This window comes from Elaeis guineensis, chromosome 14 (genome assembly GCF_000442705.2).
Source record: "Elaeis guineensis isolate ETL-2024a chromosome 14, EG11, whole genome shotgun sequence".
NCBI lineage: Eukaryota > Viridiplantae > Streptophyta > Magnoliopsida > Arecales > Arecaceae > Elaeis > Elaeis guineensis.
In genome coordinates, this window is record NC_026006.2 from 67,689,054 (window position 1) to 67,748,183 (window position 59,130).

A 59,130-nucleotide genomic window follows, 5' to 3' on the forward strand; every position below is an offset into this window, starting at 1 on the left:
TAATTGCATTTAGTCATGTAGTAGCCGACAAGGATTGATAAGCCGAACGTTGCGCAATGCCATGAGCGGATATTTAAAGCTCTCCTCAGCTGACATTCAACGCTCTCCACTGTAGGCTTAGAACTCATCACATATATTATCAAACAACTTGCAATCAGAGTCCGACAACCAAAATATTAGCTAAGCTATACCGACAATATCTGGTCACATTGAAATGGCAGCTAAGTCAGGCTTCAGAAAATACTGATCATGGGAGATGAATACAGCCTCCAAACAAACATGACACGAGAAAATTAATTCCGTGAAAAAAAAGGACATACGAGAAAAATAATGTGCACAAAATCTTTTCACTTATTACAGAGATGAGGTTAAAATCATCAACGAAAAGTAGAAAAAACAATTCTACGTTACATAAAAAATAAATCTTGCACGTTACTCCAGGATTTTTTGGATCTTAAAAGGCCACAGAACGCATCAAATTACTATCGGATCAGACGAGTACAGGGGAAAAATGCAGCATAAGTCAACACAAAAGGATCGAGGCGAGAGCTAAAAAAAACTGCAAAGTAGAATTTGCAAGTCACAAGGATCGGAGATGTTTATAAGCATTTGGAAACAAACATAAACACCCACACAACGAGTCAAGTAAATCCTAGTAAATAATTTGTTCTAAAAAATGGAATTTTGAATGATTCAACAGCTCTACTCTAATCAGGCAGCATACTCTACTTGATAGGTACTAAGCTTATCTATAACTCGAACACTAGATGGAACTCTAGAAGCCTCTCGTTTCTCGTGTGAAGGGCTGACAGCACAACCCCATGCATATCCCATTCTCTTTGGAAAGGAAGCAAGTTCTTTATTCTTTTTTGGCAGGCACACCCAATAGCAAGTTCATTTTATAATAATTCTAGTTCATCAGCAGCTAAAGCCTGCAACAAGAACATCAAGTATCATGCTAGTATACCATTCAAGACAATATTACCAAGCACAACCCTCAAATTCCCTAAACCGCAGCAGTTCTTACATTTCCACTCACCCTGATCCATACTTTGTAATCTTCCAAAATCTATATGATGCTGATAATCAATTTTAAAAAATAAAAAGAAAAAGAACTTGATCATGATCAGTCGACAAAAATGCATTATTCTAACAACTTTCACCTTGCCGCATCGATCAGCCACATAATATGCAAGAAACCATTTAAAGCTAGAGGGTAGTTTGAAATACGCCATGATATGCTTGAGTTTCCTTTTCAAGTTTGAAGATCTGGTAAAACATAAGTTTACCAAACATATTATAGACTGATCTATCTCTGCGATCCTACCAGTGTGAAAAATAAAAACTGACATTGCCATGCTAGAAATCTGCAACAATTTCAAAGCTACCTTAAGAAAATCAGTGATATTTACAAAATTGAGCAAGAATAACATAATGTTTCTGTGAAAATCTTTCTTTTGTATGAGAAAAGAACAGCAACCCATCCAACATTATTGATCAAAAGTAAAATCTGTTTCTCCTTGAACCATTACAACCCCCTTTAACATTTTTGGAAGTCCTTTTACAGATCAATCTCACATAAAATATCCAACCATCCCCATTCCCTGGCATCGGTGCACTTTATAGATTAAAAGAGTGTGGAATCTTACTTGCATGTTAGCATGATGATCCAATGAAACAGGGCAATAAGTCAGCATGGTGCCAATGTAGATTTTGTATCTATCAATAGTATATCAATCAATCTAGAGTTCTTTTGATCCAATGCTTTTCCAAAAAAAAAAATCAGCAAATGTGGATTCACAAGCATTAACCATATTTGAAAGAATCTTTTTAACGAATCCATCAAGCCATCTCATTGCTATTCAAATTTCAAGTAGAACACGTTAAGAAAACAAGCAAGCCCTTTAAATTTCACAATTCTCAAATCCTGACAAACAAAAGTATGCAAACTCTGTCCCTCAAAAGTCTATTATAACTGCGCTGCACATACATACTATCAACTTCTCAGTTCTGACCCATAAAGCCTTGCCTACGAACGCTATCCCTGTGAAGTAGCAAGTGGTAATCCACAAGCAACCCAACACCAAGCATGCCATTTCTCTAAGTTTATGCCAATATTAAATGCAATGTTCCTCCAGAAAATCAGCAATCCTATTGGAAAAAGGCCGAGTTATTATTAACATCAGTTGTTTAGGTGAGCATGATTATCATCCTTCCATTAGGCATCCCTACGTCTGTAAATGATGGCCATTGGTACAAATCAAAATCATTCCTCATTTCAGTTTTCCCTCAACTTGTATCCTTGGGAAGGTCTCCACTTCCAATAAATCAAGTTCAAGAACCCTGCCAAAATGCTGACCAAACTTAAAGGGTCTCTATCAACAACACCAATCTCTTAAAAGCCCATAGCTTCAAATATGAGCGATAAAACCCGAAAGACTCTAGCTTTACAGAAATATCAAATCAAGAACAGATCCTACAACAATGCAATTACTGCTCCTTAATATGAAAATTGACCAGAACCCTCAGGTTCAGATCCCAAAAGCCCAATTATTTCGCACACAGGCACATGAATATGCATGTGCATGGTCCACAATTGCATATGGCTCAATGACTAAATAGCATATCCAACAGGAAGATGTTAAAGCTAGAACACATCCATAAATAAATATACAATCACCAACTAAATTAGCCCCCACCATTGGGACCCATTTGATGAATATAAGACCATGAGAATCCAAATTTTGAGTGATGAGATACGACATAAAAATTTATTAATTGAAATTGTAGTTGATCTATAGATCAGAGTGCCCATCAGTTCCATTTTACACCAAACAGACACTAATTGAAATACAATTAGCTCTTATCTTAAACGCTTCAATGTTTTGACCTACCTAAAAGCATTTATACCACACCCATGTTTCAAGATATTTCAAAACTGAACATTTCATCAGACACACAAAACTCTAAACCAAATCTCATGATACTTTAATTTTGTTGATAAAATCAAAATGCAAATGGCTAAATTCATATCCTAGCTGACAGCAACTGTACAAAGACCCAAGTATCTAGCATCAAATAACGAACTTCAATTCCATGATCATGAGATAACAGGATGCTCACCGACACTGCATAACTGAAAGTGTCAGTGAATGATAAACTATATCAAAGTAATATCCATGCAATGGGCTAAATGTAACTGCACATCTTAAAGAATCCAAGAAAACCCTTTAATCAGAATGTTCTATCATCCAAAGAATGAATAGAAGAGAAAAGAATGAAGCATGCAATCATCCAAGTAATCTCTACTCTCGGAAAAGTGGATTATTATAAAGCAAAACAACATGTATACATGCACATGGTGTATCCACCGGCAAAGAAGATGTGCACACAAATAAGGAAAATAATCCCAAGGAACCGCTAAGATGCCACTATTTTAGTGAACCACAACATTCATGAGATGGCAAAAAATGGATAGTCAAACAACTACAATCATCTAACTTGAAATGAACACAAAAATTTTATTAGAAACTAAACAGGAGTCTTGTTGATTGTGTCATAAATCTTCTACAAAATAATCAGAATACACAGGTCATCTACATAATATCCAAGATGTAAGAAGAAAATGTGTAACCTGAAGTCAAGGTGATATTCACTGTTTGGCTCCATTGTGAGAGACAATTCCTTCAAAAATCTCAACACCATTTACCACTTAATTTCCACCAAAAGAACAAGAAATAATTTCTTCAAAAAAATTCCAACATCACATTAACAAACTTTCTTGCTACACTTCCAAATATGAATGTCTATACAAATTTTGCCTTATCATGTTCTGTAGAATACTTTGTGGGATGACGAACACCAACATATCCATGGATGCAAAAGATGCAGAAACCTGTGCCTACAAAATGATCAGATAAAGTAAAATAAGAAAATATGCAATCTTATCTTGCTTCTGATATCAAAACATAAGCATAATAAGGCCAAAAAGGTAGCTCAAGCCCATACCATTTTCCTTTAGAACCGCAAGTGTGCAAGTAGCACTGATGTGATCCCAACAGCAAAACATGATAGAGCACCAAAGCAGTCAGCAAAACTAAGTTGCAAAAGGAAGTGTGTATGGTAAGGGTGCACTTTCATTTTATATATTTCATTTCATGATACAGAGTTAGTAAACAATGGAATCTGACCAATAGCAACCACCCATACACCTTAAAATCACTGCCTTGTCAAGTCAGCAGAAGTTCATTCGCCCCGAGATGAGGCGGGCGCATGCAGACATGAACTTCATGCTCTTCTGGTCCGACACGGTGCTTAGGGACCATTATCTCAAGCACGGTACCAGACTCATCATAATATGCTTCCAGCTTGGCATCTTCTGGAATGCGCGTAGCCAGAGGTATTTCTCTTACGAACTCCCCTGGTGGGCAGTGCTCGGGAGAAGGGTCCGTTAGCTTGAATGTTCTATTATGTCTCTTTATATAAAGATTCCGAGCAGTGCTGACACATGATATCTTCACTATCCCGTGAGTAAGACTGTTCCTCCAGGAGACCTTCACCCTCTGTTGATCAGAGAACGGCAAGCTAACCACTATCAGATATCCCTCATCATCCTCATATATGGTCTTTGCAGCAGTTACTGGTCCATATGCACGCCTCATCACGCCGCTAAATTCACTTAGCCATGGTAATGGTTCGACCGGGTGCATATCAATATCTTGGGACCTCTCTGGATACGAATTATTCGGCAAGCAACAGTCTTCCTCCATCCCATGCGGGAAGAAATCCTTCCTACGCTTAGTGCACACAGTGGAGACATCAATTCCATCTGCACCAGAATGATTTGATGATGATTGTGTTGATAAATTAAGACCTGAGCCATTAAGCAACTTCCTTGAATGGGGATGCGAAACGCTCTTTAACAGCGAAGGCACTCTCTCAAGCTCGAAGTCAGTGTTGGGAAGATTCCTCCATGACCCGAAATCGCTGGCCTCGAGCGGGATCGAGAAATTGAGATCCCTTCCTGTGAGCTCCATCCACTTCTTGCGATCAGCATCGGAGACTACTGAGAGATTAGGTGACCTTATGACCTCAATCCCGTGCACGCACTGCGGGTTCGACAGGCCCCTGTACTGCTTGCGCTGCATCCGGTGGGAACGGACAAAGCCCTTGTCCACGCTGAAAGGGAACTGGGGCTCCCCAAGGCGGGAGTGCCCGTTCATGTAGCTTCTCAGCTGCATCTTGCCAAGCGCATTCTCTGGCCGCTCCTTGAAGACCCACATGTACATGTTCTCCATGTCATGTTGGACCATGAACACCTCGAGCCGGAGGTCAGACTTGTCGAAGCCCGAAACACCGTTCGCATCCCGGATGATCTTGGCCTTCGATTTCTCGGAGAGAACAGGCTTGAAGTAGAAATTGAAGAAGAACCAGGCGCCCCAGATGCTATCCCCTCTCTTGGCGCATTTCCGGGCACTGGCAGCGGCAACGGCAACGGTGCTGCAACTGGCCTTCGGAAGGCTGAGGACGGCCTCCGTCTCGGAGATCTGGGGGCCGAGGCCGACGTCAAGGATGTCGCAGGAGTCGGAGCTCCAGGACTGCGGTGGTGGGGAGCGCTCGGCCGAGAGGGGAAGGTTGATGTCGGGCGGCCGGGATAGGACCATCTGCTGGCGCTGCTGGATCATGAGCTCCCGGTCGCAGTCGTCGTGGACGAAGGAGGCGGCGGCGGCGACGGCCAGAGGCGGGGCGCCGCCGCTGGGGTCCATTGAGAGAAGGGTGGACGGGTGGTGGTTCTCCATGGACAAGGTGGTGAGGAGGGGCTCCCCCATGGTGGCGGTGACGCGGTCTCTCTCGTCCCTCTCCGTGCTTCCCTATCACCTCCTCCACCTCTTTCTCTTCCTCCTCTTCGACCTATCTATCTGGCAGGTTTCGAATTCCAACACATCCAGCAACAGCATCCCAATAAAAACCCTCACAAATCCATTACATAAAAAATCCCAGCACCACCAACCCCCATGAATTCAATTCAAAAGAAACCCACCCAAAAAAATCCCAATTTTCTTTTTCTTTTTAGTCAATCAAAAATCTCGACTTTAACCAAAAAAAAAAAAAAAAAAAACTTGCTTTGCTTTCCGTTAGAATCGCCGATTCCTCGAAAGAGAAAACAAGCCCTAGAACCAGGAATCCAGCGAATCGTATTGAAGGCGAGATCTTTATCGATCCACGGCTATAGAATCCCCCGAAATCCTCCGAAGACGGGAGGGAAAAGCCGAATCAAAGAGATCAGACCCATTTAACGGATCCGAGTGACAGAGAGAGAGATAGAGAGAGAAGAAAAAGAAACGGAAACACTAATCCTAACCCTAACCTAGAAAACGGATGTGGTTACCTTTTGGGGGACGGAAGGGACGGCTAGGTTTCGACTCCCCGAGAGGAGGAGTCCTCCCGAAGCTTCAACGGCGCCCAGCGTCTCCATTCCCGGTATTCCGTCAAAGATAACAGATGAAGAGCATAGGGGAGAGCGAAGAAGAAGAAGAGGGGAAGGGGAGGGGGAAACGGTAACGGGGTCTCTGTTTAAGAAACCAGCCCTCGGTAGCGGCCTGCACCAGATGAGACCGCGGCCAGCCGTTACTTGACGGTGACGGCATACCATGCTTTGCGAAAGCTTTTTCTCTCTTTTGTGTTAACGGGGTATATTTATATATATATAATATAATATATAAAGCTATATATATGTTGGTCATTGGTGACTTGGTGGTGTGGGCGATCGAGGAGTCGATGCCACTATCTCTGCCGCTCGCTCTCTTTTCTTCTTCTCTCCTCTATTATGATCGAGCCTTGGTCGGTCAAAAGAGGCTCTCTCTCTCTCTAAATAAGAGAGCACGCTTTTTGATCTTCTTCCTCATCTATCAATGGTGGTGGCGGTGAAATTATCCGAGTGCCACGCGCTTTTTTGTCGTCGCAAGTCGGGGTATTGTACCGCCGATGCCTCTATGGCGCATGGACGTTCATAAGATTTTATCCACACCAACAATTAGCTAGTTAATCACGCTTTCACCAACACACACAAAATCACGCCAAAAAAAAAAAAAAAATCACGCTTTAAAATGGATGACACGTGCACTTCCTCGCACTTGTAAATGATAAATTTAATAAATATGTATAAGACTTATGTGCATGACCATGCATTCTAAACTTTTCATGGAACTTTCTTTGTGATGGTTAGGATTGCCATATATTATAACAGGGAAAGAATGTAATTGCAAAAAGGAAAAGAAAAACTTAAATTAGAATGTAATTGCAACATCTGGGGAATGAAATTAGTAAATAACTCTGTGAGGAAGATAAGAATTAAAACGACTTGATATCTAAATGTAAGCGTTACTTCTAAATGGAAGCAATCATGGGTCCAGTGGGGCGCCTTTTTCTCATCTCAACCAGCCAAGGAGTTGGGCCTGTTGAATGTCGCACGCTACGTGATCTTGGACCTAGTTCAGATATCGTTATCATAAATGACTTGTTACATGATGAAGCCGTAAGTAGCCGTGGCACTTTCATATATGGATTAAAAATTTCAAGTGCAATTCTTTAACAAAGATTCTCTGACCCTTGGAAACAATGACCGGCTTGTTAGTAGTATCCAAGGAGTATAACAGGGTGACCATCAAAGCTTGCGACAGGCAGCACATATTTAGCACAAATGACAATTATATCTTGGAGTCCCAGTAATTATGAACTTAATGATATTCCAAACAGAGATTTTCATTAGCAGCCACAGACTCTATTGTAGGAAATGATCTGTTGGGACAAAAGACAATTACAATGAAAAATTTGAGAACGTTTTCTTGAATTTCAAAAATAATTTTATTCAAAAAAAAAAAAAAGAGGAGAAAAATCGTGCATGGAAGATGATAATATGATAATGACAGCCTTACTGTTTTATCAATTATCTTGACGGCGTTGTTAATAATTTGCAAGCATTTTGTTAAGTAATCTGCGGATGGAACTCACGCAACCATTCCACCATCAAAAGCTTTGTAAGTAATTGGAGAACTTTTTAATTATGGGGAGTTGGACCGACCAGGCTATATTCAGAACACATGGATGCAATGAACTAGCGAGGCTATTTTAATTTTGTCCATCGGGCCATCAATGTCAACGGTACGCATGGTGTCCAGTTGTCTCCATATCTCCATAATAGATCTCAATCAGTGAGCTTCTTTAATCGATTACTCAGAAAGTGCAGTATCCCAACTTTATAGCAAGTGAACATTGCTGGAATGGGACAAAGCAAAAGTATAGCCACCAATAATTGCCATATACTGTCTCGAATCGAAGGGGAACACTGCTTCAACAAGCCAAGATAAAAGTTCGGTCTTATTAAACAAACACTTGTGTAAATCATGCAATCAAAATCTACGGTGATGCCGTCTATTCATATATTTTTAAATACTAATTATCAAAAAATGAACAACTATCAAATAACATAATATTTTATGTACCATAATATATTTTCATGAACTATCTTGTTTGATGATCGTCCATTATTTGATGATTGTCATTCATATGGTGCTGTGCATGCACCATCAAATAATTATGCTCGTGAATCATTAAGCTTAAATCATTCACAAGTGAAGGAAGCAAAAGCATTAGAAGGAAAAAAAAAATTTTATGCAAAACACACACATAAAAGTGAAGCCATGGATCTACTCCTCCAAACCGGAGTGGAAGGATAAAATTAGACTAATTACCAAGACAATCTATAATCTAAATTGCAAGTAAAAATCTCATATTGTGAACTGCGAGGGATGACAAGGGCAGGAACCCCATCTGCTCAGATGGCCAGCTAGTGGACAAGGACGTGCGAATAGGCCAAGGATGCTTACTTGATCACTTACGTCATCTTCTGATAAGCGCTGCGTCCTGAGAAATGCCAGTCTCTGTTATTGCACGCTCGATCTCAAATAATTCGCGAGGAATTGTCGCCCTCATTTGGATGCAACGTGCCACGTGAAACAGCGTTTGACATGCCTCCCTGCTAACGGACGGTGAAAGAAGAGGGACCCACCTAGGCTTTTTATTCCTCCTTTACCATCACCGATTATTTTTGACCGCCCTTTACGAGCTCGTCCAATTTTTCTAATACAAAGGAAGGAAACCCACGCATCCTTTCTCGCATCGAGCAGGGAAGGCGTATGCATAGCATCCGATCTCCATTTTTTTTTTTCTTTTTCTGGGTAATATGAAAGGGCTATGCCAAACTAAGATCTCTAATATATTACACCATTAAAGTCAGCAACCAAGAGCTTGAACATGTCAGCTGGAAACCTGTTGTGTGTGCTGAAAATTGAATACTAAATTTAGTATTCACTGGAAAGGTTCCATATAGGGTGCCAAAAGCTAGAAACCAAACTAAAATCTCATCTCCACTTTAAATTTTAGTAGGTGTCATATACGTTCAATAGAAAGGGAATAGTTTCTTGTACTCAAATGATTCAATACGCTTTCAAGTCCTTCTTTCATCTTGGACATCGGGATGTATCCTACTAATTTTTGTATCTAAGTTTTTTTTGCAAAATATTTGTATATATGATTGCTTCCGATGCTTGAAACAAAAGTCCGTTTCTAACCAATCTGAAATTCTACCATAATCTTATCAAAAAAAAAAAAAAAATAATCGACAAAGATTATTTCTTAAAGAAGAGGACACATGACAGATTTTCTTGATAAAAAGTGGAATGACTTCAGTACATATGACCACGTCACAGCTATGATAAATATTAGCTAGGGATTAGCCATCAGTTTGAAAAAGGGAGTGGAAACATGGAACATCCAACACTCTTGCACCTAAACTTTTGTAGACCCGCACCATGCATGATTAGCTTCTTCTGTTCTGCAGTGGAGCACTCACACCTAACCGGTTTGCTTTTTGGATTTGGGATCGGCAGAGAGTTGGGATTCCAATCAAACAACACCATATCTATTTTCACTAGATTAGGGTTGTATGTGGGGGGACCTGACCTTGTGATGGGTCTCACCGACGCTCCCCTCATCCAATAGTTTTGGGATTTTGTGAACCTAAATTATATAATGAATGGGATCTACAGGAATGAGATGAGATGATCGACATGACGTACCATATGGTGCACATAGTGTAAAATATAATTTCTTGTTATTGGATAGGGTATGATTTCGGTATTTGGTGGCCTTCTTAAACAAAATCTTTCTAAGAGGAGGTCCAAGCCATTTTGGTCACAGCCACAAGTCCAGAGCATTGTGTCTGGCATGGGGTGTACCCACCTCCATAGGCTCTTGTTTAAGCTTGGAATCAGATGGTAGCTAAAATAATGCCATGATATTTTGTTTAACTCTTTCCTCTCGTTTGCTCATCTTTTGTTTAAATATATGATCATGCATTACCACATATTGTCTAAATTATCTGAGGCTGGTTTTTTTAGTTCTCATGCATCAAGAATTTTTATTTGGAGCCATTTATGATGCTGTTTTGCTTGTTTGTTTAAATGATTTTCACTAATCCATGCTGGATTATTGCATAGGATGGAACAAGGATTAAATTGGATGCTATTCCGTCAGCATTCTTGATCAGCTGATGGCTGGCAGTACATGATTTAATTGACAAAATTAGTAGAAATTTAAAATATAGGGGTTTTAAACTCATGGAATATCGTGTAGTTAAACTCAAGTTAGATGTGAAAGTATGGACTTACTAAGTTGGTAAAGGTTTTGATAATGACTTAAAATTGAATCATGCTTTCATCAAGGTTTGAGAGAACATGAGTATTCGGAAGATGTCTATCCTGCTGTCTGGTCCATTACTTACGGGCTCTTGTTATTAAAAAAAAAAATCATCTAAATGTGGCATTCATATATTTGCTGGCAAATGCCAACATTTCAGAATCAAACTACTCTTTGCTTTAATTTCACAAAAATCAAAAAGATTTTTTTTTTTTTTTTTTTGTGTATTACTTCGTGTTTTGTATATTAATTTTGAAAATAATGAATGAACTGAGAGTATATAAAGATGTCAACATTTCAGTATCAAACAATGGTTTTTAACATAGGATTCTATATAGTTTCTGTAAAATGCGAGATGTGATACTTTTCTTGTTTTTGAGTTAAAGATGTGATACTAAAATACCCTGTGTTGAGCGGTTGAGCCAGGCCTTGACTTTGAAATTTTCTGTTCGACTCCATTGACACAGAGCATTTAGAAATGCTACTAGGGTGGTTTTGAACGTGCGGACAATCCAAAGAAAGCTGAACAATTCAAAGATGGTCATGTTGGAGGAATCCTAAATGGGAAATTCAAAACTTCTCTAAATTCAAAATTTTCGTCCAAATATTTTTCTTTTGACAATCTTTAATGAGTTTCTTCAGTTCTATATTGAAAAAAAGAAGAATTTTATAGCCGGAGATATGTGAAAGGTTTGTCTATAGCCACTTAGGATGTTGAGATAGTTGAAGAAAAATTCTGGGCATGGGTGTAGGTGTGGGTGTGGGCTAAGCACCCTACTGATATCTTTAATAGGTGAATGTTGGGCCTCCAGTGACATAGTTGTATAAATCAGATTTAGATGGATGATTTTCGATATTTCTTTGATAATTTGATAATAAGATGATTAAAAATATTACTAGCTTGGAATCTCGTACATGCACGACATGTGATTATTTTTTAAATAATATTTTTATAAATTAAAAATCTAACATAATATAAAAAACATAATAGATAATATCAAATGTTATAAATGAAAATATAAACTCAAATTATTTAAATAACATGATACTAAGAAGTAACATAATCATTTCTGTCTTTTGTTGATAGAGAAATTATTTCTTGAATCAATATTTTCAGCATCAATTATTTCAAAATCCTCATCATTAAGAAGAGTACGAACATCTATTTGCATTCTGCACACATCTCTTTTCTTTATAGTCTTCTCAATAACAGAAATTTTATCCTCATCTACTTCAATTTGTAAAAAAGATTTAGTTATCAATTATTAAAATAAAATACCAATCAAAAATTTTTTCCAAGTTCTAGTATTCTATAGCTTACAAAGTTTATTATTGCAAAAAGGAAGAAAGTTGATATCCGTTAATACTAAACATTCATCATTAATCAGTTTCTTCGGCTATAACCTAAATGACAGTAGCAGGTTCCATTATAAGAATCTATGATTGACCGGATAGGATAACCAAATCTAAAATATACTGTAACATGAAAAATATATGTATCAATGACACTGACTGATTCAAAAATTAAAATGTTTATTTTTAAAATTTATGCAATACTAAAACATTCATAATCATGCAGAGGTGATATCATACTTGATCCAATTTTTATAAATTACTTTTCATAAATAATTATATAATTTTGAACTTCTATAATTTTAAACATTTTATATACAACAATCTAAATTTTAAACTCGTAAATGTATATATAAAAAAATAAACTTGGAGATACGAGGAAATTTACCTATTGATCAGATCCAAAATTCTATGATCCTCCCAATCCAATCTCTAGATTCGGTGTTCTCCTGGTGTTGAAGGATCTAGCACATTAAATAAATTTTATTAACCTTCAATTCCAGAGAAATTAAGATAAATAGAAATACCTTTAATCTAGCCCAAGCCCACGTTAAGGTTTAGGTCTACATTTGAATCAATTTCTAAATCGGATCTATGTGACACGGGTTGATCCAAACCTAATTAAATTTGGATCCAATTTCTATCCAAATCAGCTCAATTGACCAGCCTTACTTGAAATTGGGTCAACTCAATTAGGTTAGGTCTCCTCTCTCTCTCTCTCTGCCTTTCTTTCTTTCCTTTTTTTCTCTGTTTTCCCCAAAATCGAAACCCATGGCCTCTCTCGGGTTGTCATAAGGGACGATCGGAGGATGGAGGGTCGACAGTGAGGTAGCCCGAACAGCCAACGATGGTGGCACAGCGACACTCAAGGGGTGACAATTCGATCAACGACAACAGAGAATCTGAGAGAAAAAAGAAGAAGATCCACCTTATCCCATTTGGTGAACATCGAGGGCCGGAAGGGAGAAGAGGAAGAAAAACTTACCAGGGACAGCGGCGGCGGCGACGGCAATCGATAGGGCGGCTCAACAGATCTCACACCTGAAGAGGTACGCTAAGATTTAAGGAAGAGGATTAGGGTTTCTAGGGAGGTGGAGGCACTCGACACGGCGGCATAGTGATCGTCGGAGATTTGAAGAAGGAAGAGGGATTTCAGTGAGGGTTTGATGGTTTCAATCGAGAGATGGGAGGGGTTTATATAAATGAGGATGGGAAGGGTTAGGAGAGGTTAATCCTCTTTGGATAAGGCCGGATTCCGCCGGCATATGCTATCAAAACTTCTCCCCCATTGCTGGAAACAGAAATGCCCTGTTTTAATCAAACTTGGCCTTTGGGTCGAAGGATCGGTTCTCATATTACTCTTCTTCGGCAAGCATCGAGGGAAAACAAAATGAAAACCCACTTCAATCCTCCCACAGTTTCACTCCACGCAGCAAAAATTTTTTATCCATATATCAAACAGAAACACACCAACGCGGAAGCTCTATTTTAATATATATATATATATATGATTAGTTTTTTATAATTATTAATTTTTGTAATTTATATTTAAAATTTTATAAGCATTATTCCAATAGGTCACAACTATGGAACGACTACGAAGCCAAAGGACAATATCTGCATTAAAATATAAAGGTTGTAGCTAGCGATCAAGAACCAAGCCCTAATCTTCTCCTTAATTATCATCTTAGGCATCCTTAATTGATTATAAAAATATTACATGTACCATCTGTATCTACAAAGATGAGAGATGAACTATTATTGAAGCCTATCATTCTACCTGCCCATCTGAGAAAGTGGTATTTATTTTTTAACGTAGCAATAGATTAAGATTATTTAGCTCAAAATGATTAAGTGATCGGATCAGTTACAATCTACTGAATGCAATATTAAAGTCCACGAATCAGAAAGAAATTATAAGGTCGAAGTTGTAAAGTACAAAAGCAACCAACAAAAAAGCTCATTGATAACTCACCCAACTTTTGCAGTCTCTAACCAACTCTTTGCTTCCATATAAGCGATGCCCATAATAAGCACATAATGACAAGGCATGCATGGCCAGGTCCAGGGTACTACTGTAGGTCCACAGCTAATATGGTGTGATAGGTTCCCTGTGGCCTCTGTTGCTTCTCACCTCGAGGACAAATCCTACAAAATCCTTCTTAAAGCTCAATGAGAGAGATCAGTTTGTCATAACAAAAGCTCGCTATTCAATCACAACACCAACTCAAATTCCACTTTTTTTTTGGGAACCAGTACACCACTTTCTGTGAGATGAACTTGTGGTTGTGATTGATTTGGTGACCATTTGGCACTATAACTTTTCCCTAAAGCAAATCCTCTCCAAGACTTATATCCCCAGAAAATTCGATATATCGAAAACCTAACAGAACCTCTGATGTTTGATATGGTAATTTTGCACTCGAGAAAAAATTTTAGCTCCCTTATTAATGACTTGAAAGGAAGGAAATCAGTTTAAATCCTAGATATTGCTCAAAAAGAAAAGGGATCAGTTTAAGGGTTTGCAACATGAGCATTTGGAAGAAAGCATTTCTTATGTCAGTTCTATGGTATCCCTAGAAACCTCGGGTTAGCGTTAGGTTCAGCTAAACATTTGTCCTAGAATGGACATACTAGCGGAATAAATGTAAATTGGAAGAGATTTGAGATCCTTTGCTCAGTCTTTTATTCCCCAGTTTGTTTGTTTGTTTGTTTGTTTGCTTGTTTTTTGGGATCTTGCTTGCCTTCACGTATTGGAACTATAGATAGCCCGGCTTTAAGAAGTCCGGGGGTCATTTCCTAAGATAAACTCTGTACTTGTCATTGTTTACGTTAGGTATACGATTGTTTACGATAGTAGGAATTGACCCCAACCTATACAACTAAAGATGTATTCAAGAAATATTTATAATAATGCAATAACAAGATTAACGTATACCGTGTTTCCTGTTCTGAAAACATATTGTCCTCTAGGTCACATATATGGTTAATTTATTTAGCTAATTTTGATACGCGCAAATCTAGTGAGCCCACATCAACGAAAGCATAACAAATCTAATTGCAAGATATTACGGAACGGAATCATAGCCATCGATCAAATCATCCTCCAAGAAGCCTCCGCAGCCCAGAGGTGAATCCGGCATCATCAAGCAGTCCGCCGTTGGAGTCCAAAGATATCACGAATCAGGAGCTCCGTGATGCGACATCCACGTTGGAGTCCAACGAGAATAATACCATGGTGCCATTTAAACAAATGTTTCCGGACTCCGTACGCAAACATATGCACCTATGTATCCAAACAATGATTTGTCCCTTCCTCCTGGGATAAGCTTTCATAAGTTCTGCCACCTCTTGGAACACCTCCAAGTTTCGGAGCTTACTATGCCATGGCATCTCCACCTCCTCCTCCTCCTCCTCAAACCAGAAGCAACCCTTCAGATTATTACTACTTTGTTGTGGCTGTCGCTGCCGTTGCATTCTTGTTCTTGGCATCTAGCATGGTCGCAGCCAGGTGTTGCTCTTCGTGCAGCATCGTTGAGGCTATTCGAAGATTTCTCCGGTCCCGTGGACGCTCGGCCGGTGAATCCCATGATGAAAAGATCCAAGAGCTACTTCCGGTGTGCAAGTATCGGAAAGAGCAGGCTCAAGAGTACGAGTGTTCGGTATGCTTGTCGGTCTTCGTCGACGGAGAAGATGTCCGGCAGCTGCCCAGGTGCAAGCATTCATTCCATGCTCCTTGCATCGATATGTGGCTCTACTCTCATTCCAATTGTCCCTTTGTCGTGCTGATGTTCTGGAGCGGCCACCACCTCAGCATCAGACCGCAGGTGGTGGTGGTGACGGCGGCGACGTCTCCATGCAGCGGTACACAATCGAATCCAGAGGTGCCAGCCGCTTGATTGTTGCAATGATGTGAGTAGCTGTCTAATTGCTGATGGCTTACATGCACATAGAGAAGAATAATAGTAGCTTCTGAGAGCTCAGAGATTCATGAATTTTAGATGAGAAAGTTCTCAGACAACTATTCTGTTCTCTTTTTTGTTGTTGTTTTGTTTTTTGGCCTTGGGGAGTAGTCCACAGGTATTCATGAAGAGATTTGCTATAGGTTGTATGTTGATGTCTTTGTAGGTCCACCAGGTAAATTTTCTACCTTCATGAGATAGTTGGCTTGTATATTCAGACTATATGCTAGTCTTGTTTAATTGAAGATTATAATCCTGAGCAAATAAATAAATGGACAGACCAACCATTCTCATCAATGAGCAATTCATTAGTTTAAAACCAATCCATCAAAGGTTGATGCCAGATTGACAGCTACGGATAAGAACATCAAGAAGTAAGCTAAGAGTGGTTGAGCACAGACGACAAAAAATATGCTCTGATAATTTCAGCACAAAAACAAGGATAAAGATTGAAAGCGAGTAGAAACTCAAAAATAAATAAGAGATAAGAATATGATTAAGAGTGATGCAAGCCCAACATGACTTTACCGAATCATTCCAATACACCAAACACCAGGCTTGATAATGAGAATATATCTTACATATAAATATAATACATGGCCCCCGCTTTCCCTCACACTCATCTGGGAAATTCTATCTAAAAAGTTACATTTGCCTTGGATTGCCGAACTTTGATTGTAGATCGCTATCTATCCCGCAATCTTCATTCCCACTTGTCTCAGCCTGGGCAACCCTATGAGCTGCCAATGGTGCAGCTGCCACCGCAGATGAGGGTGCCTTGACAAGCTGTACCATAAAAACCAACAGACATAAGGATACAAATTTTTGGCTGAGATTCCAGCTGAGGAAAAGGAGCAATAAAATTACCTCTGCATTGATGTCGATACCAATCTCATCAAGGACCTGGTTAACCAACTCTTCTGTTTCTCCCTCCTCCTCATCACCTTCCAGGGCATCATCTATGGCATCTCCCATTACTTCGCTGACCATTTCCATCTGTTCTTTTGACGCTCAAACTCTTGCGTTATCTTTTGTAATGCTGGTAGGTTCATCCGCCTGTTCAGCTGCCCCAAAGCTTTGGTAACACCTTTCATGGCCTCACCATTGCTTGTGTTGATTTTAGTGTCTGCATGTATCAGAAATCTCATTCCTGTTACACAAAATTTGGTGTTGGTGCCAACTGTAATCATGAAACATATTACAGAATGAATAATTCAACCATTCAATAACAAACCAACATTTACATTTTCCCCTTTAAATCAGCCCAACAACCTTATAATTCTTCTAAAAATCTTCAAGACAAAAGTGAACTACAACCCCTATTTTATGAATGAAATCCCAATCTATCTATTTCCAAAGCCCATTATCTTCATAAAGAAGTACGACAAATCCCACCAATCAATTGCCAGCAGCCATCTATAACTGCATTTTGAGGAACCCCATGGTACCGCAGGCAAATAAGTGGTTAAACAAAACCCTCATAAAAACAGAATAAGAAATTAAACATAATCAAGAGACTATAAATGAACATACCGCAAGTCAAATGTTCCTTTTCAATCTGCAATACCTCAATGATAATTTCAGGATAATAGGATTTTAAATCTTAACCAAGCTTCAAGCAATGGAAAAGCCAGAGATATAAGAGTGGACTTTACGGTAAAAAGCATACACCCCCATTACAATCTCATAATGTGATAGAATAACCAAGATAATACCAATGGAAAACTATTTGAATCTAAGGTTTTCTTACCTTCGTGAAAAAAAAAAAATCTGAGGGGTATTGAGTCAAATGACAAAGACTTTCACAAGTCAAATACATGCAATGCTATTTGATGCAGGCTTCCTAACGGATTCAAACTATTATGGCAATCACTTTCTGTTTTCTAATTGTTTTTAATGAGAAATTTTAAGATGATTTTTGGCCCTACTAGAATAGGATTTTGAAAAGGATATTGCAAATTGGAGGTATCTTAGTTTTTTCTCTTTTATGAATACACTAACAAGCCATATCAAATATACTTGGAATGGCTCTACAAATCATTCTACACCATTTATTCCTAAAAGGAATCAAATTCTTCATAGAGAAATCCAAGATTCACAAAATTGTTATTGATGATCATATTAATCAGGCCCAGGCTGGTGCGGTATGGCACACACTGATACATGGTATATAGCACCTTGCTGGTACCTCCAGGCTTCACCTAAAAGAGAGAGATAGAGGGAGAGGGAGAGGGAATAGAGAAAAAGAGCGAGGGGGCAGAGGGGATAGAGAGAGAGGAAGGGAGGAAGAAGAGCACCTCCTACCTCCATTCAGCGATCTCCGAAATCCAATCTGTAATTTCCAGTTCCCAAGCCATTGCTTCGGCCTCTGACTGATGAGATCTTTGACATCTGGCTTCTGACAAGCTTCATTTGAAGTGGAGGTCATCAAGGGTGATTAGTGGGGCTGTCAGCAAGGGGCAATTGATGAGGGTGATCAGCAGTATTGCTGCAATTGCAGTGTGGGGGCTAGAAAGAGAGAGAGACGGCAGCATGGCGAGAAAGGGGAGACAAAGAGAGATGATGGTCATTGCCAGCAGCGGTGGCAACGGACCCTAATCCAAGCAAAGGGAATTATGAGGAGAAGAGTTGCCAGAGGCAAGGAGAATCGGGTGAGCGAAGAGGAGAGGATTATAAAAGAACCAGTTTGGTTCAACTTGCTCGAAATAGCTTAAAACTAGGGGGAACCAACAGTTCAATCCAGTTTGGACTAGTTAAATTTTAGCTAGCGTAGGCCACTGATCCTTTACTTAGAGGGACTGGTGCTCTGGATCCCCTGTTGTTGTTATGTTGGCTACCCAACCTAAAATCAGATCAATCTATTAAAGGCCTACTGAGAGGAATTGTATAGTTGATATCTCAGAAGAAGAAAAAATAAAGAATAGTGGACATCTCCATGTAACACGCCTCAAACATGATTGACAGGCCAATTCAATTTTTGTTCTGGAAAAACAAAACCACAAGGCACAGACAATTCTAACATACCTGACAACAAGCACTTTTTCATTTTTTCTTGAAGTTTTCTGCGAAATAGTATGGAGCAAGGGACTAAAACTTCTTGATCACATAACAAGTCATGTTAGATGCTGCTTTAAAGCACTCCACACATACGGCAAAGCTAATTCCTGTGACAGGACAGATAATAAGAGTGCTTAGTATGATCTTAGATAATCTGAACATGAATCAATATAATGAACAGGGATTTATCCATCAGATTACAGGTTATCCCAGAAAAGCAATATATAGCCTTCACAGCAGATTTCTTTGTTACAATTACCATATGATCATGCATTTTAAAGTCGAAAATATTACCTGAATTCTGAGGCCAACACCTTGGAGCTGTGACTTGAGTGCATAGAACTTAGTAATCTGATGTCTCGTCTGAATAAGGTCCTTTGCCATTACTTTTACAGCTCCCTAACAGGAAAAAAACATCCAGATGTGAGAGATTTGGCATGAATAACGATGCTACAATTTAATTTACAATTTAAGCTACAAAAACAAATAATGCATGCTGTAACATAAATTATGAAAATCATTAGACAAAAACTGAACCCAAATGAGCAAAAGGTAGGAATACCATAAGAAGATAGATAGCATATTTCCACTTTTCAGTTGTTATCAAACCACTATTATCTACTGACGAATAATGCACCAAGGAATTCTTAGTTACAATTTCTAGAGGTCTGGCAAGTTTTTTTTTTTAAGTATCCACAAAATGAGAGCTACTGCTAAATTATATCAGCTTTTTTTAAACTTGGGCAAACAGTAAGAAATGCTCCACCAAACAGGACCTCTGCTGTGTTTACCTGAAAGGTGTAAAAATAGAGAGTACCTATGCAGCATTGAGGAAGAATGACACAGGCATGGTTCATTCTTTTATTCTTATGCATGCAACAAATTTAGTAACAGGACGGATATTTCTAGTTCATGTCAAATAGAATAATTTTTGATGACAGTGACTGTGAAGATTATTTTGTACAGGGAAAAGAGTAGGCAGAAGATAAATCCAACCATATAATTTTGGTAAAACATGACACATTCAGAACATTTAGAATGTAAAAGTAAGCTTAGGTCCTCCAGATTGACAAGTCCCTTCAAAAAGATGGACCCTACGTAGCGCAATTTCATAGCTCCACCAACTTGGAAGTTGCACTCCAGAATACAAGAACAAGTTTCCAGAGGGCACAAACCATCACATGAATACTAAATTTTGGATTCTTTATGATCTTGTTAGGAAAAATATCTCGGAGATCTAGAAGTGCTATCTTCAGAGCCCTTGGTCAATTTCATGTTTTCGGGGTTCCAAAACTGAAGAAGATTTCCAGGTCCTACTGAAGACAAATTTCATGTAATTTAAGCTACTCTTCAGGAAGGCATGTTATGTAATATAACTTGACTTATTCAGGTAGTTCTTTAGACACATTCAATTGCATCTGCCATGGGCTTCCGACAGTTTCATTGTGTTGGAAATATAAGTAGGATGCTAAGAGAGATTTTATGCAAACTTTTAAACAAGGATTCATGTCCAGATAGTAATGTGTGTCTCAGCAGTATTGTACCATTTCGATGAGGGAATGGCATTTGGGATACCGGTTCACTCATGAACCTATATGTCCATGCCATCCTAGCTGATACCGGTCCCAAAAAAAAAGGGAAACTCAAAAGAAGAAGAAGAAGAAGAAGAGAGAGCTCCCATTAGGTTTCCCTTTTGTTATGCAAACTTCTAGGCAAGGATTCATGTCCAGACAGTGCCGCGAGTCCAAGCAGTACTGTACCATTTCAATGAGATAATGGTATATGGGATACCCCTGGGATACTGGTTCGCTCATGAACCAAAATGTCCGGGTTGTCCTAGCTGATACCGGTCGGAGTAGACTGGGACATTCAGGGAAAAAAAGGAAACAGAGTGCATCCGTTAGGACCTTTCTTTTGGTCTCCCCTAGTCCAGGCATAGGAGAGAGGAAAACTGAGAAGAAAAGGAAGGAGGAGAAGGAAGAGAAGAGAGAATGGTAAGGAAGAATTTAAACCCCATCATCGACTCAAAACCCTATTAAGGACTTTAAAACATATAAAAATTCATTAAAATTTTATTAAATTGATAAAGTTACAAAATTGAAGAAAGCAAAGGGTAATAACAAAAGGAAAAAGTAGCATCTTGCTGTGATACCAAGATGCCAGCCCATCTCAAGTGTTGGGATAGGAACATCCCACACTGTACAACATGAGACCAGACTGGAATAGGTACCGATACTGAGACTTGAATCCTTGCTTCTATCAATATTAACTTTTCATAATACAGTTCACATTTTTTCTCTATATTTCAATCTTAATCTCCTCCTCCCTTTATAAATATGTTTTGTTTCACTCAGGAACCACTATCCAATGTAGAACTATCCACAAGAAGCTGCCATATTGGACCACTCTGAAAGACAATTTCAACAGAGATCTATATCGAAGATCAAAGCACTATCGTGGCAAAACTGAAACAGACCTACTCTAAGCTAAAATAGGAAGCAATGCTGAGTTGCTATAAGTTGAACTTTGCAGATCCAATCTTTCTTAAGAATTATAAGCAGTTGCAAAAGAGTATACCATTTGGCCTTGCTTAGCCGTTTTCTTGATCTCCACAATAAGCTTCTTCTCCTGGGATTGGAGCCCCTGACTCTCCCTTTCTATTTCTCTGATAGATCTGTCAAGCATTCTTTTGTTCTCCCGCAGTAGCTCTGCAATTAAACCAGCAACTACTTATCACTCCATTAAAATCATCACTTTTCCCCTTAAACTGATATATACTAAAAAATTGTAGCAAAATTACAACGAAATCGCATATTAGTAGAACTCATCAGTTAATTGTATGATTACTGTAAAATTCCTGCTAAATCTACGTATAACAATTGGGAAAAAAAAAAAAAAAAACAAGGCGCCGTTGTTAACCAAAACTAAATCACAAGATTTATTCATGCCCAATTCTGTGCAACACTTAATTAATTTTGACAAAAAGCATCCCTATCCCGAAAAAATGGACAAAGATCCGCTGGAAGAAACAGCAAGAGCTTAGAAAGGAAAAGAAATAATAAAAGCTGAACATTTTTGTTCGTCATGAATCAAGTAAACCCCTCCCAAAGTATTTTTCCTCTTACTTAAAAAGAAATCACGGAATTATCGGAAAGAATTCGTTTCGTTTCATAAAGAATAAGAAAAAAAAAAACAGGGATTCTAAGGATACGATATGAAAAGAAGATCGAAGGTTAATACCTGCGGGGGTTTTCCTACTGCCGAAGACGAAACTTATCGTGGATTAGATTGAGATAGGGATCTCGGGAACCCTTCTCGTCCTTTCGATTTATAATCTTTCTTCGGACGGATATATGAGTTCTTCTTCTTTATTCTTTCCATCTTTTTCCTTTTTTTCGTCGCTAAAAAGAAATTCTTTCTCAAAAAGGTGGATTTGATCGATCTGACCTTACTTCGATCCGCTGTTTTTTTTGGGTGGTAAGGACTTCGATACGCTGTTTCAAGCTGCATTAATTACGACAATTTGGGGAATATTTCCGAGAGGAGTCCGGGCTCCGATAGTAACCCAAGCTACCGGCGCTGGGGGGAAACGGCCGTCGGCAATGCCGTTGAGAGGGCAAGCGTTATGGATGATTGTTATATCACCTAGCTATGGCTAAGTCGTAAATTCTTCTATTTATATTAATAAAAGCCGGGTGGCCCTTGTTGCATCTTTTTATTTTAAAAAAAAAGCCATCTAATTATATATGTCATTAGAAAAGTTCTCTATTATTTAAAAAATTTGATAAAAATATATATTATATTTCATACCATATTATTAGCAGTATATATTTATAATCATTTATTGTTAGATATATCTGTAATATATTGTATTATAATATTTTTATTATTATACTATTTATTATATTGTTCTCAAGGGAAAATAGTATAATTTGAATATTACTATAATATAATAAAATATCAATTATATATAGTAAACAATATTCAATGATATTGTTACAATAATGTTATTGTGATTATTTAAGATTATCAAATATATTTTATAGTTATTCTTACATGACATTTACAGTACTTCTATTGGCATTATTTTTTAAATATAATATAATATTAATTTTAGGTCTCATACTAATTTTTTTTATATTATATCTATGATAATATATTAGTACAAAAACTATTAATAATGCAATATTACAATACAAGATCAATATTTTGTAAATCTTATATTGTGATATTGCGTAATTAATAACTTTTTACATCGGTACAATACATAGATATATATTAAAGGTTTAAGTTATATATTATTTCAATAATATATTATTTATAAAAAATATTATTTGAGATTAATTCACATTGGTATGTTGATTGTATGAAAATTATTAAATAATATATAATATTATATTATGATGATTATATAGTTCGTATAGTTACAAGTTAAAGAATTATATAAATATATATTTATTATTTTATTTATATATTTTATTTTTATCAGTATTACTAATATTAAAGTGATATTGTTGATAATATTATATGGCCAATAATATTTATTGTTAAATTTAATATCAATAAATAATAATTAATATAGACTTCTCAAAATATAGGAATTGAATTAATCATTCTTGAAGATTCTTGGAATGATTTTCTAGCAACGGTCTTCTCATTTCTAATTGCCATTCCTAACAACTAATATGCTTTAACCATCTCTCTCTCTTCAATAACAATTGAAAAAAGTGGTGCAAGATTACTAAAAAAGAGTAGTTAAATAAGTATTAATAAAATTTATTTAAATCTATACATTTATAAATTATTATTTATAATAATTAGAGGGTGAGCCTTATCCAATAAAAATATTTTTCTATTATGACTCGAAAGTCGCATAATTAAAATACAAAAATAGCTTATTTGCAATGGAGGTGAGACTTTTTAAATCCTATCATCTGGAGCATGGTAAATTAGATTATGTTTTGTTACGGTAATTACATGAGCACTTAGATTAGCATTATATCATAACACATGTCAAGCTCTCAGATCATTAATACGATCACTGACTGTCGTATGAGCTGAAAAGTCTATCTTCATGCTGAGCTGAGGCATCCCCAAGATCTAACATGTATATGAGTTGATCAACCGACTTATCTTTTCAATGCGTGCGACAGCTATCCATCCCGAATAAGATAAGATTTGGCATAATTATCTCCCTGATCTTGTAGGAGCATTTACGGTTTGAGTTATCTCACCCAATTTGGCATGTCCAACAGTCTGACAATCTCGAAACCGTGCAATCTCACAGCTAACAATCCAGCTGTCTGATATCCTTCTATATAAACAATCAGATATTCGAAGATCAAAATAAGTTATATCGAATCTCTCTCAGAGAACTTGTTGCTGTTTTTTGTTCTCTATTTTTCTGACTTGAGCGTCGGAGGGTCATCACCGGAGCCACAACCTTCGATTTGAAACTTATCTTGCAAGTCACTCCAGCACCAGCAACGCCGCACGAGGTGTCCAGATGTCCATCTTTCGATCCCAACTGATTTAAGCAGCAACAGATAGAGGAAGGGGCTATATTCGCATTTATGGCTCTAAGATGGACATCTTCTCGATTTTCAATACCGCCGCCTCTCGACAAGTGGCCAGTCGAGCTGACAATCAAGTTCAGCCACTGGTGCCAAAATTTTTTTCATCGATTCAACCAGTCATACCATCATCGGTTCAACCAGTCCTGCCGGCATCAATCACGGCCGATCAATTTAGTCAGCTCTTCCAACAAGTTCAACATCTGATGACTGTAATTCAAGTAGTCCAAATCTTTCTCACGCCTTTTCAGGTGGTGCCACAGCCTCCTCAAGTTATCCCTACACCCCCTATAGTGGTGCGTCATGCGGTTCTCTTGGTGGTGCCGTTTGTACCCTCTGTAGTGGGCCCCCGCAGAATCCTGTTATGTCTATGGCTCTACAGTCACCATCTCAACCAGAGCCGCAAGCACCCCTCGAAGTTTGGAGAAAAGATCAACTCAACAAAATCGCCTTAGGGCTCAGCAGCCGGTCAGACGACAATCTTCAAGCCCACAGTCAAGTCATGACTCGACCCTTGGACGTCGATCTCCTCTACACTTGAGACTGGTACTGTTTACGAATTAACTTTGAAAGATGGTTTCAGGAGCTCGGTCAGCAGTTGGGTCAAAAAATTAAAAAGATCCTCAACAATAATGGCTCCTCGAGGCTACCCTACGAAGGATATAACAGCCAGCCGCCATTCATCCCGAGGATTGTACAGGAATCACTTTCCTACACTTCAAACTACCTCAGCTGGAGGTCTACGACTGGATCACCGACCCCATCGATCATGTGAAGACCTTCAAGATAGCCATGCTCTTTCAAAGAGTGTCAGATGCAATCTTCTGTCGAGTGTTCCTCCAACTCTTAAAGGGGCTGCTCAATAGTGGTACTCAAGTTTGAGGTTGGCGTCTATTCATTCCTTTGAAGACTTATACCGGTCTTTCGTCGATCATTTCATCAGCAACTGATGATAGTAAAAGCGATCCGACTACCTCCATACCATCAAGTAAAAAGAGAGTGAGTCAATCTACTCTTTTATGAATAGATTCAATGTGGTGATTCTGAAGGTCCAAAATCTGGACCAATCGATCGCGATAGCCACAATAATGAGCGGTCTCTTGAAGAATGATTTAAAAAAATCGTTAGTTAAGACTTATCCTCGAGATCTTTCGGATATGCCTGTCCATGTAGAGAAGTATGCCTGCATAGAAGAAGCTTTTGCCGATGATACTCCTACTGGTTCAGCCGGTGGGACCCAGCAAGATGCGTCATCCAAGTCATAGGAGAAAAGACGCCAGTGCTCCTGGTCCCCCCTCGAGGTGGAATATGGGGGTCGAAATCATCGATCCTGTAGTCCTTCGAGAAGGATTCGGCAACCATCACCTCCTTGGCTATACGATAGCTACACGCTCCTGACTGTTCTTCAGAGGGAGGTGTTGTTACAAGTGGGCCTGAGTTACCTAAACCTCGACTGATGAGAATGAGATCAAAATACCGTTGAGACCTGAATAGATACTGTTTTATCATCGTGACCACAGTCACGATACTGAAGACTACCACTAGCTTTGCGACGAGATCGAGAGGCTTGTTAGGTAGGGACGGCTGAATCATTTTATCCAAAGAGTGGCCCCTCAATGTCGAGCTTCGAGAGTTCAGCAGTCGTCCCTTCTGCCTCAGAGCATCTCCCTCAATCTCAGCCACAGTAAACACTAGCACAACAGTAACAATAGTAGGGCGAAGGGCAAATGGCGGAAGAAGAACAACCCATTCGAAGAAAAATCTACATGATTACTGGGGGTCATCTGGAATCCAAGCTGAGTGGTGAAAATTGGCCCACATCTAGATGAGGTAACCAAATGCTGACTAATTAATCTTTTGCAGCAAAATGCAGGTCTTGTCGCCTGATGATCAACTTTGATCTGATGACCTGATGATGCGGCAAGTCAAAATCTCACAGTCTACCGAGCAGAGCTAGAAGGAAGCTAAAGCCCAACCGAGTGGATGAAGTGGCACACCCAGAAGCTTGTAGACTAAAGCAGCTCGACGGGACTCCAATATCAAGGTCATGGAACTCAGCGAATCTTCACATATATCACCAATGATGTAACTATTTTTATGAAAATAAAATTGTAGGGCCATCAATTTGTAATTGGCACCCAAGTTCTCCAAGAGTTGCTTCCTCCTTCTACTCGAGACCCTGAATTATAGTCAACTAACGTGAGGGCTAACTTACCAGACCTTCGAGGAGATCTCAACGACTTCGAGGCAGGGCTAACTTACCCGACCCTAACAAAGTTCGAGTCGCACGAGAAGTGAAGGGAGATCCTTAAGGAATCTCCGGAGGACTAACTTACCAGACCCTCGAGAAGATCTCGATGATTGCGAGGTGAGCTAACTTATCGGACACCAGCAAAGCCTGAGTCACGTGAGAAATGGAGGGAGACCCTTAGAAACCTACGGAGATCTAACTTACCAAACTCTTGAGAAGACCTTAATGACTTCAAGGCGGAGCTAACTTACCAGACCCCAGCAAAGTTCGAGTTACGTGAGAAGCAGAGGGAGATCCTTGGAAAACTCTGAAGGGCTAACTTGCCAGACCCTCGAAAAGATCTCGAGACTTCAGGTGGGGCTAACTTATCAGATCCTAGCAAAGCCCGAGTTACACGAGAAGTAAAGGGAACCCTTAGAAAACCTCCGGAAGGCTAACTTATCAGACCCTCGAGAAGACCTCGATGACTTCGAGGTGGAGCTAACTTATCAGACCCCAACAAAGTTCGAGTCACGCGAGAAGCGGAGGGAGACCCTTAAGAACCTTCGGAAGGCTAATTTACCAGATCCTCGAGAAGACCTCGATGACTTCAAGGCGGGGCTAACTTATCCGATCCCATCAAAGTCCGAGTTGTGCGAGAAATGGACCTGCACTTCTCGAAGCCCGTGAAAAATGTCACTTTGTAAGCTTGGGCTATGATCTTAGCCCCTTCTTTCTCCAGCCGTTTTTCCTACTTTAGCACGTTTGAGTAAAATCTTTAATCTATAAATTTACTCCAGAGAAGCTTATAATTCACCTTTCTCTCTTTCAACCTCTTCTTCAGGTGCTACATCTCTGATCCGGTCTTTTAACTCCCAAAAGTGGCTCAAGGGAGGTCTGAACTCTCCTGGAAGTGGAACACCTGTCCTTCAAAGAGCTCTCTCTCCTCGGCTCGTCCCTTCGGAGATTCTGGCCCTCTTGGGCGACCACCATGAGGCTCCTTTGAAAATGAGTTTCAAAACTCAGAGAACCTCTTCTCACTTCAAGTGTCTCCTTAAATGCTCCAAGTTATCATGGCTCCGACGACAGTTTCTTCAGCTTAGACCTCTGTTTTTCAAGAATTTTAATCCCTCTTCGAGGTCTTCAATCTTCTTGTCAGCCCTAGACTTCTATTGTTCGAGGGCCTCATTCCGTCTTTCAGCTTGCCACAATTCTTCGTTTCGATGGAGAATGACTTCTGGGCCTCCTGAAGAGCCTCCTCTGTAAGGTGAGTTCTTTGGCCAGCTCACTTATCTCTCTCAGATGTTCCAATCGATACTTCAGCAAATCGATCTCCTCTTTCTCCATCACCGAAGCATTGAGGTTGGAACTAATGAGACTGCCAGATATTGATCCACATGTGCAAGAGATCTCAAGGCATCGACAGACTGTTTTCTCCCCTTTGTTCATTGAGAAACAACTTTTCACTGGTGGTAGGAGGTTCCTCAAGTATTCCACCGCAGATTAGAGATCTTTCCTATGGATGGAGCACAAGACGTCGGATCTGAGGGTCTGTATGAGTAGTGGATGCAAAAAATGTCCAGCAGGAGTCGCCATCTCCGAAGATCCCCCAGTCTCTATCGTCTTGGTCAGATCTTTCTCCAGATTGTCGACCGCCTCTTCCATTCGCACTTCCTCAATCAGATCTTTTTCAGAGCATTCTTTGACGCTCATCTCTGGTGTCGTCTCTGTTAGTGCCCTATCAGTCGAGACTTCATTTAGAGAACCCTACGTCACAGCTTCTAATGGTTCTACGAGTCAGAATTTGCTCAAGTCTTTTCACACGTTGTAAATCCATCTTGCTCCAAGAAATTGTGACGGACAATCAGCACAAAAGATCTGTGGCTACCCGTGCTTTCAAAGAGCAAATTTAAAGGAGGAAGAAAATGAAAGGCCGCCGCAAACTAATTAAAACCTCGAAGAGATCATCATCTGAGTGGTTCCATCAGTTACACCCATCTGCGTTAGTCACATTAGGCTGACGTCATCCACCTTAAATGCAACAGAAGTAGACGTGAAGGCAAAGCGCATGGCATCGGATTTGAGGTACTTTTGAGTACTCCTTTCGTCTATCCTCAGACTTAGAATAGGAGGATAGTGTTCAGTGATTACCGTGAGCATTATGATTAGCGCTATATCATAATATATGTCAAGCTCTTAGGTCATTAATACGACGCTGACTGTCATATGAGCTGAGAGGCTATCTCCATGCTAAGCTGAGGCATCCTAAGGTCTATCTGTATATGAGCTGTTAACCACTTATCTCTTCGACGTACGATAGCTGTCCATCCCGAATAAGATAAATTTGGCGTAACCATTTCTCCGATCTCGTAGGAGTTTAAGGGCTGAGTTATCTCATCCATTTGGCATGTCCAACGGTCCGACAATCTAAATCGTATAATCTCACAGTTAACAACCAGCTATTCGACATCCTTTTATATAAACAATCAGAGTTCCGAGGATCAAAGTAAGTTCAATCGAATATCTCTTAAAGAATTTGTTGCTGTTTCTTTGTTCTCTATTTTTTGACTGAAGCATCGAAGGTCTTTGTCGAAACCACAATCTCCGATTTGGGACTTGTCTTATAGATCACTTCAGTGCCATCAATGCCGTACGAGGTATTCAATATGTGTCTTCTAACTCTGATCGATTTAAACAGCAACATTTTTATCTAAAAAAATTCAGTTTAAAGTTATATCTATAAATATCTGCCAACATTGATTTCTGGGCATCCTAATTGTGTAAAAATGTAAAAAATAACAATATCACATAAAAATTTTTATAGAAAATAGTTTAACTCATATCAAAATCTATTATAATATTTACATTGACAGGTGTTTGCTGTAATTTTGAAGTGTACCTTTAAAAGCAGTAACGCATGCCAACTTAAGTTCAACAAAGATGTAAATGATCTGGTTTGAGAATATTTTTAAATTAAATTAAATTATTTTATCATTCAAATCAGATCAATCGATGACTACATTTATTTGATTTGATTAAATTTAATATATTATAATATAAAAATTAAAAATATTAAAAAAATATTTTAATAAATAAAAATTAAAATTATCAAAATAATTTTTAAATAATATATATTTTAATTTTTAAATTATTAAAAATAAAATTATGTCTATAGCTAATCAAAATTAGACTCTATTTTAAATTTATGCGTTATGTATACGCACATATTATGTTTATAATTTGATCTGATTAATATTTTTATAAATTAAAATAATTGTTAAATTATTTTATATAAAATTATAAATTAAATTAAATTATTTTAATTTTTAATTAATTTATATTAATAAAAATAATTTAATTTAATTTGATTTAACGATTCGGAACGTCTCTGTATATAGAAAACTCCTTTAACTCTTAATGTTACATTTCAGATCGTCATGTCGGCAAATAATCTGTACGCATGAACTCAACCTCGATGTATCCTTTATAAATACAAGATTTATGTTCTCACCCTCATTTTCCTTCTTCAATTCCGAAAAACTTTTACCGATTTTTTTCTTCCCATCGTGAAACGGTGGAAGTGACTCTCTTCCACCATTAATCCAAAAAAAAAAGAAAAAGAAAAAACATGAGATTTATTTTCTTGGTTAGTACGGGTTTTGCACTCCTGACCACCTGCCCGTTATTTCTTCTTTCCTCCTCCTCGGAGGCGACGGCCTCGCCGTCGGTGGTGTCGACGGCGGCGACCACCGACGGCGACGGCGATGGGAGATCGCGGGGCGCAAGGGTCAAGAGCAGGGCAATTGGGATGATTCGACGCTTCTTGATGCGGAGAGAATGGTGGGGGACACGGTGAGATCGTAGGATGACGTCCTGTTGGTTATCGAACAAGTCCACCGGTGGGGGATGGGCAAAAGGATAGTTGGGGCTACCTACCATGGAGGACGTGTCGTTTGGCTGGTCGTAACGGTAACCGTTTTCCCGGCATTCCCGCGCCTCTAGACCTATTCTCCACCCCTTCCTCACTCTCTCTGATATTTCCGTGCCTATAGATCTATTCTCCTTCCCTTCTTCTCTCTCCGTCTGTGCTTCCCATTCTTTTTCCTCGATCCCTTCCATCTCGAGCTCTTAACCTCGCTTCTTATTCTTGCTCTTCTCTCTTTTCTCTTTAATTTCATCGAAGAATGGATGAGGAGTACGATGTAATTGTTCTTGGGACGGGCCTCAAAGAATGCATCCTCAGCGGTCTTCTATCCGTCGACGGACTCAAGGTTTTTGCCCTCATCTTGTGGTTCTTGTTATTGCCTTATACATATTGTTGTGGTATCTGTGGGAGGGCATCGTTAATCTCACATTGGTTGTAAGTCAAGAGACTTTGGCTTATATGAGATGAGATCTTCTTTCCTTGTGAGGCGCTTTTTAAAGGGCAGAACCGTGAGACCTCATGCCATAATGCCAGAGGTTTATCCAAGCATAATTATGCTAAAGAGGATATATTTGTTATTTTTCTTCTCATATTTTGTGTTGTCAGTGAGCTGCGTAAGAATATCATCAAGATCCATCACTGGTGCTTTGGCAATTGGTAATGCTGTGAAAATTTTGACTTTTTTTATCTTTTCAAAATGGGGAACTTGTGGAGAACCTTTCTTCTTGTTTTTTTACTTCTTATTTTAACACCAAAAAGAGATAAAATTTTGAATTTTCATTGCGATCTACAAACTGCATCAAAAATTTCATCTTGTTTGCATCCAATATTTTGTGCACTCCGATATTTTATTCCAATAAATAAGATTTACAGATTAAGTTGTAGATTTAAGTACTCTAACAGGTTTTTGGTGCATCAGTTCTATATGTTTTGCTTCCCCTTTTAGTTTTAAGTAAAGATAAAATTTCTGTTGAAGAATCATTAGAAATGGAGAAACATGGATCTGTTTAACAATGTCATAAGGAAATTGGTCACACTTCAGAGAATAAAAATATCATAACCAAGTTTTGACCAGCAGATTTTCAACCATAGCCAAATAGCTAGCCCTGCACAATTTGGCATTGAAATGTCCACCTATTAAATGTGAGGTTTGTGCTCATTCCTCTCGCCATCTTTATTCTCTCGTGGATCATAGAAGCTTCTGTTCTTTTGTTAGTGAAAATTCACCTCACTTCTTCAGTTTTGTAACTTGTACAAGTTTGAAATCTAATCTATTGACATATTTATGCTAATGATTGCAGTGTTGAAGCATTTATGCTAATGATCTAACTATTGCTATCATTTTGCTGTAACCTGTTAAATATTAGATCTTTTCTAGAATTTGTAGTTGAATGTCCCTTTTTTTTTAATTTAAATGCAAAGATATTTAGATGTTTAATCACTGCACAAGATATAACATACTGGTTTTCCCTCTTCTCTTAATACACCGAGTCAGATAATACTTGTCCAGAAGATATGCAGATACTTCTTGATTTATTGTGCATCCGAGATTGAGCCCTTGGTGGATATGTTATATAACGGGAACTTCTATGAAGTATCAACATGAGTTGACGTCATTGAAACTAAGATGCTTTTAATTGTTGATCTAGGTCCTTCATATGGACAGGAATGACTATTATGGCGGGGAGTCAACTTCCCTAAACCTTGTTCAGGTGTTTCTGCTATTGACCTTATCATGGCTATGCTTTTTTGTTTTTTGTTTTTTTTTTCTTTTTATTTTCGAAATCCTTGTATTTACCTTTTCTTTTCTTAAACCTGAATAATATTGATGCTTTTTCTCATATTCTTATCATGTAATAATAGCTGTGGAAGCGACTGAAGGGCAATGATAACCATCCAGAACAACTGGGTTCAAGCAAGGAGTACAACGTTGACATGATCCCCAAGGTTGGTGATGGTTTTATTGCTTTTATTCTTAAGTCAGTCATGGTTTGCATTTCTGCCCCATCTCTATGGATGCTACACACATGCTTCCAAATATTTGCTTCATTCATCTTGTTGATTTCTTATTACAGAAGTGGTAAATCTGGGGAAAGGGAAAAAATTAGGGTTCTCCATGCAATAATTATATCTACATCAATTATCAAGATTTCACATGTTAGATAAGGATACTTGTCCCTCCATGTTCAGAAATTTGAATGCAGGTGGAACTCTTATATTCAATTAATGTTCTGATATTGCACCAAGCCACCATTGCAATCTTGGTCTATAGCTACTGATTTTGTCATGTAGTCTATTGATTGCCCAACTTTCTAAAGCTGAGGTTTCTATTTGTGATTTGGAGAGGCGAATTGACATGGTTATTTTGACCAACATGTGTGACCCAAAGCATTAGAAAAGGAATCGAGAAAGTTCTTAGTAAACTGAATGTGCAACATGAGTTACACAACGGAGTGATGTACAAGTTCATTTTCTTTGGCTAGGGGCATTTGTGATTGGAATGTGAGTCATAAGAAAAAAATCTCCCTGCTTCTTTCCTTCATCAAAGTCTATTTCTTTGGTTGTCTGCTATTTATGGGCTTGGGGTATATTAACCATTATGAATAATTCTTCAAAAAACTAAGTTCCTTTTGCCATGGCAATGGTTCATCATGCTCTCTTGGTGATTGACAAAATGATGCTATCTTAGCATATTCTTTGATGGCTTTATACTCTTTAATGTCAGTGCATCTATTCTTGTTTCTTGGCTTCCTTTTCTGCTTTCTATGTTACATTCAGATCTACTTTCTGGCCTTTGTATCCCTTGACTGTTCGTGCCTGTTTAATAGAACTTTATATTAGGTTCCATGTCTCCACTTCATGGGTAGTTTTTGAGTGTCATCGGCTTTGGAGAAGGCTACTTTGATTTCTCTTGTCTGATTTTCCTTTTGTCTCTTACTGGCTTGGACAGCAGTAGACTATCATCCTATTCCTTCAAGGGTGTGATCTGTACCAGTTGGTTTTGTCTTTGCGGATTAAGGAAATATCCTTTTACATTATTTGAAATTAAAAGAAGTTGAACAAATAAGTTACTAGACTAGGCGATAAATAACTTTATTTAGACAGCATACTATCAACTGATTCTTGTAGTAGAAATGGCCAGAATCTATTTAATAGGAGCTTATTCCTCCTATTCTTCAGAAAGAGAATCCATTTCATCCTTTCTTATATGCAACTGACATTACTAAAAGTCATAGTTATTCATTTCCTATTATAGTATTGCAACCATTTTTTGTTGAAGCAAGATCTCAGTAATAAATTGCAAGGCTGCTGCTTGAAGTTATCAATTATTTGATTGTCTCAATTGTCTTATTAAGCTATCATTTTTTATTATTTCATTGGTCTATTTTGTTATCCTTGTATTAAAAGTTGAGACATTACAGATCTTTCTTCAAAACCGGCCTTTAAAAAAAAAAAAAAAAATTCTTAACTTGAGCAGATGCTTCTTAAAGACATCTTTGCATGATGGCCAATGTGATCTGATCTGTTTTCGTATCCCCTTCCTTTGGTCTATTTAAGTTATCAATTACTTGAAGTCTTGAATATTCATGTATAATAGTTTTTAAAGTTGAGACAATATTCATGCTTATCTTACTCTGGCAAATGGTTCTCAAAGACATCATTACCATTCTGATTTGGCAGTTCATGATGGCCAATGGTGCTCTGGTCCGTGTTCTTATTCACACTGGCGTCACAAAATATTTAAACTTCAAGGCTGTTGATGGTAGCTTTGTATACAACAAAGGGAAGGTACAAGTTTGTGATAATTTCTAATTTGCTCTAAATTTGGTCATTTTACTTGGAAAAGTAATGTTTCATTCAGATATTTCACATGTGTTTTACCACTGTACTACCAGATCTACAAAGTGCCAGCTACTGATGTCGAAGCATTGAAATCCACATTGATGGGTCTTTTTGAAAAACGTCGTGCCCGAAAGCTTTTCATTTATGTACAAGATTATGAGGATAATGATCCAAAATCTCATGAAGGCCTGGATCTCAACAAAGTTAAAACCAAAGAGCTTATGGCGTATGAATCTTTTCTTTTCTTCTGCTTTTGTTTATTTGACGGATAATGAAGTCCTGTAAATCAACTGACTATCTAATTGCATAACCACTTTAGCTGTATTTAATTTGTATTTTATACTTTTTCTTAGCTTATTTCTACCTGTCATTACCAATCATACAATAAATTTAATTTTTTTTTGAAAAAAATATGATAATGCTGTCTATTATGAGTCAATGCATACACATACATATGTTGGTATACAGAAAAAGTTTACATTTTTTTCTCCTCTTTCATCTATTTGCATGTACATACAGACATAAATATGTATGAATATGTATGTAGATTACCATCTGCATTGCAATAAAAGAGAGAAAATGATTATGTTATCCAAAGATAAACTTGAATAATACATGATTATTGTTATAAGGTCTTTAATTCATTCTCTTGAGCTTAGGAAAAAAAAGATCAATGAGATTATGGTGCACTGCATAAAAAAGATAAAAAAAAATCAATTCAAAAGTTTGTCTTTGGTAATACAAGCATGTAACTGGAATATAATATGGTAATCATGAGGGAGAAAAATTTGTATATGGAGCTTTATGTGTTTGTTTTAAAGATCACAGGGTACAGAGATTCTTAAAGTAGTGAAAGGATACCAAGGGTCATGTGTTTGATGCTCCAGTGCAAATAGAAGCAACCACTGAATATAGGAAACAAGGTGTAAGTGTCTAAGCATGTGTGTCCAATCAACAAAATGAGGCAACTTTACAAATACTAGCCCATGTCTCTTGCTGAGTTGAAGGAAATTCGATCTTTATGGACAGTGCCTAGATTACCCCAAATTTAGTATTTCTTGTTGTCCGACATGAGACACTTGGGACATTTCATGACACTCCTTAATGCTTTATATCATGATACTTGTCTGCTCATGGCACTTCTACATAAAAGTATATTTAAACCTGACATAGCATTCGTCAGATATTGTATTTATTCGTTGTGCAAATAGTCTCAGTGAGTATTGGTTGTGTACATATTCATATTTATGTGCACCTATAAGATTCAGATGTGTTGCTGCATTAGGTTTCTTAAAGATTCCGATGCAATATTCTTCTGGACACTTGGTGCTCATTTCAGTTGTCTGAGCAATGCTGCTTATGGAAGTGTCCAACCCTTGTGGTTCTCTTTATCGTGAGATGCTGATTTAACTTGTTCTGTTCAAGGAATTTTCTTTTTGTAATTGTTGGAAAACTTACGCATACTTGGCCTTATTATTATTGTTATGCACGTGCGCATGTGTGTGCAAGCTTACATTCAGGCATGTGTGCAGATGCGTGCTTGTCTATGTGTCCTTTTGCTTACTGATGTATGCATATATATATATATATATATATATATATATATATTTAATGACTTGATGACTGAAGGGCATTTTAAAGAAAGATTAAAGGATGTGAACTGTGAAGGCTGTGGAGGTGAGAGTACCCAAAGGGAAGCAAAGATATCTTGTTGCTGTAGCAATTTTTTATTTTTTATTGGTTGAAGGAAGATATTTAGGTATCTTCAAGTTGGTCTCCTCTGCTATGGTGCTGAAACAACAGAACTGGATTTGTGATTTTGTTCTTACAAACATAGAGTAATGCAAATTTAGATTTTGAGAAAGAATAGACCTCTATCATCTTTTAGAGCTTAAGTCTTCTTCAACTTGTCATAGGAAACCCAAGAAATTGAGCATATTATCTTGTATAATAAATAAATAAATAATACTCTATTTTTTGATACCATTTAATATATGAATTAAAGTTTTTTTTTTTTTAAACAACTTTCTTTCTTTGATGTAGCAAATATGGGTTAGAGGACAACACAGTTGATTTTATTGGGCATGCATTGGCACTTCATAGAGATGATAGCTACCTTGATGAGCCTGCAATTGATACTGTGAAGAGAATGAAGGTAAATGCGTATTTGTAATGCTCTTGACTCTTGACTTTAGTATTGATAGTTTTGAATGTTGTGCTTTGTATATTATTACAAATGTCATATTTTTTGTACATTAAAGATGCAGTGTCATATTTTTTGTACATTAGATGAATTTCTCTTCCATGCACCAAGAGCAGAAACCTATCTTTGACCATAAACCTAATCATCAAGCATTGTCCCTGTCATTTGGGATTGGTTTTATAAATCCTTCTTTTCTGATCGTTCTTATAAAACACTGTGCAACTACAAGCATTTCCAAATTCTTTTTCTCAAGTCTTTCACTTTTCTTTCATGCCTTTACTCAGATCTGAGTCTTTTTCCTTACCACAACCTCCTCATACTTTTGTTGCATATGCTCATACCATCTCAACGAATTCTCCACCACTTAGTCTTGAAGTGATGCAACTACTGTTCTTGTTCCTATGTTGTCATTCTTTACCTGTCCTCCCTCCTTTTGGCATACCGCCATCTCTGCAAGTTCATCCCTGCAATGCTCATTTTTGCACTCTTACCTTCTGTAAAGCAGATCTTGTTGTCATCTTTTGCATTCAGTATGTAAATACGGGACCTAGGAGAAGCTACAAAAAGTTGTCAAACATCTTTTATTGCTATTATTTTAAGGAATTTAATTTTAATTTTAATTTTTTAATCTTCTGCTTTTCTGGGAGTTTTCAGTACTTTCACCATCTTGAATGAAACCAACATGTTTTGATCTGAAACAGAATTATTTAGTTCTGAAGCTAATATGTATTTGTTCAGTACTTCAAGGTTTTGTGGTCATATATGTTGGAGGCTTTTTGAGATGCATCTGTTGCAGGAATGTGGAGATTTGGATTCAGTGCAGCTCTTGCATTGCATCTTAGAATTACTTGTGACATTATATGAGTGCTCATCATTGTTACATTTATTTTGAGCAGCTTTATGCAGAATCTTTGGCACGCTTTCAAGGAGGATCTCCTTATATCTATCCACTATATGGGTTGGGAGAGCTTCCCCAGGTATGTTTTCATAAATCACCATGGCTGGTATGGATGATAGTTTCCAATATGTTGAAATGTCACGTGCCGTTGTTTGTAGGGTTTTGCTCGTCTTAGTGCAGTTTATGGTGGAACCTACATGCTCAACAAGCCAGAATGCAAGGTAAAGAAATTTGATCTATTTTTGTTTAAGTTAGTTCATTTTTGTACATCTTTAATATATAGTGTTGGTTGATCATAAAGGACCGACAAACCTCAAATTTGTTAAACATATTTAAGAAACCTGAAGAACAAGGATTGCATGATAGGTAGAGTTTGATGCAAACGGAAAAGCTCATGGTGTGACGTCTGAGGGGGAAACAGCTAGATGCAAGAAAGTAGTTTGTGACCCTTCATACTTGCCTGATAAGGTAAATATTTCTCAATTTGAAAGGATTTATGAAATTGCGGCTCCCATTTCTAATTGTATAGAATGGATCTCTGATCTCCAATTGACCAATTTTAACAGGTTAAAAAGGTTGGAAGAGTAGCACGCGCTATATGCATAATGAGTCATCCCATTCCAAATACCAATGATTCACACTCAGTGCAGATCATCCTGCCACAGAAACAAATAGAGCGTAAATCAGACATGTAGGTTTGACTGAATATCTGTTGTTATTTTCTGCATTTGCATGCATTGCCTATTTGAAGTCACACGAGTAAAGGCTCAAAATTTTGGCATGTATTTTTAAAAAATCATGCTTTATTTTTTCCATCAATTAATTAACAAAGTTGTGGTAATCAGTCAATTAGTAACCAAAAGAGTCATTTATTCTGAAAAAAAAAGAGCGATAAATAGATAGTTTTCAATTCTCTTCATTTTAAGACAGGATTCTAAAAAGATTTGTTTCTGATGTCTCTGTCTTAGTGAAATATCTTTTGATTTATTTATCCTTGAATTTAGCTTCTAACATTAACATTTTGTTCTTTGGTTTTTATAACAATTAAATATCTAGAGACAAGTTTCCTGTCTAAATAATTCATCTAGCGACATCGGGACATTCTTTACAAATGGCCTTGATAAGTTTTTGTTAAGAAAGGGTAAAGGTCTTGTGTTTTAAAAGCTCAACAAGTAGCTACTGTCTCTGTGTTATGAAGCCTTAAGTTTTATTTTCTTGTAAATATTTTATAGTTATAAAGAACTTCCTATCTTGTCCTAATTAAGAATGGATGTAGATGAACAAAGAATGTCCGTGCAGAAGCAAATGTTGATTGTGTTTTATGGATGCGATCTACCAATTTATTATAAAGTGGATGAGAGGAAGACATTTTTGATCTACTAATAAATCACAGTTGAAGTCTCTTAATATTGATGTCAGAATTGTTTTATTAATTTCAGGTACGTGTTTTGTTGCTCTTACACTCACAATGTAGCCCCCAAAGGGAAATATATTGCTTTTGTCTCAACTGAAGCTGAAACTGACCAACCTGAGGTAGAACTGAAGCCTGGGATTGATTTACTTGGATCTGTGGACGAGATCTTTTTTGATATTTATGACAGATATGAACCTATCAACAAGCATGATGAGGACAATTGCTTCATATCTACAGTATGTATGGGTGAATCTTGTCGTTTGTTTGATAAGAGCTACTTAATTTTCCATTCCCAAGAATGTTTAGTGAAAACTTCTTTTGTGTATAATGGAACCTAGTTAGTAATTCTGATTGGTAGTGATTTTCTTTGCAGAGTTATGATGCAACGACGCACTTTGAGTCAACAGTACAGGATGTGATCTCCATGTACAGTAGGATAACTGGGAAGGTAATATTTCATTATTTCAAATGCATGCTGGTACAATGATTTGTTTTACCTTTTAAAGTTGAGATCTCTCTCTCTCTCACTCACTCACTCACACACACACACACACACACACACACATATATATATAGAGAGAGAGAGATTTGACTACACTCAGGTGGATCTTCACTCAGATCCGGTTAGATTTGACCACATTGATGATTTGAGCCACCTGTAAATTACTTACATACCTAAAATCATGTAACCTGGAGATCCATAGCTTATGTATCAAGTGGTCAAAAAATTGGACGGCCTAAATAAAAAATTAAATTCTATGTTTTTTTTTTTTATCAGTTGATGCATAGACTAGGGATAGCCAAATCACATAATTTTTGGTGCGTAAGCAATTTCCAATGGTTCGGATCATTGATGTGGACTTTTATTGTCCAATGTAGGCTTGACTGAATGTGAGTGGAGATCCACTCAAACACGGCCAAGTCCAGCTCTCTCTCTCTCTTTCTCTCTCTCTCTCATATATATGTATATAAGATAATGCCCTTGTACATTAGTTACATTTTCACTTAAAGATGTATAAATTTTTCCCCAAAACAATATGGTAATGTGCATGGAGTTCTGTAAGTTAATAGTTTAGTTTTGAAAGCTGTAGATTGATGAAGTTTGGGAATTAGCTACAGGGCAGTTACATTAATAAATTGGAAACCAATATGGTGCTGTGTTTCTTGGAAATGCTTGGCACAGGTCCTACATGTGTCCAAATCCACCTTAAGATAATCCTTGTGACACATGAAATACTTGCAGGGCCCGCATACAACTGCTGGCATTTAAAAAAATAGCCACAATGTCATCTCTACAAAAAATTACTAAGATAGTAGCCCGTGTAATAATCATAATGTAAAACCTAGCTTTCTCCACCATCATAGGCTTTTCCAAGTGCCTAAGAGCACCAGAAAGAATATCAACTTACTGCAGTGTTTAGACTTATGGTAATTATCTATTATTTTCTTTCATGACACAGGAGCTTGATTTGACCGTGGATCTGAGTGCTGCCAGTGCTGCTCCTGAAGATGCTTAGATTTTCTTCTCAACCTAGATCGAGTAAAAGGATGACTATAGAACGATCAAACATTTGTTTGTTTTTATTTTCCATTCACATCCTGTGGGAGATTCCATTGTCCTTGTAGGTGCACATTGGAAGCTCATTTTTTATTTTCATGAGTACCATGAGTCAATGCGAGTAGTGAAATTAACACATTTGAGATGGTGGTTCTTGCCTTAATTTGTGGGGATCATACAGGCTGTTGTTGTCTGACCATGTGGTGGGCGATTTCTATGCTGTTTGCCAGAGAATTTCACATATGTTGATCGTACCTGTATTTATGGTCATCTGGTCATACCTGAATATAGGCACCAAGCCATGCAGTAATGTCCCATGATGCTAAATACAAGTTGAACTACTTGGTTTGTCGGAGCCAAGAAGGCTAGCTTGTTGGAGTTAAGAGCTTGGAGCAGACATCAGACACCAATTTAGTTGAGTAGTTGGCAGGCCCCAAAAGCTCATCTTGACACATCATTGTGTATGCATGTATGATTCCTGTATAGCCTAATTTATTTTATTTAGCTTGTATACCTGCAGCCAAAGTTTGTAAAAGGCCGATCCTTTCAGAGCTCTTCCGGCTTCCGACCTTGGGTGGCATCTCTCTGAACCTCTTCGACTGTCCGAACTTCTATAATACCATCTAGACTTCTCCGATAATGAGCTCCCCCATTCATTTACCGGACTGCTCCAAATGTTCCCTGGGCTTCATTATCAGCCGACTTTCTACAGTGATTGGCTATCCTCTGAATTTCTTCCAGACTTCTTCCGACCACGAACGATTTTACTTCGAACTTCTTCCGGACTTCGTCAATGTTCGAGCTTCTTCAACAGTAGGATTTTTACCGTAATTAGACTCCATTCAAATTTCTACGGCGATCGACTGTCCTTCGGATTTCATCCGAGCTCTTATAAGAGCCGGATTCCAATCGAATTCCTACAGTGGATGGATCACAGACGAACTTCTACTGCAAGCAGTCTATTCCGAACTTCTACTGCAAGTGGTCTACTCCGAACTTCTACTGTAAGCAGTTTACTCTGGATCTCTACTGTAAGCGAATTTCATCCGAGTTTCTACTGTAAACGAATTCCTTCCGAACTTCTATTACAGGTGGACTTTAGCCGAGCTTCTTCAATAAGCGGTCCCTATCTGAACTTCTACAAGAATCAGACTCTGTCTGAATTTTCATAGCGGATGGATTCTGGACAAATTTCTACAACGGATGGGCTTCAGCAGTTAGATTTCTACAACGGCCGACCGCCTCCAGTGTCTGTCGTACCTCCCCAGCCATCAACCTTCAATAGCGTCAGTCGGACTTCAACAATACCAATCGGACTTCCACAGGATCCTCCAGACTCCTCCAGCAGACGAACCTCCACAACGTCATCCGAAGTCCACTGTCGGTCGACCCTTTACCGGATTCCTCATAAAATCAGACTTTTCCAACAGAAAGTCTCCGTTCGAGCTTCTACAGCAGATGACTCCCGTCTGCAGCATCAGCGCTCTAGGCATCCGACAACAGTGGACTCATCAGCAACCTCGAAAACATCCGAGCCTCTCTTAGATTGCAGAGACAGAGAGCCATTCCGCTCCTTCAGACGTTCCAGCGAGCTTCAGCCGTCAGGCTCGAACTCTCTGGCAAGTCACGATAATGGCCACTACCCCACTCCACTCCCTGTAATAGATTTCATGTGGCCTCACCACTCTCTGGCAAGTCACGACTACGGACACCACTCCACTCTCCATAACAAACTTCACGTGGCTCTGAACAGCCCACTGACGCCACTACTCTCTGCAACAAACTCCACGTGGCTCCTAACGGCCCACTACCAGGCGATTACAGACGTCGCTGTCAATCAGTTATGCTCTCTGTCTATAAAAGGGATCCCCAGATACGTTCTTCTCTAAGCTCTAAACTCTATCTCGAAACTCTGTCAAAATCTCATTTGAGTACTCCATTTCTGTTGAAGCAGAGTACTGACTTGAGCGTCGGAGGGTCTTGCTGGAGCACCCCCAACTCCGGTTTAGACTTCCCTTGCAGGTTCCGACGGTGGCCGCGGTCATCTCGACTCCAGCTTCTCCGGCATCGGTGAAATTCTGCACCAACAAAATTGACGCTAGAGGAAGGGGGCGGTGTGAACCTTCACAGTACCCTTGTTCTTAAAGGAGTGCTCAACAGGATTGTCTTCGGTCAACTTCTTCAATATTTTTCTCCTTCTTCTCATATCAGATCTTCACCTGATGCCTCCCTGAAAGGCATCCACCAAGCGTTCCATGGCCTCCGCGGCCAGATCTCAGCGAGCTCCGGTCTCGTCTCCAGTTTTTCAGGCTCCTCCTCCTCCGACAACGGTAGTCGGCATGGAGCAGTTTGACTTGCTGGTTCAGCAGGTCAGGGGCCTCACTGAAGTAGTGCAGGCCATGCAGCAGCAGCCGCAGGCATCAGTGCGGTTGGAAAAAGCATCGTCGGAGTTCCAGAATCCGGCAACTGATCGGGCCACTTGGGCAAGTCACCCTGTCTTCCCCGAAAAAGGGAAGCAGAAGGCGGAGAGCCCACCATCCGATCACGATTCCACCCCCGGAGAGTCCCTACCTCCATTCCACTAGAAGACCCACGAAACTCGCAGTCGAGAGGACCTCCTGGATCAAAGATTTCGAGAGATGAACCGACGAATCGAACAATGATGCTACTCTATGGCGTGCCAGATGCCATTCTGTGCTGAGCTTTCCCGTCTACCTTGAAGGGAGCAGCAAGAAATTGATACTCGACACTGAAGCCGGGTACTATCTTCTCCTTTGATCAGATGAGCCACCAGTTCATTGCTCATTTCGTTAGCAGTCGACGCCCCCGGAGAGGTTCGGAGTCTCTCATCAACATCAAGCAAAAGGAGGAAGAATCCATTCGAGCTTATGTCAACCGTTTTAACGTCACCGTGTTGGAGGTCCGGAACTTGGACCAATCGATCACGATTGCTGCCCTGAAGGGCGGTCTCCAAAAGAACGATCTTCTGTTTTTCTGAAAAAAAGTATCCCAGGGACTTTGCTGATTTGCTGGCTCGGACCGAAGGATATGCCCGAGCAGAAGAAGCCTTCAAGATGAAGGATGAGGAGGCCGCGAAGGAGCGGTAGGCGGGAGACTCCAGCAAGCCCGCAGTTGAAAAAGGGCCGAGTGAAGCTCGGCCACGTTCTCGAACTCTCTCCGGACACAAGCGTGTCCAGACTCCTCCCCGGGCTCGTAGGCAGAGAAGCCCGGACCACAGAATTCGATGGGGCTCTCCCCCAGGAAGATTCCACAGCTACGCCCCTCTCAACGCATCGAAAATTCAAGTGCTGATGGAGGTCAGGGAGCAGCTGCCGAGGTTGAAAAGGATGCGCACACATCCTGAGAAGCACAACCCTAACAAGTTCTACCTCTATCATCGTGACCACGGCCACGACACGGAGGAGTGCATTCAGCTCCGAGACGAGATCGAGGAGCTCATCAGACGAGATCGGCTCGACAGATTCATTCGACATCGACTTGGAGGTAGGGAAGATCGGTCGAGGGCCCTGACGCAACCGGAGCCACCAAGGAGGGAGGAGCAGCCTGAAGATCGGCCTCCAATTGGAATCATCAACTCCATCTCTAGAGGACCCCGATGGGGAGCAAACCTTCCGCGACTATGGGATTCGAAAAATCTACGAATGTATTACCAATAACTTTGCTTTAAATAAAAGTTTCTTTCATATTTGCATATCTTTTCTTTTGGCATGAGCTCATAATGACAGGGAGTAGCTCCTTCCGACAATCGAAACTAAGCGTGTTAGGAACAGGAGGAAAACCTCATCCTAACATGAGTAAAGTCGAAGATCCGATTATTTAAAGATCGGATGGGGGGAGAGGTCCTTACAACGGCCCTTATGTGCCCCCACAGCCATGTTAGGAACAGGAGGAGAATCTCATCCTAATATGAGCAAAGTCGAAGGTCCGATTATTTAAAGATCGGATGGAAGGAGAGGCCCCTACAATGGCCCTTATGTGTCATCACAGTCATGTTAGGAACAGGAGGAGAACCTCGTCCTAACATGAGCAAAGTCGAAGGTCCGATTATCTAGAGATCGGATGAGGGGAGAGGTCCTTACAATGGCCCTTACGTGCCCCCACAGCCCTGTTAGAAACAGGAGGAGAAGCTCGTCCTAACATGAGCTGAAATTGACTGTGTCAGAAATAGGAGGAGAACCTTGTCCTGACACAAATGAAGACCCGATCGATCAAGATCGGACGAGGAGGAAAGCCTCCTCAACGGCTCCTCTACACTCCCACAACCCCGTTAAGAGCAGAGGGAAGACCCTCACTCGAACACAAAAAAAAAAAGAGGAGAGAGAAAAAGAAAAAGCGACGAACTACACCGGTGATAAGGAAAAAATAAACTACATCAAAGACTCAAGGGATCTCGTCTCAATGAGGAAGAAAATCCTTGTCGACAATCTCCAATCCCTAAGGGTGAATCAACACGACGACGATCAGGTACCTTCAAAAAATGTCGACATCGAGCAAGATAAAAGATAAAAAAAGCTCAGTAAACAACAACTCAAAGCAAGAATAGACGAGGTAATGAAAAAATTTTCTTTTCATTTTATTAGTGGAGTGTACATTACAAAGCCTTTGAAGGCCAAAAAAGAAAAACGACAAGAAAAGAAAAGAATACATAAAATAAAAGATAAAGAAGCTCTAAAGAAGCTCGGCTTCTTCAGACTTCGAACTCTCGATTCCAGCCATCATCGAGGATTGCTTTAAGTTTTCGACTTCTTCTTCCAATTCTTTCTTTCTTAACAGCATCTTCAGATACATCTGGTGGAACTGCCGACTCTCGCCCTCCGACTCCCGAAGTCTCTTCCTCAGAACTTCGGACTCCGCCTCGGCATCCTTGACCAACTGCTGCTCGTAGGTCAGTTGAATATTCAGCCACTGCAGTTCGGCCTTCTCCTGCCCAAGGGCCACAGATAGTTCTTCCATGGTCCCCCTCAAGGAGTGGAGCTCATCGGAGCCTTGTGCAGAGGCGGACTGGACTCTCTCAGACAACTGCCTCTGAAGGCAGGCAACTTCATCGGTCGCCGTCTTGAGCTTCCTTCGGTAATCCTCTACTTGCCCGCACCAGCCGGCTCGATAGGCATTATAATTCGTCCCGACGTCCTGTAGCTGCTTCTGAAGGTCGGAGAATTTCTTCGATTAGACTCGGTCGTGGTCGGCCTGAGTTGTGAGACAGGATGAGCCCCCTTCCAACTGGCCGATCTTCTCCTGTGCAGCCGCCAGCTCAACTTCAAGAGAGCCGATCTTGGAAGCCTGAGTCCAAGATCAGTCGCTGACACATTTTTGGAGTTCCTCAAGCTCCACCACGAAGTCGGCCTTCCTCCAGGTGTATTCCATGAAACCCTTTTTATGGAGGTCCCGAAATCGAGTAGCCTCCGCAGTGACTTCCGAATGACTCTTCCTCAGCAGGTGAAATTCATCATCCAGTTTTTTGAATTTCTTCGTCAAGTGACGAACTTTCCTTCTGAGGTCTCGGATCATCGACTTCAGAGGAATCCCCTGTGGTAGGGGAAGAGCTTCGGCAGGACACTGTCGTTGGGAGACAAGAGCGCCACAACTCAAATTAGTGCAAGAAGACAAAAGAGAAGGAAAAGAATGCAGAAGAAGAAAAAGGAGCTCTCTGTAAAGAAGAATCCGATTTCATTGATTAAATAGTTTTTAAGTACAAGAGAACGAAGAAAAGTCGCCACAAAGGAAAAATACAAAATTAGAGGTTTCGGACCTCTAGGACAGAAGTGGAGAGGCTCGGCGCCCCGGAAAGTCGGTCGCGGCAACCGCTACAGTCGAGGAGGTCCCGACTGGAGGAGGACCAGCAGCGGCTTCGGAAGGTCCGACTTTATCGTCGAATGCCTCATCCAGAAAGCTGAGATCCAGTTCGAAAAATTTTTCGGGCACCTTCTCTTGGCAGAGCTCAAGCCCTTGATGAAGGCGTCCTAGCCGAACTGGACCTGCAGATCCTCCATCTCGAAGAAGGTCTTGAACTCCTCCACTGCTCGGACCCCTACCTCCGAGACTAGGGACGGGATCTGCGCTTTCAGCTTGGAGACCTGCACCTTCAGTTCGGAGACCTCGGCCTCTGCCTTCTTTCTTTCCTCCTCCAAGGCGGCCCTCAGGTCGGACGAGGTTTGTCCCTCCATCTGCAGCGCCTCCTGGAGACTTGCGACCTCGACGATCTTCTCCTTGAGCGGGCGGCCTCAGCCAAGCGACCTTCCTCCGCCTGGGCTGCCTCTCTCTTGGCGTTCTTCATCGCCTCGACGTTGGCGATGAGCTGGTGCCCAATCTACAAGAGCGGCCGGGGAGTCAATATAAAAGCTAAGGAGTAAACTAAGTAAAGAAGCAAGAAGAAAAAAATGAATTGACCTACCTCGAGAAAGGATCCCAGAGAGTCCTAGACCTGCTGCTTAGGATCAGCATGGACGATCCTGTAGACGACCTCGGACAGAATGCACCCTTCGACCAGCCTCTTTATTAAATCCCTATTGTTGAAGGGATTTTCCCCCAGATCTTCCTCGGAGCCGTCGGCCCCCTCGATGGCAGCCTTGCGGCTGCGGCTCTTGCGGGTCAGGGTCTTCTTCCTCTCCTCCTTTCGGCCCCCGGTGCCCCCTCGGGACGAGCCTCTGGAGCGGGAACCTCGGCCAGGGGGCTCCATGAAGAGGCTCGGGGGACTTCGGACTCGATGTCAGAGGGGGCGTCGACGGCAACGGCCGCCTGAGCAGGCGCGGCCGAGTTCGTCTCTTCTGTCCTAGCTCTCTTCGCCGACCCCGAAGTCGCGGCACCTTTTCTTTTGTGGGTCTTGAGACCTTGGGCTAACCTCCGAGCCACGCCTGTATCCATGTCTGCAATAAAAGAAGATCGACACGGCTCAGAAATAGAATAAGAGAAAGAAAAAGCAGCAAATATATATATATATATATAATATATATATATAATAATAATGATAGTAACGATAGGGTTAAGAGGGCTTAGGCCGATGTTGAATAAGAGTTGTTCCTTCAGAAGATCAGAGAGAAGGGGGGCTGGATAGGCCTCGAGCTTATTGGAGGCTTCGAAGTCGTCCCTTCCCAGGGTAGAAGCCCGACGGACGGAATCCCTCAAAGAGCCCTAGGGGGTAATCCCAGCTCCAAGGTCGGGCATCGGATGTAGAAATACCTCTCCTTCCAGTTGTGGATAGAAGAGAGGGTGCCTTTCAACAACCCCTTTCTACCGAACTAGGAAGAGAAGTACCACCAGTCCTTTGCCGAAGGATGACGCTTGAAAGTATAGAAATTCCTAAACAAAGAAAGGGTTGGCTGGACTTCGGCTAGGCGACAGAGGGAAAGAAACCCTATCAAAAATCTAAAGGAGTTCGGCGCTACAAAAACTAAAGAAATGTTTAAAAAGCAGAAGAGAACGATGACAAAAGGCGGGAGCGAAAGTCAAAGCTCGGTGCGGAAAGCTTCTTGGTATAAACAGAAGCAGCCAGGGAGAGGAGCGCTAGCCCGACCAGTTGGCCCGAAAAGCTCCAGCTCGTACTCCGGAGGAACCCCGTACTGAATCCTAATCAGTGAGAGTTCCTCCGGAGTCAGAGAGCTGGGAATGGTGTCTGGTACAAAGACCAGACGAGGTTCTTCTATAGAGCTAGGGTTTTGTGGGACTGAAACGGATGAACTCCTAGAACTGCTAAAGGAGGAAGTGTTGGAGGATATTTTGAATCAAGTGAAAACTCTAAAAATCTCAAAAAAATTAAGAAAAATAAGAGATGGGGCGCTCGCGGAAAACTGAACAAGCGGAATGTAAAGGAGGGAAAATGAAAAAAGAACAATAGGGAAGAAAAAAAAAGAGAGAAGAGGAGAGTTCTGGAACTAACTTAGGCTGGTCCGAGAGGTGCAGAGATGTAGAGATGGGGATCGACTCGAAAAATGCTTAAGGCCGAAAGGGATGGAACTCTCGGGGAAGAAGAAGGGCACCAACAGGACTCTCAGGCAAAATGAAATCCCTGGAAGAGGGGAGCGGGTTTAAATAGGCAACCGGGCCCGGTGCAGTAATGATTGCGGATCTCCTCTGACCGACCTACACTCGCCGCGTATCCCACTCACCATGGCAGGCGGCTGAAAGTGGCTGACAGCTGACAGAACCATTATTGCGCCATACCTAGAGCAACGCTCCGGTGGAAATTCTAAAAAAATCTTTTCGGATCGTCTTGATTTGAAAAGGCTCCAGCACTAGCGTACCAAACGTCAAAATATCTAGAAACAATCAAGTACGAAAATCGAAAAAGGCAACTTCGGCTGTGAAAATTTTTCTGTACTTCATTCGAAACCCGAACTCGAAAGTAGGGCGACTGGTGTTGGGTATAAAATACCTCCAGCCGAAGTTTGTAAAAGGCCAACCCTTCCAGGGCTCTTCCAGCTTCCGACCTTGGGTGGCATCTCTCTGAACCCCCTCAACCGTCCGAGCTTCCATAATACCATCTGGACTTCTCCGATAATGAGCTCCCCCATTCATCTATCGGACTGCTCCAAATGCTCCCTGAGCTTTATTATCAGCCGATTTTCTACAGTGATTGGCTACCCTATGAATTTCTTCCAGACTTCTTCCGGCCACGAACGACTTTACTCCGAACTTCTTCTGGATTTCGTCAATGTTCGAGCTTCTCCAACAGCAGGACTTCTACCGTAACCAGACTCCATCCAAGTTTTTACGATGGTCGACCGTCCTCCGGATTTCATCCGAGCTCTTACAAGAGCCGGATCCCAGCCAAATTCCTGCAGTGGATGAATCACAGATGAACTTCTACTGCAAGTAGTTTACTCCAAACTTCTACTGCAAGCGGTCTACTCCGAACTTCTACTGCAAGCAGTCTACTTCGGATCTCTACTGTAAGCGAATTCCATCCGAGCTTCTTCTGTAAACGAATTCCTTCCAAACTTCTATTACAGGCGGACTTCAGCCGAGCTTCTTCAATAAGCGGTCTCCATCCGGACTTCTACAAGAATCGGACTCCGTCTGAACTTCCATCGCGGATGGATTCCGGACGAACTTCTACAACGGACGGGCTCCAGCAGCTGGATTTCTACAATGGCCGACCGCCTCCAGTGTCTGTCGTACCTCCCCAGCCATCAACCTTCAATAGCGTCAGTCGGACTTCAACAACGCCAACCGGACTTCTACAGGATCCTCCAGACTCCTCCAGCGGACGAATCTCCACAACGCCATCCGAAGTCCACTGTCGATCGACCCTCTGTCGGATTCCTCATGAAACCGGACTTTCCCAACAGAAAGTCCCCGTCCGAGCTTCTACAGCAGATGACTCCCGCCTGCAGCATCAGCGTTTTAGGCATCCGACAACAGTGGACTCGTCAGCAACCTCGAAAACATTCGAGCCTCTCTTAGATTGCAAAGACAGAGAGCCATTCTTCTCCTTCAGACGTTCCAGCCGAGCTTCAGCCGTCAGGCCCGAACTCTTTGGCAAGTCACAACAATGGCCACTACCTCACTCCACTCCCTGTAACAGATTCCATGTGGCCCCACCACTCTCTGGTAAGTCGCGATAACGGATACCACTCCACTCTCCATAACAAACTCCACGTGGCTCTGAACGGCCTACTGACGCCACTACTCTCTGCAACAAACTCCATGTGGCTCCGAACGGCTCACTACCAGACGATTACAGACGTCGCTGTCAATCAGTTACGCTCTCCGTCTATAAAAGGGATCCCCAGATACGTTCTTCTCTAATCTCTAAAATCTATCTTGAAACTCTGCCAAAATTCCATTTGAGTGCTCCATTTTTGTTGAAGCAGAGTACTGACTTGAGCGTCGGAGGGTCTTGCCGGAGCACCCCCAACTCCGGTTTAGACTTTCTTTGTAGGTCCCGATAGCGGCCGCAGTCATCTCGACTTCAGCTTTCCGGCATCAGCGAAATTCTGCACCAACAATGATTCTTGCCTTAATTTGTGAGGATCATACAGGCTGTTGTTGTCTGACCATGTGGTGGGCGATTTCTATGCTGTTTGCCAGAGAATTTCACATATGTTGATCGTACCTGTATTTATGGTCATCTGGTCATACCTGAATATAGGCACCAAGCCCTGCAGTAATGTCCCATGATGCTAAATACAAGTTAAACTACTTGGTTTGTCGGAGCCAAAAAGGCTAGCTTGTTGGAGTTAAGAGCTTGGAGCAGACATCAGACACCAATTTAGTTGAGTAGTTGGCAGGCCCCAAAAGCTCATCTTGACACATCATTGTGTATGCATGTATGATTCTTGTATAGCCTAATTTATTTTATTTAGCTTGTTGCAATGTTGAAGACCATGAGCCCACCGAAGATATCTTGAGAAAACCGTTCTAGTTCCAACTCTATATCTAAGACAATGAACGGGTGAAGGGTGATTAACCTGAACAGAGCATTTTCAACTCCATGTGTGCCATCATATTCCTGGGTAAACCATCTATGATCATGAAGGCCACCCACGTAAAATTCATGCACTTCCTTTATGCCGTATTTCATCACGAGAAATAACGAGCTTTTGTTTCAGTCTTTTTTACTTCCACAGAGATTTGTGAACTTACAACCTGTTTAGCAGAACATCCAACCAGTTGAAGGTTCTTGCATCAGATGATAATTTTTTTTTTTTTCCAAAAGAAGAAGGATGGGGATGATTAGACATTGGATCCTTGCACGTTATTGGTATGAGTTGGATTCTTCTCTGCCAGAACGCTGAAACATGATTTATGGTTCTTCTTCTCTATCTCCTAAAATAAGCTAGCTGCGATGTAGCTTCTGTTGCTTGCATCAAATTCTGCATTCTAATCACTTTTATCATCTAATGCACCCGAACAACACCCCCTTGACATGACATCGGAGCATTTCGATTTGATGGCCGATAGAGGGGCACCTTTTGCATGCACATTTGCTAAGGATGATCCTGTTCTAGACAGGAGATGAAGTGGCGGATTTATTCCTGGTGGATGCTGGGGCGACTGAAGTGCAAGGCCACCGAAGCTCTTGCCTTAGGCCCCCGCCCCCAGGAGGCCCCCGCTCGGCGCTCGCTCGCATCCGCATCGCGGTCCAGCCTCCGCCTCCGGCGTCCCGATCTAGGCGTCCAGCCTCCGCCTCCGGCATCCTGATCCCGCCTCCAGGCCCTCCACACTCCATCAGTGACCGCATCCCGGCATCCCGATCCCGTCTCTGGCGTCCCGCCGTCCCGGTCCCACCTCCAAGTCCAGTCGCGGTCCAGCCTCTGCCTCCACGCCTCCACCTCCGGCCGTCCGACGTCCCGCCGTCCCGGTCCCAGCGTCCCGCCTCCACGCTCCATCAGTGACTGTGACCGCATCGGCCGATCGGTGCATCCCAGCGTCCCGATCCCATCTCCAACGCTCCGCCTCCATGTCTCCACCTCCGGCGTCCCAGTCCCGCCCCGCCTCCAAGTCCACGCTCCATGGCTCCACCAGTCCCGGTCTCTCCGGCCCGGCAAGGCCTCCCCGGCCGGCAAGGCGGCAAGGCAAGAGCAAGACCACCAGGAACCAGGAGCCTCCCCAGCCAGGCAAGGCCTCCCGGCCGGCAAGGCCTCCCCGCCTTCGGTGGCCTTGCCCTTCAACCGCCCCTGAGCGGCACAGCCGTCTAGGTCCAGCCGTCCAGGACCACCACCGGTAAGTTTCTTCTTTTTTTTTTTTGTTTTTCGGCACTCCCCCTCCGCCCCGCTTGGTGCGCCGGGCCGGCGGGCCGCCGGTCCGCCTTTGTTTCTCGAAAGTCGGAGCCCGAAAGAAGGCCCTTCCCTGGCCCCTGCCGGACCCTACGGCCTGTGCAGCCCCCAAGTCCCTCCTTCCCGCTCGGTCCGAGGGTGAGGTCGCTTGTCGCGGCTCGCCGACGGCCGATCGGCCGGTGACCGATCACAGCCACAGAAGACGAAAGGGCTGTGCTGCTGTGGCATCAGTTTTTTTTTTTTCAAAAATCAAAACACGTGGTCGGTGGCTGATGGGTAGGTAGCATGGCTATGTGGGATGGTGGGAGAGCGTGGGAGAAAGAAAAAAAAAAAAGGGGCGGCGGACGGCTTGCAGGTTAACAGTGTTACAGCGGTAATTAATACGATCCAACCACTTCAACGAAAAAATTTCAACGGTCACTTTTTTTTTTATAAAACTAACCTAAATTGCTTCTTTTTCTTTTATATTGTTATATTTAGATAATTGATAAAAATATTATGGAATAGTGTTGCAGTGGATGCTCCATATTTTACACAGCATTCAACAATCGGGTGCTATTATTCTCATTTGCAATTAGCATTGAACAATCGGATACTATTATTCTAATCTTTATTTATTTTTTATTTAATTTAAAATTTATATTATATTATTATATATTATCTTTATTTTATTTAATATTTGATTCATTGAATTAAAAATTTTGATTGTTGATCTTGTATTGGCTATTTAAGAAATATAAAATAATTATAATAGTTATATCTTTCTGATAATTCATAATAAGAATTTAAATATGTCAACTCGAAAATATGAATCTGATTATTCAAAGCTTAAAAAAAAAATTGAAAGTTTAATACAATCTCAAAAAGGAGCTCTCGATAAATTCTTTACAAGTAATAAAAATAATAAATTAAAAATATTGATGAATGTTCTTTAAATGAACAAGTTAATAATTCTTTAGAATTAAATGATAATGAAATATTAGAACAAGAAAAAGTCAACGAAGAGATTCAAGATAATCTTCAAAGTCATAGTGAAGAAAATCAATCGATTAATTTAAATGATTGCATTCCTAAAAATATTTATGATCCAAGTCAATGGACAAATATTGATACAAATTTGAGAGATTTATTAGTAGAAAAAGGTCCAATTAGAATTGATGATATAGATTTTTCTAAAGATGAATTTTCAAGATATTTTTCTACTATATACTATATTCAAAAGTTGATAAACGAGAGAAGCATGAAAGAAGATGGCTAGTTTATTCAAAAGACTTAGACAGAGTATTTTGTTTTTGTTGCAAATTATTTAATTCTACTTCTAGTATAAGTAAACTAGCTAATGTTGGTAGTAGAGATTGGAGAAATCTTAGTGCTAAACTTAAGAGTCATGAGATGAGTAATGAGCATGTTATTAATATGTGTTCATGGATTGATTTAGAAATGAGACTATTGAAAAATAAAATAATTGATAAAAGTATTCAAGAATAAATAAATAAAGATGAAGAACATTGGAAAAAAGTCTTATTAAGAATTTTTGCTGTAGTAAAAACTGTTGGTAAAAATAATTTAGCTTTTTGTGGAAAAAATGAAAAGATCTATCAAACAAATAATGGAAATTTTTTAAGTCTAATTGAAATGATTGCAGAATTCGATTCCGGTAATGCAAGAACATATTCGACGTATTAAAGATGATAAAATTCATACCCATTATCTTGGACATAATGTATAAAATGAATTAATAAATTTATTAGTAAATAAAATAAAAATAAAATTATTAAAAAAAATTTAGAAGCAAAATATTTTTCAATAATACTTGATTGCACTCCAGATACAAGTCATTAAGAGTAAATATCTTTTATATTACGATGTGTAGATATTTCATCAAGTCTAATCAAAATTATGAAATATTTTTTTGAATTTTTAAAAGTAGATGATACAATTGGAAAAAATCTTTTTGATATCATTATGGATGAAATAAAATATATTGGACTTGATATTAATAATTTAAGAGGACAAGGATATGATAATGGATCTAATATGAAGGGCAAACAGCAAGGAGTGCAAAAAAGACTTTTAGATATAAATCCTAGATCTTTTATATACCATGTGGTTGTCATAGTTTAAATTTAGTACTTTGTGATATAGCTAGTTCTTGTACTAAAGCTATATCATTTTTTGGAGTGGTACAACGTATCTATTCACTATTTTCTTCTTCTACTAAATGATGAAAAATTTTGCAAGATAATATTTCTGGTCTAACTCTTAAATCATTATCACAAACACGTTGGAAAAGTCGTATTGAAAGTATTAAAGCAATAAGATTTAAGCTCCACAAATAAGAGATGCTTTATTGGAATTAGCAGAAGTTAGTGAAGATCCTAAACTAAAAGCGAAGCTAATTGCTTAGCAACATATGAGCTTGAAAATTTTGAATTTTTATTAGGCATGACTATTTGGTATGATATATTATTTACTGTTAATTCAGTTAGCAAAAGTTTATAATCAACAGATATACATATTGATATTGCTATAGAACAATTAAAAGGTCTTCTTTCTTTTTTTGAAAAATATGGAGAAGATGGATTTGCATCCGCTATGATTTCTTCTAAAGAAATTGTATCTGAAATAAAAATAGAACCTAAATTTCATGATAAGCGTATCATTCGCAGAAAGAAACAATTTGATGAGAATGTTGACAATGAAATAACAAAATCTCTTGAAGAATCATTTAGAATTGATTATTTCTTATATATAGTAGATCAAGCAATTTTTTCACTCCAAAATAGATTTGAACAATTTAAGATATATGAAAATATTTTTAGTTTTCTATTTAGTGGTAAAAAATTGAAGTCATTAGATAATGATAGTTTGAAAGAATATTGTCTTAATCTTGAGTATTCTTTAAAATATAATAACTACTCTGATATTGATGGTTTAGATTTATTTTCAGAGCTAAAAATTTTAAAAGAAATTATACAAATGAAGATAACAGTCCAATGGATATACTCAATCATATAAGACGACTCGACTCTTTTCCAAATGCATATATTGTTTTTAGAATAATGTTAACAATTTCAGTAAGTGTTGCTTCGGCAGAAAGAAGTTTTTCAAAATTAAAATTAATAAAATCTTACTTAAGATCAATAATGTCTCAAGAAAGATTAAATGGATTGACTATATTATCAATTGAAAAAAAAATATTAGGAGAACTTGATTATAAAAATTTGATTAAAAATTTTGCATCTCAAAAAGTTAAAAAAATAAAATTTTAATAAAAAATTTATATAAATTTTAATTAAATAATTATATTTTAGTTTTTAGCTTTAGGCCTCCAAATATGTTGAGCCGCCCCTGGGTGGATGGTGTGGGGTGCTCCCGTGAAACCTAGTGTTGTAACCCACAAGACCAGCAATGACTTCAAAAGAAGGTTGGAGAAGCCATTTCTCCCGGGTCCCGGCTCCCGGGAAGTTTAGACTTGGACAATGTAAATAACTCACCATGTTATAACTCGACCATGTAAAGTTTGGTTTGAAGGTTTTTGCTGCACAAATTGTTATTGGGCAAAGGTGCACATGCTGATGATTTTTTCTTAAATTTTCTCTTAAGAAAGGGAGAGAGATTCCCTACGCTATGATTACTTAGATCCATATTTAGAGTTGTTTCATCTAAGAATCAAATCCAGAACTTTTGAGTTCTGATTGATAAGGAGAATGGTGTGATCATCTATATCCAAGCTCCAACTATTCCTCTTGTCCTCTCTTCCTTCCTCTTTTCTCTTGTGTCCGATGTTTGACCAATTCTACTCGTGAGTGCAATTAGACGTGCAGCTGAACCCCGAGTGACGCGTAACATATAGGTGCCACGTATTCAATTATGGAGGCCACCCTTTTTTTACCGTGACTCGGTCTCGCCGGCCCCGCAGTTGCAAGCTGGGCTCTCGTTCCTTCGGGTTTGACTCCGCTCCTGCTCTGCCGCAGGGCGGCTGAAGGGCAAGGCCACCGAAGCCCTTGCCTTAGGCCCCCGCCCCAGGAGGCCCCCCGCTCGGTGCTCGCTCGCATCCGCATCGCGGTCCAGCCTCCACCTCCGGCGTCCCGTCTAGGTGTCCAGCCTCCGCCTCCGGCGTCCTGGTCCCGCCTCCAGGCCCTCCACGCTCCATCAGTGACCGCATCCCGGCGTCTCGATCCCGTCTCCGGCATCCCGTCGTCCCGGTCCCGCCTCCAAGTCCAGTCGCGGTCTAGCCTCCGCCTCCACGCCTCCACCTCCGGCCGTCCGCGTCCCGTCGTCCCGATCCCAGCGTCCCGCCTCCACGCTCCATCAGTGACTGTGACCGCATCGGTCGATCGGTGCATCCCAGCATCCCGATCCCACCTCCGGCGCTCCGCCTCCGGCGTCCCAGTCCCGCCCCGCCTCCAAGTCCACGCTCCATGGCTCCACCAGTCTCGGTCTCTCCAGCCCGACAAGGCCTCCCCGGTCGGCAAGGCGGCAAGGCAAGAGCAAGACCACCAGGAACCAGGAGCCTCCTCGCCTTCGGTGGCCTTGCCCTTCAGCCGCCCTGAGCGGCACAGCCGTCTAGGTCCAGCCATCCAGGACCACCACCAGTAAGTTTCTTCTTTTTTTTTTTATTTTTCGGCACTCCCCCTCCGCCCCGCTTGGTGCGCCGGGCCGGCGGGCCACCGGTCCGCCTTCGTTTCTCGAAAGTCGGAGCCCGAAAGAAGGCCCCTCCTGGCCCCTGCCGGACCCTGCGGCCTGTGCAGCCCCCAAGTCCCCCCTTCCCGCTCGATCCGAGGGTGAGGTCGCCTGTCGCGGCTCGCCGACGGTCGATCGGCGGTGACCGATCACAGCCACAGAAGACGAAAGGGCTGTGCTGCTGTGGCATCAGTTTTTTTTTTTTTCAAAAATCAAAACATGTGGCGATGGCTGATGGGCAGGTAGCGTGGCTGTGTGGGATGGTGGGAGAGCGTGGGAGAAAGAAAAAAAAAGGAGCGGCGGGCGGCTTGCAGGTTAACAGCGTTACAGCGGTAATTAATACGATCAAACCACTTCAACGGAAAAATTTCAACGGTCACTTTTTTTTTTATAAAACTAACCTGAATTGCTTCTTTTTCTTTTATATTGTTATATTTAGATAATTGATAAAAATATTGTGGAATAGTGTTGCAGTGGATGCTCCATATTTTACACAGCATTCAACAATCGGGTGCTATTATTCTCATTTGCAATCAGCATTGAATAATCGGATACTATTATTCTAATCTTTATCTATTTTTTATTTAATTTAAAATTTATATTATATTATTATATATTATCTTTATTTTATTTAATATTTGATTCATTAAATTAAAAATTTTGATTGTTGATCTTGTATTGGCTATTTAAGAAATATAAAATAATTATAATAGTTATATCTTTTTGATAATTCATAATAAGAATTTAAATATGTCAACTCAAAAATATGAATCTGGTTATTCAAAGCTTCAAAAAAAAAATTGAAAGTTTAGTACAATCTCAAAAAGGAGCTCTTGATAAATTCTTTACAAGTAATAAAAATAATAAATTAAAAATATTGATGAATGTTCTTTAAATGAACAAGTTAATAATTTTTTAGAATTAAATGATAATAAAATATTAGAACAAGAAAAATCAACGAAGAGATTCAAGATAATCTTCAAAGTCATAGTGAAGAAAATCAATCGATTAATTTAAATGATTACATTTCTAAAAATATTTATGATCTAAGTCAATAGACAAATATTGATACAAATTTGAGAGATTTATTAGTAGAAAAAGGTCCAATTAGAATTGATGATATAGATTTTCCTAAAGATGAATTTTCAAGATATTTTTCTACTATATACTATATTCAAAAGTTGATAAACGGAGAGAAGCATGAAAGAAGATGGCTAGTTTATTCAAAAGACTTAGACAGAGTATTTTTTTTTGTTGTAAATTATTTAATTCTGCTTCTAGTATAAGTAAACTAGCTAATGTTGGTAGTAGAGATTGGAGAAATCTTAGTGCTAAACTTAAGAGTCATGAGATGAGTAATGAGCATGTTATTAATATGTGTTCATAGATTGATTTAGAAATGAGACTATTAAAAATAAAATAATTGATAAAAGTATTCAAGAACAAATAAATAAAGATGAAGAACATTGAAAAAAATCTTATTAATAATTTTTGCTGTAGTAAAAACTGTTGGTAAAAATAATTTAGCTTTTCGTGAAAAAAATGAAAAGATCTATCAAACAAATAATAAAATTTTTTAATCTAATTGAAATGATTGCAGAATTCGATCCGGTAATGCAAGAACATATTCGACGTATTAAAGATGATAAAATTCATACCCATTATCTTGGACATAATGTACAAAATGAATTAATAAATTTGTTAGCAAATGAAATTAAAAATAAAATTATTAAAAAAATTTAGAAGCAAAATATTTTTCAATAATACTTGATTGCACTCCAGATACAAGTCATCAAGAGCAAATGTCTTTTATATTGCGATGTGTAGATATTTCATCAAGTCTAATCAAAATTATGGAATATTTTTTTGAATTTTTAAAAGTAGATGATACAACTGAAAAAATCTTTTTGATGTCATTATGGATGAAATAAAATATAT

The 59,130-nt window shown here is 39.9% G+C and overlaps 3 protein-coding genes and 1 pseudogene across 3 annotated transcripts; 2 read left to right on the forward strand and 2 right to left on the reverse strand.

Moving 5' to 3' along the window:
* Nucleotides 1–3,615: 3,615 nt before the first annotated feature.
* LOC105056958 (uncharacterized) lies at nucleotides 3,616–6,809 on the reverse strand. The gene is made up of 3 exons (XM_010939353.4): nucleotides 6,389–6,809; nucleotides 4,009–5,918; nucleotides 3,616–3,901 (listed from the first exon to the last, which is right to left on the reverse strand). The coding sequence occupies exon 2, from the start codon at nucleotides 5,826–5,828 to the stop codon at nucleotides 4,230–4,232; it is 1,599 nt and encodes a 532-aa protein (XP_010937655.1). The 5' UTR covers nucleotides 5,829–5,918; nucleotides 6,389–6,809; the 3' UTR covers nucleotides 3,616–3,901; nucleotides 4,009–4,229.
* An 8,392-nt stretch (nucleotides 6,810–15,201) lies between these two features.
* LOC105057046 (RING-H2 finger protein ATL64-like) lies at nucleotides 15,202–16,324 on the forward strand. Its single transcript, XM_019854829.3, is given in 2 exon segments — nucleotides 15,202–15,882; nucleotides 15,885–16,324. Coding segments are annotated over 2 exon segments (528 nt in total). The 5' UTR covers nucleotides 15,202–15,494; the 3' UTR covers nucleotides 16,025–16,324.
* A 220-nt stretch (nucleotides 16,325–16,544) lies between these two features.
* LOC105057045 (vacuolar protein sorting-associated protein 2 homolog 1-like) lies at nucleotides 16,545–22,760 on the reverse strand (annotated as a pseudogene).
* Nucleotides 22,761–30,570: 7,810 nt separating this feature from the next.
* LOC105056957 (guanosine nucleotide diphosphate dissociation inhibitor At5g09550) lies at nucleotides 30,571–40,909 on the forward strand. Its single transcript, XM_010939350.4, has 14 exons — nucleotides 30,571–30,899; nucleotides 31,114–31,201; nucleotides 32,505–32,567; nucleotides 32,719–32,802; nucleotides 34,537–34,644; nucleotides 34,752–34,924; nucleotides 36,742–36,853; nucleotides 37,798–37,878; nucleotides 37,958–38,020; nucleotides 38,166–38,267; nucleotides 38,366–38,490; nucleotides 39,239–39,449; nucleotides 39,587–39,661; nucleotides 40,674–40,909. Exons 2-14 carry the CDS (start codon nucleotides 31,115–31,117, stop codon nucleotides 40,728–40,730), a joined length of 1,341 nt encoding a protein of 446 aa, XP_010937652.1. The 5' UTR covers nucleotides 30,571–30,899; nucleotide 31,114; the 3' UTR covers nucleotides 40,731–40,909.
* Nucleotides 40,910–59,130: the final 18,221 nt, after the last annotated feature.

Coding starts and splice junctions, on each gene's coding strand:
- LOC105056957 (XM_010939350.4), top strand. CDS start 31,115: ATGGATGAGGAGTACGATGTAATTGTTCTTGGGACGGGCCTCAAAGAA. Junction 34,645..34,751: donor TTGTATACAACAAAGGGAAG/GTACAAGTTTGT, acceptor CTGTACTACCAG/ATCTACAAAGTGCCAGCTAC. Junction 36,854..37,797: donor ATACTGTGAAGAGAATGAAG/GTAAATGCGTAT, acceptor TATTTTGAGCAG/CTTTATGCAGAATCTTTGGC.
- LOC105056958 (XM_010939353.4), bottom strand. CDS start 5,828: ATGGGGGAGCCCCTCCTCACCACCTTGTCCATGGAGAACCACCACCCG.